This window comes from Nyctereutes procyonoides, unplaced genomic scaffold (assembly GCF_905146905.1).
Source record: "Nyctereutes procyonoides isolate TBG_1078 unplaced genomic scaffold, NYPRO_anot_genome, whole genome shotgun sequence".
Lineage (NCBI taxonomy): Eukaryota > Metazoa > Chordata > Mammalia > Carnivora > Canidae > Nyctereutes > Nyctereutes procyonoides.
The window spans coordinates 34,723,833-34,793,937 of NW_026575047.1; the positions used below are offsets into that span (position 1 = coordinate 34,723,833).

At 52.2% G+C, this 70,105-nt stretch overlaps 2 protein-coding genes across 2 annotated transcripts; one reads left to right on the forward strand and one right to left on the reverse strand.

The window, feature by feature from the left end:
• The first annotated feature begins 1,383 nt into the window (after positions 1 to 1,383).
• On the forward strand, positions 1,384 to 27,987 carry FAH (fumarylacetoacetate hydrolase). The gene is made up of 14 exons (XM_055326751.1): positions 1,384 to 1,551; positions 4,703 to 4,813; positions 5,836 to 5,957; positions 6,423 to 6,472; positions 7,753 to 7,843; positions 10,537 to 10,634; positions 10,741 to 10,793; positions 13,328 to 13,427; positions 14,108 to 14,238; positions 15,053 to 15,128; positions 16,860 to 16,906; positions 18,935 to 19,036; positions 19,768 to 19,885; positions 27,747 to 27,987. The coding sequence occupies exons 1-14, from the start codon at positions 1,471 to 1,473 to the stop codon at positions 27,824 to 27,826; spliced, it is 1,260 nt and encodes a 419-aa protein (XP_055182726.1). The 5' UTR covers positions 1,384 to 1,470; the 3' UTR covers positions 27,827 to 27,987.
• A 12,467-nt stretch (positions 27,988 to 40,454) lies between these two features.
• Positions 40,455 to 55,622, reverse strand: CTXND1 (cortexin domain containing 1). Its single transcript, XM_055325996.1, has 5 exons — positions 55,561 to 55,622; positions 54,444 to 54,710; positions 50,429 to 50,511; positions 44,252 to 44,399; positions 40,455 to 43,202 (listed from the first exon to the last, which is right to left on the reverse strand). The coding sequence occupies exon 5, from the start codon at positions 43,138 to 43,140 to the stop codon at positions 42,961 to 42,963; it is 180 nt and encodes a 59-aa protein (XP_055181971.1). The 5' UTR covers positions 43,141 to 43,202; positions 44,252 to 44,399; positions 50,429 to 50,511; positions 54,444 to 54,710; positions 55,561 to 55,622; the 3' UTR covers positions 40,455 to 42,960.
• Between the last annotated feature and the right edge of the window lie 14,483 nt (positions 55,623 to 70,105).

Here is a 70,105-nt window from a genome sequence, read left to right on the forward strand (position 1 = left end):
CCGCACTTCCTTACTGTCCCAGGCGGACCTGAGATCTCCGTGCGTTCGGCTGTGACCCCCTGCCCGGACCTGCGCTGTCCCGTCCCCGCCCTCACGAGCTCCTACGTCCCTGCGCAGGCACCTGCGTCCAGTTAGTTCACTGCTGAGACGCCCTGGAGGGAGCAGGAGCGGGGTCCCACGGAGGACAAAGCGCTCGCAGCGGCCGGAGGCAAGTGACTTGTCGAAGTCCAGCAGCTCGTCCGCGTCTTTCTGACATCAGAATGTGAAACCGCAGGGGAGCTTTACTTTGCAGACCTCATTCTCCTTCACTGCAGCCTTCCCAAGGCTCGCCCGTCCCTGTTGACCCCCGCTGACCTCCTGCGGGACTCTCGGGCCGGGGCTGCGTGTGCCGGGAGGGGTGCACCGGGCTGGGGTCACCGGGCCGAAGCCACCGGGGTCGGGGGGGGCTGCCCTCCGTGGGGCCCTGAACCCGCGCCCGCAGCTGGACTCGTGTCTCCGCGGGGGCGGCGGGCGCTCTGCCGTGGGGGAGCCTGTCCCGGCGGCGGGAAGGACTAGGGGCGCGGCGCCTCCAGGACCGCCCCAGGCGGGGGAGGGGCCAGGGCGGGCGGGGGGCGTGGTCCCCGGGGGGGGCCCGCGGGGTGGCGGGGCGGGGCCGGGGGCGGAGCCGGGGGCGGGGCGGGGGTGGGGCGTGGACCCCGGGGGGCCCGTGGGGTGGCGGGGCGGGGCCGGGGGAGGAGCCGGGGGCGGGGCGGGGGTGGGGCGTGGACCCCGGGGGGCCCGTGGGGTGGCGGGGCGGGGCCGGGGGAGGAGCCGGGGGCGGGGCGGGGGTGGGGCGTGGACCCCGGGGGGGCCCGTGGGGTCGCGGGGCGGAGCCGCGGGGGCAGGATGCGGAGCCCCGGGGGGAGGAGCCGAGGGGGTCCGGGGTGGGGCGTGGAGCCCCGGGGGGGGGGGGCCCGTGGGGTCGCGGGGGCGGAGCCGGGGGGGCGGACCCCAGGGGCGGGGCCGGCCTGGAGCCGCGGGGTCGCGGGGGCGGAGCCGGGGGGCGGGGCCGGCCTGGAGCCGCGGGGTCGCGGGGCGGGGCCGGGGGGGCGGACCCCAGGGGCGGGGCCGGCCTGGAGCCGCGGGGTCGCGGGGCGGGGTCGGGGGGGGCGGACCCCAGGGGCGGGGCCGGCCTGGAGCCGCGGGGTCGCGGGGCGGGGTCGGGGGGGGCGGACCCCAGGGACGGGGCCGACCTGGAGCCAGCCACGGGGTCGCGGGGCGGAGCCGGAGGGCGGGGCCGACCTGGAGCCAGCCACGGGGTCGCGGGGCGGAGTCGGGGGGAGGGAGCCGGCCTGGAGCCGCGGGGTCGCGGGGCGGGGTCGCGGGGCGGGGCCGGGGGGGACGGCCTCGAGGTCTGCGGTCGCACCTCGCGGGGCGCGGTCCTGCCGGGCCCAGTGGCGCGCAGCCGGGCCCTGCTCCTCGCTGGCCAGCATGTCCTTCGTCGCGGTGGCCGAGGATTCGGACTTCCCCATCCACAACCTGCCCTACGGCGTCTTCTCCACCCCAGGCAACGTGAGCGGCTTCGCTTGGCCTCTGGGCGGGGCGGGGGGTGCCCGAGCCCTGCAGCCTGTGGCCCGGGCCTGACCACGCAGGACGCCGGCCCGTGGTTCCCCTGCTGGACGCGGCCCGCGGGGCCCCCGGGGGTCCCTGGGGGGCTGCGGTTTCCCTACTGGACCTGCCCCCCCCCAGCCCTCCGCCTTGCGCCCTGTGGTCGCGGGGCGGGGGGGGGGGCAGGGGGAGTGAGATGGGGGTGGAGGGAGGCTTTGGCACTATCTCTTGAGGAGCCTCTGGTGCTGGGTGTCTGTGGGTCTGAATCCGGCCTGGTAACTTTGTAGATGTGCACATCATGTGCGTGTTTGTGTGGGATTAGATGGGAAATTAGAATCCACAAGTGTCCCTCCCAGGCAAGCAGAGCGAGAACGATTACTGCTACCGAGGAGTTGGGGCACCTGTTCTCACTGCCTACTCCGAGTTACTGGGGTTTGTTTTCAGCCCCCAAACCACCATGTGGTGGCTGCTTGTTCCTCCTGCAGGCTATTATACCCTAACCCTAGGACCCAGGAAATGTTGGGGACCTCAACATTTTTAGTAGCTTAGTAAAGGGATGAGCACCTTTGCTGGCCACCTGGCTGGAAGAAATCAAGCGAATTTGCCTCCAGCTAGAATTCTTTCAGCTTACAGGGTGGGCCCCCTGGCCTCCCCTTGCTGACCAGAAGAAGCCCTTTGGACAGAGAAAGGAGTTCTCCCTTAGTAAGTATGGCCTGATTGGTAGAAAGAAATCTTTGAAAACTGGAGGTTTATCGACAAATATGTAAGAAGATCCCTGGGTGGGGACAGCAGATTCCCTTGGATTTATTCATGGTATTTTTTGCTTCCAACCCTAAAGGTAACCTCTGGATTCAGCTTTGTAAGCCCTAGATCCCCAGAATCTGCTTACGGTGTTCAGGAAATATTTACTAAATGAAGCTGCTGGCAGTCAGCCCCTTTCCCCATGGTGGACCTTTGACACCATGTGGCCAGCCTTCTGTGGGCCTCCCTGCAGCAAATGCCCTGGTCTGCTAGAGCCAATGTCTGCTTTCACAATGGCCAGGACTGAGCAAACATTGCAAGGATGTGGAAAGTTAACACTGTTCCCTGGTAGGACGGGAATACAATGAGGCAGGTTAACCCTTGACCTGTGTTAGCCAACCACACTCTGCCCACCGCCCTCCCACTTTGCCCTCAGAGGGATGTCCTCACCTTTCCCGGGGGCACAGAAAGCTGGTGACTTGCTCTGACTTGCCTTCTCAAGGACTCGAGAGTGAATGCCCTTTGGAGGGTGGCTGGTGGCCTTTGGACCTCGGGCCCCTGCGGTTGCCATGTTAGAATGTGCACGAACAGCCACCAAGGAGGCCTGGGGGACGGGCCCCTTCCCATGGCCCTCTGAAAAGCGCACTGCCCCACTGGCATTCCAGAAAGCTCAGCATGTTCACAGGGAGTAGGGGTCTCATCTGAAGCGGTCCCTGCCCTCAGTGGATGTTCCAGGGTTGTGGCTGCCTCTCGGGGCTGGTCTGGCTGCCAGGGCACAGCCTCCCCTCCTCTGTCCCAGTGGCCAGCTCTTCATAATTTGGGTGGAACAGTAGTGAATTAATGTAGTCATTACCTCGTTCATATTCTTCCACAGGGAATGGTTAAGAACCCCAACTTGGGGGAATTCCTGGGTGGCTCAGCGGGTTAGTGCCTGCCTTTGGCCCAGGGCATGATTCTCGAGTCCCACGATCAAGTCCCATATCGGGCTCCCTGCATGGAGCCTGCTTCTCCCTCTGCCTGTGTCTCTGCCTCTCTCTCTCTCTCTGTCTCTCATGAATAAATAAATAAAATCTTTAAAAAAAAAAAAAAAAGAACCCCAACTTGGGCCAGACTCTGGGGGATGGGGGCTGGAGATCAAAGACACACGAGACCCCCCTTCCTCCATCTCAGAGTACTCATAGATTGGTAGAATGTAGGAGGCTTTCTCTGTGAGGACAGGAGCGGTGGCTTCGGAGATAGGACACTCCGGTCATCTGCAGCTGATGGCCAAGTTGTTAGAGTCCCGGGGCCCAATGTACATGGGGAGGTATCCACCTCCTATCAGCCTGCTGAAATGAGCAGCCACGGGGAGAAGGCCAGCCTGTTACCCACATCTAGGCTCTGGAGCTGAAAGGGTTATGCTGGTCCCTCGGGAGAGGTGGCATCTCAGCTCAGGACGGGGCTCCCGGAGGTCAGGTCTGCAGACATGCTCTCTGGTTCCTTGTTGACCAGAAAAGCTCAGCATCATGGAACAAAGGCCAGACCTTGACAAATACTTGAGACACCTTCATAGTCTGGGCTGAAGCTGGGATTTTATGTTGTGGGAAGGAACTTCCCTGCATGTTCTAAGCAGCTTGGCTTCATGCTCCCTGGTGACCTGAGCTCTCTGCTGTTTGAGCCATAGCAGGCCTCATTCATTCAAGCCCCTGGTCTTCACACTGGGCCTGGGGTGCTCTCTGTTCTGCCGTGCACAGAAATTCCCCCAGGAAGGCCTACAGTAGTCCTGGGAAATAATCCAGCTGCTTGGTGAGGTAGGGAGCTCCTCACCAGCAGAAGCATGTAAGCAGTAGCTGAGGAGCTTCTCTGGGGACGGTGCCTCGATACGGGGCTTGGACTAGGCCACTTGCATCTTCCCCTCTCCAGGGGATTTATCTCCCATTCAGTGAACATGGGTTTTTTTTTTTGTCCGAGAAATAGAAAGGGTTCCAGGGACACCTGGGTAGCTCAGTGATTGAGCATCTGCCTTTGGCTCAGGTCGTGATCCCGGGATCCTGGGATCAAGTCCTGCATCGTGTTCCCCAGAGAGGGCCTGCTTCTCCCTCTCCCACTGCCTATGTCTCTGTCTGTCACAAGTAAGTAAATAAAATCTTAAAAAAAAAAAAAAAAAAAAAAGAGGGTTCCAGATTCTGCCGGGGCAGAGATCACTGGGGTGATCTTGATTCACTGGGAGACAGAGGGAGCTGGGGTCCGGCGCTCAGGATGCAGTTCCTCAATCCCTCTCCTTAGAGGACCATCAAAGGGGGACCATGGGCTCTTAACTAGACAGATCTTTTGGGTGAAGAACCAAGCCTGGCCAAGGCTCTCCTCCCTGTTGACTGTTCTATCTCCCTCCCAGCCAAGACAGAGGATTGGCGTGGCCATTGGCGACCAGATCCTGGACCTCAGTGTCATTAAGCACCTCTTCACTGGGCCCATCCTCTCCAAACACCAGGATGTGTTCAGTCAGGTAGGACACTGGGATGGCAGGTCCTGGATCTCAGGGGCATTTGTTGCACATGCCACCAGGATGAAGCTCTTTCCCTTCTGTTCCGGTTAAGAGATAGTGCTTCTGGAGGTCTCAGAAATATTATCTGGGTCAGGCTGGGTTGTTTTGGGGCAGGCTGGCAGCCCACAGCCTGGGGGCAGCTCCCATGGGTTCCTAGGTGGGAAGGATGTCTGTCTCTACAGTGCCGGGCCCTTCCCAGGGGTCTCTGGATAAGGCTTTCCAATAATTGCTATACTTTCCCCCACTGAGCTGAGTGGGTGCTGGCCCTCGGGGTCTGTAGACACAGCCAGGGAGGAGTGGACGGCTCGCATGCACAGAAGCCTTCCGTGTTCCCAGCAGGTGGGAGGAGTCAGCCTGAGGTCCATGTCCCTGTGGGATGGATGAGACTCTCTGGCCCCATCAGTGGTCAGGGGCTTTGGTGCACGCCTCCCGCACCATGGCTCAGGAGGGAGGATGGTGTTTGTTCCGCACCTCCTGTGTGCCAAGAGTTTCACGCACATCTCTCATCCCATCCTCACTATGACCCTCGGGCACAGGAATCGGATCCTCGTTACTTGGTTGGGGTCTCCTCTGAAATAAGCTGCGATTCTCCATGTCACACAAGTATTAGAGCCCTCAGAATGCACACTGCTCCTTTTGTCACACCTCCATGGCTGAGAAACCTCATGAGGCCGGTGGAGGGGTCCACGTGGACTAGTTCCCTGCAGACGGAGTGTGTGCTTCCATGGCAGGAATGCAGCCCCCCTCAGCTGCACCCCAGGCCAGGTGGTCACCGGCCTTTGCCCCAGATAGTGGCTCCCGGGCTTTGCCATTCATGTTCAAACCCACAAGGTTGTGGGGGCGGGGGATGATCCCTTTCCCCAGTTCCAGGGGCAGCTGGGGAAGCTAAGGACAAAAGTCCTGAGAGTGGGGGACCCTGAAGGTGGCCGGCCTCTCTTCCTGGGCTTTTCCATGTGTGATCTGCTCTCTCTGTTCCGGGGTAGCCAGCTCTCAACAGCTTCATGGGCCTGGGCCAGGCCGCCTGGAAGGAAGCAAGAGCATTCTTGCAGAACTTGCTGTCCGCTAGCCATGCCAGGCTCCGAGACGACACGGAGCTTCGGAGACGGTGAGGGGCCTGCGGATGTCGGCGGGTGGGAGTTGGGGACGGTGGGGTGGTCAGGTTGACAGCCTCTGCCTCGTCCAGCCCCTGCCTGGGCAGGTGTTGGTGGCAGGGCTCTGGGCCGACTGGGACAACTCGTGTGCCTGGACTGGAGGGTCCTAGCCGGGTCCAGCCCCCTGGCCCACTCCCTTCTTCATCAGTATGTTCCACATCTGCGTCTGGTTTCCGGAGAAGAAATAATGTGGCTCATTTTCTAGAGGGGAAAATAGGAGGCGTCATGGCTCTTGTGGGCAGATGCCCTCCCTAGGGTGGGCTATTGCAGCTGAGCCCTGGTCCTAGGCCAGTCTGGGGGTGCTGGCCACAGGCTCTGAGCAGGATTCCAGGGCTGGTTTGGGCTGAGCCTGCAGTGAGTGTCCAGAGCAGGGACCCCACTTCGTGCTTGACCTTGAAGCCCCTGGTTCTGTGTTGCAGTGCGTTCACCGATCAGGCTTCTGCTGTGATGCACCTGCCAGCTATCATAGGTGAGTGTGGTCCCTGTCCCCAGAGCAGCTCAGTGGAGCAGTTCAGTGGACCCAGATGGCTGGCCGGATGCTGCAGGCCTTGCTGCCTGTTGGCGGGGGGGGGGGGACGACGGCACGGGGAAGACTCCTGGGCTTTACCCCGTCCCCTTCACTGACCCAGGCCCATCTGAAAGCCAGAGCCCTTGCCGGGTGGCTGCTACCTGCCAAGATTTGCAGATGGCCACTGGCTCCCTTGGCAGCAAGTCACTGTGTCCCGGAGGCCGCAGGTAGTGCTCCCAGCTCATCCAAGAGTCTGAGTCCCACAGACAAGAGTCTGAGAGCCACAGCGTGAGCCCTCCACAGGGAGTCTGATAGAAGTTTCAACCAACAAGTTGCAAATGTGCCAAGTCCCTTAGCTGAAGCAGAGGAGGCCCTCCACCTTGGTCTCCCAGCCCCCGGCCCACCCACTGGGTTTGTCTGGGCATCTGTGTTCTGGAAGCTTCCAGAACCCTGGGCTGCGGGGCCCTGGCAGACCTTGTGTTGGGTCTGCCCTGAATCCTAGCACTGTCCCAGGAGGCCTTCCTGGTGGAGAATGCTCTTCCAGAGGACAGGTACATGAATCACGACTTACCCCATCCTCAGGTCGGAGGGTTAGAGCAGCTGAAGCGCACAGAGCACAGAGCTAGGTCACGCTGCATGTGGTCAGAGCCTGACACCCCTTGGTAGCTGCTGCTCCTCCTTCCTCTCCCCCTGCTCCCCTCCTCCCTCTCCTCCTGCTCCCCTTCCCCCTCCTCCTCCTCCCCCTCTTCTCTGTTGTCCTCCTCTACCTCTTCCTCTTCCCCTCCTCTTCCTCCTGGACCAGTCCTGCCAGAGAGAATGGGGGGAAAGGGGCTTCCAAATGTTTCCAGGATTTGGACTCAGACAGTGGAGGCGAGAAGCCATGCAGGTGGCAGACGGCACTGAAGCAAAGGTGTGGGGAGCAGAGCCCTGGGTTGTGGGTGGTGACGTGAGAAGCCCAGGAAGGGGTGGAGTGGCCATTGTCTATCTCAGGCTGTCTTGGCTCCTTGTTCCTTGTTTCTCAGAGGAGAGCTCTAAGAACAGATTGTGAATGAGGTTCCCTCGTGTTGCATTTCTAGCAGAACCTTGGATGGCGCTGTTGGGGTGCGCTCACGGGGTGGGGCTGAAGGGAAGCCTGCACGCCTGCCTCCTCCTCCTGACCTGGCTGGTCCCGGGCTCTGAGACGGTCTGTCCGTGTCCTGGGCTACTGGCCACCACCGGGATCTCTTGTGTCTCCTCTGCAGGTGACTACACGGACTTCTACTCCTCCCGGCAGCATGCCACCAACGTCGGGATCATGTTCCGGGGCAAGGAGAATGCACTGATGCCAAATTGGTACGTCTATTTCCAGCAGCGTATTTCCCAGGAGCTATATAGTCCTGCTCATGGTAAAGAGACTGGAGAGGGGACCCCATGCCTGTGATGCCACTACTTCTGGACACAGAGGGACCACCCCTCAGCCCCTTGGCTCCTCAGCCCCTCAGCCCCTTTGTCTAGAGAACGCCAGCTGGAGATCCATCCCCAGAGGCGTAGGTCCTCTAGGCTCCTTCATTTGGGAGCCCTGTGTTATTACTCTATTGACATGCCTTCTCCATACCTGGAACTTTGCGATGCCCGAAAATCATCAAGCATGCCCACATTCTTTATCCCTCAAAGTGTAGCCAGCCCACCCCTCGAAGTGTAGCCAGCCCACAGCCTGAGCCGTGTTTGTTTGTGTGATCCACACACTAGCTGGTGGGGTCTCCAGAGCTGTGGTTGTTAGCCCCATTTCATGGGAGGGGAAACAGGCTGAGAAGGGTTGACCTGCCAGAGGACAGACAGGCCCAGAGGTGTCTCCCAACTCCAGATCAAGGCCACGCCCCGCAGGGAGCACAGGGCCCAGACCCTTGCCCCTTTGGTCCATGTTGCCCTCTGGATGTGGCGTGTACTGAGAGCGTGGTGGCAGGTGTGCACCCCAGGCCGGTCCTACCAACCACGCGTAGGCAGGAAGCTGTGTGTCAAAGTCCAGATGGGGAAGGAGATAGTGAAGCAACCAGACCACGGTGGCAGGGCAAGGTGGGTGGGCCTGGGAGCGCAGGTGCTTGGAGAGAGCGGACCCTGGTCCCGTGCAGGCTCCGGGCCGAGTAGGGGAGCCAGGCGTTGCTGTCTGCAGGTGCGAACAAAGGGGCTCCTCTCGGGACGTTTGCTGTGAGGGGGCCAACGGAGGTGCCTTTTTCACCCTGCAGATATCCTTTAGTATAAGGGGTGTGTGTGTCTGGTGATGAAGCCAGGCTCTCCCTCCCTGCGCCCACCTCTGAGTCCCTTCTCCCAGGGCGGAGCGCTTGTCTGTTTCCGATATTCTTTCACCCTCATCCAGGCCTTATCTCTGCCAGCTTTTCTATGCAATCCCTGCCGTCTTATTAATCTGAAAGAATGTTTTACGTGTGGTAGAAATGAACCCTTTGCTGTCACGCATGGTAAATATTTTCTCCCAGTGCAGTGTCTCTTTGCTCACTTTCTTAATACAGAAACTCAACATTTTTATAAAGTCAAACACGTCATTTTTTTTTTTAAATGACATTTGCTTTCATGTCATCCTGAGGCTTTTTCTGCCCAAGAGTTTGGGGATAGTCTCTGTGCTTTGCTCCTAGCGCTTACTGTCACGTGACTCTGCAGATTTAGATATGTGCCCCGCCTTGGGACTCCCCACTATGTAGGATGGGACATACAGGTTTCTGTTTGCTCCTGGACTGCCATAACCCTGCTCTAATCCAGTGGCAGAAATTTATGGAGGCTGCAGGTGACCCGGGCCTGACCTGTCACTGGATTTAGGCCCCCCCTGGGTGATCCAGGATGACCTCATCTCAAGACCTTTTTCCATAAGGTCTTTTCTGGGGGACCTACCACCAGGTCTGACTTGTGCAGACATTTATCGTCTCTGTTTGTCACCTTATGATGCTGTCACCTATGCTCGGGGCCCAGATTGTTGGGTCATCCATTCCTACCGCACTGTGCTATTTTATTTTTATTTTTTAAAGATTTTATTTATTTATTCATGAGACACACAGAGAGAGAGAGAGGGGCAGAGAGAGACACAGGCAGAGGGAGAAGCAGGCTCCATGCAGGGAGCCCAATGTGGGACTTGATCCCGGGCCTCCAGGATCATGCCCTGGGCTGAAAGCAGACGCTCAACTGCTGAGCCACCCCGGCGCCCCAGCACTGTGCTATTTTAAATCACATTATCATACATTTTGATATTGGGGTGCACTTTCCTATTTGACTTCCTCTGCCGCTCTTCTGTCCTGGAGACAGAGCTCTTGGCATTGTTCCTGCAGCTCCTGTGTTCTGAACCTCATGGGCTAGGCCAGGGTCCCAGGATGGTGGGGAGGGAAACCTCGGAGCAAGCAGCAGGGCTTTGCCATCCGACAGGCCCGGGTGACCCAGGCCGAGCCCTGGACGCTGCTCTCCGTGAGCCGAGCTGAGTTTGCAGGGTGCTGGCCACTGGCACCTGCAGCTCAGGGTGTGGGTGCTGCCAGCTGGCTCTGAGCGCCGTGTGTGCACGGCAGCTGTTAACGTGCCCATGTCCGGTGGTGCTGGTGCTGGAGACCAGAATGGAAGAACCATGGGCGAGTGTCGGCTTCTGTGGCCCTGAGGACACTCACTAACATCCACCTCCAGAACTTGCTCATGTCGCACAGCTGAAGCTCCCCAGGCCCTCTGCTGTGGCTCTAGGAACCACCCCTCTCTTTGATTGTGGAACTGTCTGGGTCTCTGAGACAGGCCAGCGTGGTGTCGTTAAGGCTCACCCGCCGTGTGGCGTGGGCTGGCATTTTCCCCCCGGGTTCATGCTTGCTGGGTGGTCACTGTCCACGGCATGTGCCAGCCTCACTTTGCTTATCCATGTGTCTGTGGGATACACACTTCGGAATACCTTTTGGTTTTGAACCATGCGTATACATGTGGGCCCCCTTTTTTTGTTTTTAATTTTTAAAATGGAGATTTATTTTGCATCGTGTAACTGTTGGACGTCCCTCTGCCTTCTGTCTCAGGCTGCACTTGCCAGTGGGCTACCATGGCCGTGCCTCCTCTGTTGTGGTGTCCGGCACCCCGATCCGCAGGCCCATGGGACAGATGAGCCCCGATGACTGTAAGTGGCCCCAGCGCCCAGGCCTCCCTGGTCCCTGCTCTGTGTACCCATGCGGCCAGTTCTGTGGCCTGGCGCCCACCACAGCCTCTCTCCTGGTCTCTTCCAGCTAAGCCTCCTGTCTATGGTGCCTGCAAGCTCTTGGACATGGAGCTGGAAATGGTAAGCTGGGTCTTGGTCCCTGTGCAGGTGTCTGGAGCAGCAGCGCCCCCGAGAGGGTGGCCGCGGTGGGGGGGATGGTCCATCCTTACACGGGCTCCCTGTTTGGGAACTTGCTGAACGTTCACCAGGGGCCTCGCAGACAGAGCTCGCAGGGGTCATGTGTGGACTTGCACCAAGTCCCCAGCACGTGTGCTCCCTGCCGGACTATACAAGGCCCTGCTCCACCTTCTTGTTCCAGCTCACACTGTGAACAAGTATTATTTGCACTATTTAAAGCCACGTTATTTTGCACTTTTGTGCTTTTTTGGGGGATTTTTTTTAAGGTTTTATTTATTTATTCATGAGAGACACACACACAGAGAGAGAGGCAGAGACACAGGCAGAGGGAGAAGCAGGCTCCATGCAGGGAGCCCAACGCGGGACTCTATCCTGGGTCTCCAGGATCAGGCCCTGGGCTGAAGGTGGCGCTAAACCGCTGAGCCACCCGGGCTGCCTCCATGGGGGGATGTTTTCACTGTTTCAGTTACCTCTTGAGTGCTGTACTGTCATCATCTGGTGTTTGTGGGCACGAGGTGGTGGTGATGCGCCCCTCAGAGAAGATGCAGGTGGTGGATGGCCTGCATCGGACAGGACAGAGCTGGTGCTTGTGCCTTTGTGTCTGCACGTCAACAGTAGATGTTGGACAGGGTGCCTTTAACCCAGCACACCCAGAAACAGGTCACGTATTGGTTGGTGATACAGGCCTGGTATCTTCCGTAGCACTGATGGTGTGCAGGTGGATGTTCTTTATCGATAGACTGTAAGTAGCAGGAATCGACGCTGTAGCCCTGCTGCCACCACGGCCCACGCAACCTCAGAACCGTGGCTGTTCAGGGCTGCAGGGTATTTTAGATTAAGCTTTTTATTTTGAGATAACTGTAGAGTGATGTGCAGTTGTGAGGAATAACATGGAGAGATCCCGAATGCCCTCCACACAGTCTCCCTCCAGGGTAGCATCTCCCGTGGCGGTACCTGCCATAGTCTCAGCCCTGGGATGCTGGCACTAGTCGTCAGTTCCGTCACCCTGAGGACCCCCTCATGCTGCAGGGCTGGGCATTGTATGGGGGATGCTGAACTTAGGGCAGCCCCCAAAGCAAGAGGACAGTGATGGGAGGGAGGAGCTGAGTGGATGGAGGACTCTGATTCCTGGGGCAGTGACATTGAGCTCTTCTGGGTGGCCAGAGGGTTCGCAGTGGAGCCGGGCCCAGGGGGGAAGCGCAGGCAGGCAGGTGGCGGGTGGCTTCCCACGATCAGCACCTGTGGTTTTAGGTGATGTCTCTTGGTGGCAGGTGGAGGAGAAAGGGTTGTGGGGCCACCTGAGCTCTGGTCCTGCCACGTGGTTTCCTGGGCTTCCGTCCTGAGGCAGGAATGTGTGCACACTTCCAAACAGCCAGCCCTCTGCCTCCCCACAGAGAGGGTGCCACGCAGACCTGGGGAGGTCAGCCAGTCCAGAGGCCCTGCAGCCGGGCAGATGCCCACCCTCCCCTTGGGGTGGGCAGCAAGCCGGGAAAAGCCAGAAAATCCGTGTGTGGAGAGGTGTGGGGTGGGGAGCAGACGACCCGTCCTGGATGGTGATAAGATTCCAGATAAATTGGTGCTCTTTGGTTTTTTTTTTTTTTTTTTTAGTATCTTGATTAAAAACTATTTGCAGTGTTTATTTATTTATTTTTTTTAAGATTTTTACTTATTCATGAGAGACACAGAGAAAGAGAGAGGCAGAGACACAGGCAGAGGGAGAAGCAGGCTCCATGCAGGGAGCCAGACGTAGGACTTGATCCTGGGTCTCCAGGATCAGACCCTGGGCTGAAGGCGGTGCCAAACTGCTGAGCCCCCCGGGCTGCCCTATTTGCAGTGTTTAAACACTGTCAGAGAACAAATGAAACTGTGAGTCAGGTTTTGCAAATGTCACAACTGATTGTATATGTCTGATGACTGTTTTGCCAACTTCTTCCTCCAACGATGACTTGGAATTCTGCTGGTGCCTGAGTGCTGTGTTGGTGATGTTTCTCTGCAGAGGGGGCGGGGGGATGGGGGTGTGGAGGTGTGGAGGTGCCCAGGTGCCCCCACAGAGGCAGACTTTAGATTTTTCATGACACGAGTACACAGCCAGATAGTTCTGTCTTCTATAAGCCTCGTGTAGCTGTGAGATTTTGAAATGCAGCATGTGTGTGTGCAGGGGTGTGTGTGCATGGGTGCAGGGGTACAGGGGAAAGGCAGGGTGGACTGGGGCTCTCTGAGGGAGGGAGTGGAGCCAGCACGCAGTCCAGGGCTGTCAGGAGGCCAGGTGTGCTGGCCCTGTGCTGCTCACCGCTCTCCGGAGGTGGCCATCTATCTGCTTGAGTGCAGTTCATGATTTAGAACTTGGAGTGGGTTCGTAGCCTGGTTGGGACCCTGGGACCCAGGTGGCAGTCCTGGTCCCTGTCCTGGGTCAGCAAATGCCCGACCTTTGCCGCCCCGGAAGCCACCCAATTCTAATCAACTTTTCCCCACACCAGGCTTTCTTTGTAGGCCCTGGGAACAAGTTTGGAGAGCCGATCCCCATTTCCAGGGCCCATGAGCACATTTTTGGAATGGTCCTCATGAACGACTGGAGCGGTAATTATTGGGGTGTGGGTGTGCTGAGGTCGGGCTCACTGTGCACACTGCCCTGGGTGGAGCCCGGGTGCTGGGGACACAGTCACAGAAGCCACGGATGGTCTTCGCGTCCGGTGCTGGTCAGAGGCTGGGGTTTCACGCAGACTTGTCAGCTCAGGGCTCTTGGGCCAGTTACCTCCCCTCTCTGATCTCTGGGTTTCTCATAAGGTCAGCAGGCGCAAAGCAGACATCATAGCTAACCTTCGTGAGCCCTTGTGTGCGGGGCCCCGTGCCAAACCCCTCCAAGGGGTGGCGACATCACCTTTCCCGGGCGAGGCACTGAGGTACAGGGAGATTGCACTCCGTTGCTGAGCTGAGATTACAAACTGAAGCAGTCCCATGTCCCAGCGGCTGAGTCCTGGGACATCTGTGCCCCCCAACCGGGGGAGGATGAGCCTCTAGCCCCTCCTGGGGGGAATGCCTGCCTGCCCTTTGGTCATCCTTTTTGCTGTGACCTGGCACAGTGACCTCAAAGGAACTCTGTCCTTGGCACTGAATGCTGTTGCATGCCGCCCCGGGCGGGGTGGCCAGGCCAGAGCTCCTTGCAGGACAGGACGATGGAGGTGGGGGTGGGGCGGGGGATGGAGCCCTGGGGAAAGACCGGGCGTCCTCTGTAAGCCCTGCCTGGCCGTCTCTTGCAGCTCGGGACATTCAGAAGTGGGAGTATGTCCCCCTGGGGCCGTTCCTTGGGAAGAGTTTTGGCACCACCATCTCCCCGTGGGTGGTGCCCATGGATGCCCTCATGCCCTTTGTGGTGCCCAACCCGGAGCAGGTAAGCATACTCTTGGCGCCTGCTTGCCCACCAGGCATCTGTGCTGTCTGACCTGGGGGCAGGCTCTGTGCCCCCCACATGCCCCTGTACCGGGGAGCCGGCTGGCAGGAAAAGAAGGGGTCCTGGCCAGTGCCTCCACCTTGCACAATCTCCCCATCCTGAGTTGTGTCCTGTGTGGTGGCGGCCCCTGGGCCCCAATTGGCGGAATGCAGTCTCGAGCCAGGCCACGGAGGTCCTGGCCCCCCACCCAGCCGATGGGCCAGCAGCCAGAGCGTGACCTCTCCCACCTGGGCCCGTGGCAGCCCCTGCTCTTCCCCTGTCCTCCCCCCGCCTCCCGTGTCTCCCCAGGCCTGCAGTGCTCTCAGCCCTTTGCCGAGGTCCTCACCGCCTGTTACTTATTTGATGTTTTCCTTTAAAGCAGTTTCTGTTTTTAAACTCAATATATTTAGAAAAGGAAGCTTTGTTTCTTTTACTTCATATTCCTACCGGTGTCCCTAGCCTCCAAGTTAATCATAAAAAGAAAAACATACCTGTTAAAATCACCCCAGATTACTCGAGTCTTGGCTTCCGGTAGCCCTGCCAGGGGCTGCCGTGGGGACCTGTGGCCGGGCCGTGGGGCTGCCTCCACCCGGTCCCCGTTGGCTGCTGCTTCCCCTACGCTCTGCTCGCTGGCTTTCCGGGGTGTCTCTGATCTGACCTCTGCACCCTTGAGCTGTGGGTGCTCCGGCCCCCACGTCTCTCTCTGTGCCTGGGGAGCAGGTTCCGGGCCAGAGTCCTCTGCCAGTGGCCCCACTGCTGTGCTCTGCCCTCACAGGACCCCAAGCCCCTGCCGTATCTCTGCCACAGCCAGCCCTACACGTTCGACATCAACCTCTCTGTCACCGTGAAAGGTACTGTTGTGGAGTGGAGGGCATGCCCAGGCCTGGGGGAGGGGCACATGTGGCCCAACACCGTTGCCCCAATTGCTCCTGAGTTCCTGGGGATGGGGGGCAGTAAGAGGGTGTCACTCACTGTTGCCTGGAGCCACGGGGAGATGTTGCATAGGGAAGAGAGGGGACGGGATGCCTTTTGCTCCTGAGGATGCCAGGCGGAGCTCGCAGGACATTGTGGCCTGTCACTGCACTTTCCACTCTCAGGGCCAGAATGTGTGGAGTCTGGGTGGGGCCTCCCCCGTCTGCCTGAATCCCCGTGCCAGCTCCTCGGACACAGTCTGTCCAGCCTGCACTCACACACACCGACCCCTTGCTCCTGGGCCCCATGTTCTGTCTGGGGCCTGTTGGAAAGCCTGGCTCTGCTCCGGGGCCACACACCTGGGCCCCCACACCCCACGCAGGGTCAGCCCTGAGAGCCTGGCAGACGAGGCCCCGTACCCTGGAGGCTCTTCAGCTCGGCTCCATTGATGGTCTGCTAGAGCATTCGTGTAAAGAGCCCAGCCCTGCAGGCTGTGGCTGGGGCCCAGCACACACCTGCTCGGCTCTGGGCTCTGGGCAAGTGGCTGGCCCGTCTGTGCACCAGGTTGTCATCTGTACAATGGGACAGTAATGGCCCTGACTTGACTCCGTGGTGGTGAGGGTTAATGAGATGGATTCACATGGAGGTCTAGAGCAGACCAGTACCTAGGAAGAGCATGGTGGTGTTCCCATTCCTGGGGCCCTGGCTCTTGCTGCCTGTTCCAGCGTCCCCACCCTTCACAGAGGTGGTCTTCCTGCAGAAGGGTGCAGAGCTGTCACCTTGGGGGTGGGATGCTACCAGGGGACGGGGCTTCAGAGCTTTCATGGTGCCCCCTGGACATCTGTGGTGGCCCTGTCTTTCCATGTTACACTGTGGCAAAATGAGGCTCAGAGAGGAAAACAGGTTCACCTCGAGTCTTTTAGGGGGCTCCTGGCCAGGCTGAGAGGAGCACCCAGTGTCGTTGGATCTGGGCTAGTCTCCTCCTGTGCACAGACCCTCTTTGGGGCCCATTTGTGTCTCAGGTTCCTCTGCCTGCCTGGAGACATACAGCCGTATGTCCTGTCAGGGAAGGGGAGAGATTATCAAGATGTGGTGTCCGGAGTTGTAGAAAGACCTAGAAGGGGAGCATGGAGTGCAGGGAGGGCTTCCAAGACCCCCTCTGCACCACAGTCCTGAATATGAAGTTCTGACAGCCCTTTCTGGGATCCGGGTGATGGGTGTAGGCAGGAGGAGGCTCGAGGGCCGACCTTGTCTGGGGCTGAGGAGCACACCTGCTCTGTGCAGCTGTTGGAGGGACGCCAGGGCCCCGTGCCCTGGGGGAGTAAAGGGCTGTCGCGGTGTGAGCACTGTTGAGAAGCGAACAGCAGTGGCCTATGCCCTACCTGTAGTAGCTGTTCAGTTAATGCTGCTGCAGTGAATCACAAAGCAGGACGCTGCACATCTGGGGGGTGGCTTATAGGTGTCAACGTGTGCACGTCTCCCGGTCATCACTTCTGGGCGGGAGGAGCTGTGAGCTCACCGTTCTGTGGGCTCCGTACATGAAATGCTTTTGGACGAGTGCAAGCCTCAGCCACCAAACCCATTACCTAAGTCCCCCCTGCCCTCCCCACCCCCCGTCCTGGATGAATGGAGCGAAGGTCCTTTGTCAATGCTGCTTGTGTTTCCAACAGGAGAAGGAATGAGCCAGGCAGCGACCATATGCAAGTCCAATTTTAAGGTAAGCGTGGAAGTTGGGCAGGCTGCTTCTTGGAAGCTTGGGAGACGGAGGGCCGTCTGGGAAGGAACGGGAGGTTTGCACTGATGTGGAGACATGGGGATGGGCCCATGCCTGGGCCTGGAGTTTCTGTGGCCCTGTTCCTTTCTAAAGAGGTGATGAGGCCACAGGGACTCCTCCAGATGCAGAGACGTGACCAGTGGTTTCCTTGGGGAAACGATAGATGTTCCTATAAGGGTCCGGTCTCCTGCTGCTTCTGTCCTGGCAGGGGCTGGATTGGTCCCAGTGATTTATCTGTGTTTGAACTGAGCTTGTAATTGAAGCATCCCACACACGGAGGAAAATGCATAAATTATAAGTGTCCAGCTCAATTGCTTTTCACAAAATCCACGTTCTTGTGCCAATACCCGGGTCGGGGAATGGGAGATTTGCAGGGCGTCAGCTGCCCATCGCTGTCCCCGTCCAGGGACAGTGTCACCACCCCCTCCTCCCAATCTGAGATGCCATGCATTAAATTAGTCTGTTCTTCTGTTTTATGGAAACAGAATCATACAGCATGTGTGCTGTTCCCCGCGGCTTCTTTGGCTCTCACATCGTAGCTATGTTGCCGTTTGTAGTGGCATTTCTTTATTGCCTCTAGATGTCCCACCACTGGTTCTCCCAGTCCACTCTTTTTTAAAGATTTTATTTATTTATCTGAGACAGAGAGAGAGAGAGAGAGAGCGCACACAAGCAGGGAGGAAGGTCAGAGGGGGAGGGAGAAGCAGGCTCCCTGCTGAGCAAGGACCTGCCCCCGCGCCCCCCCCCCCGCCAACCCCCTGCCAACATGGGACTCGATCCCAGGTTGAGATCATGACCTGAGCCAAGGGCAGACGCTTCACCCACTGAGCCCCCAGGTGCCCCCTAGTCCATTCTTGATGGACACACGGGTTGTTTCCATGGGGGGTGAGGATAGACTCCCTAGAAACAACCCAGAACACGTCCTTTGGGGCACACGGGCACTTTTCACTGGGTGTGTATCTGTACAGTCACCAGTCACAGAGCACATCTATCTGGTACTCCGCCCACAAGGACTTCCAGGCAGCTTCCTGAGGGGCCCTGCTGGCCTAGGGGGTACCCCAGCAGCACATCAGCATCCCTGCTGCCTGGCTGCTCCATGTCCTGGCCGGCGCCGCTGCTGTGTGCCTTCCCTTGCTGCTCGGAGGGTGGTGGTTTCCACGTGCGCCTCCCTGATGACAATGCTGCTGGGCACCTTTCCACGTGTTTACTGGGTACACGAGCATACCCTCAATCAGTGTAGCTCTGTTTCCTGTCTCCCTTCAAGCTGGACACCGTCTGGGCTCCTTAGGCTAAGAAATCAGGGGCCTCCTCGAAGGGGCCTGTTTCTGAGTTTTCCTGCACCCGGATGTGCAGCTGCAGGAGCAGCAGGTCTAAGACGTTGTGGGTTTGCACTGCATCTGAGCGTCTGGGGGGCCACGGTTCTTGTTCCTCTTCCCCTGGTGGAGCTCACTTTCTGCTCCTTCACTCCTGGGCCTGCCTGGACATCCTGTTTGCATCTTTCAGCTGGTGGCCCCTATCTGCTTGAAGGCCTGGGAGCTGGAATGGGTGGGGACTGGGGGGGGGGGGATGCAAGTGTGCTCTTGGCCCACGAGGAGCCTCTGCTGTGATGAGGTCCTAAAGCGTGCCAACTCAGCACCCAAGGGTAGTCACAGGGCAGCATGTGAGTGTGGACACCTGAGCAGGTTGTAGACTGAGCATCTGGGCAGGGAGAAGGTCTGCCTTCCTGGAGAAGGCGGGTTAGGGACGCCTGAAGGAGCAGAGGAGCTGAGGTCATAGCCAGTGCACAGCCGGGAGGGAGGGGAGGACCCTGGGTGACCCCAGGAGGACAGCTTGTGGTTGCCATGGGCAATGGGGGCAAGCTGGTGGGGAGAGCACCTGGGGACGCTGTCTGTCCCGAGCGGCTATGGGAGCTGCTAGCCCAGAGGCTGGGGTCAGTCACCTTGCCTGTCCCCTCTATGTCCCTGCCCTCAGTACATGTACTGGACGATGCTCCAGCAGCTGACCCACCACACCGTCAATGGCTGCAACCTTCGGCCAGGGGACCTGTTGGCTTCTGGAACCATCAGCGGGCCGGTGAGTGTCTGGTTGCCTTGGACACTGCCCATGTAGCCAGCTAACCCCCCCCCCCAACACACACAGACCTAAAGGCCCTCAGCTGGTCGTCCACAAGGGACCTCCCACCCAGGGTGGATGTATCCTAGGACCCTGACCCGCGGGGATGCATGCGGGGCTTCCCTTCCAGGTCCAGACCTAAAGACACTGTCAGAATGGGAGGCCACATGTGTCTGTATAGGGGACAGTCAGAGTGACGTGTGTGTGGGGGGAATCAGGGAGCGGCCACGGAGCCTGGTTGTCACTGGCTCTTGCTGGGCAGCCCCCAGAATGAGGTGGTGCCACTGTTGTGCCCGCCCATGCCACCATAAGCCCATGGTAGGGTCACAGAACCTTAGGGGCTGGTGGCTTTGGGGTGGTGTGTGTACCAGCACCTCCTGCAAGGTCCTGACCGCAGCCTCTTGGTGGATGGGAAATCTCTTCCCAGTGGAAGGGTGTCTGGCATGGCACCATCTGGATACACTGCAGCCCCCAGGGCCGGCAGGAGCCCGGGTACACGGTTCCACACTCCCCGAGTCCCGAATAAAGCAAGGAGGGCACCATGCCGAGGTCCCACCGAGGCAGGGTCTTTGAGGGGCACGGCACCCTGTCCCTGCCCAGGGCTCCTAGGCTTTGCTAAGCATCCAGTCTATGGCTGCCACTCACCAACATGTGAATACACGCAAGGCTTTCTTCCTTTTCCTGTGTTGAAGGAGCCAGAGAGCTTCGGCTCCATGCTGGAGCTGTCGTGGAGAGGAACGAAGGCCATCGAGCTGGGGAACGGACAGACCAGGAGGTTTCTGCTGGATGGAGATGAAGTCGTCATAACAGGTGAGGGCAGCCAGGCCTCGCGGGCTCCGTCCCGCTCCTTCTGTTATGACCGCGTGGCGCTATGGGCTGGCCAAGAAGCCATCTGTCCAGCTCGTCCCTGTGCTGGCATTCCCAGGCCCGTGTCTGCGCTTCGTGACCTTCCCCCCGGCCTTGGCCACCAGGGACTCTGAACCAGACCAGAGAGCCCACGGGAGTCCCGCTGTGTCTCCCTTCTGAGCAAAATTGTAAAGTGACCGCAGGCTCCCGGAGTTCTGGGCTTTGCGGTGTGGAGGCCCGAGTCCTCTGACCCGGCCGAGCCAGTGACAGGTGTCCCAGCAGCTTGTTCTCGGGGGGTGAGGGTACCCCTCCTCTCTGGGGGCCATTCCGGCTGCTATATGGTGTGACTCGGGGGAAGGCCCCGTGGTGGCCAGCAGCGCCCTCTTCACAGTCAGACCCAAGTTGCCCCAGAGCCCCTTGGCCGTGTGACCTTCACCAAGCTATCGAGCTCTCTGAGACTAAAGTTCCTCATTTTTAAAATGGAGTCAGTGATACAGAACTGACCCTCATGTGGCTGTGAGGATGAGGGGAGCCGGCTTACCCCTCCATGCCCGCACACCTGCTGGGAGTCCCACTGTGGGGTCCCAGTCGTGAACGGGACAAATGCACGGTCTGGGCTTCAGGAGTGCCTGGCAGGGTTCAACTGCTTGCCTGGGGACTTGCCGCCAGCAGGTGCTGAAACCGAGGTCCCCGCCCAGGTGGCTTATGCTGGGACCCTGACTCCTAACCCCTTTGATGGGGTGACAGACTGTTTTCTCTGTCGTCACTGTGGATTTTTCCAGACACACATTTTAGAATGCAATGCACACCTGCCCTAGCCCTCCATGCCCGCACTCTACGTCTGCTCTCGGCCTGCTGACCCACACGCCACTCCTGAGTGTCATATTGCCACCCTGTTTTCCCGGCCCCGTCTTGGTGCTGCTGTTTACTCTGTGGGCTGGCACCTCGGCCCCATTCCACTCTCACAGCCTGCTGACATCCTTCTAAAGCGTCACGCCACCTCTGCAGCTGCCTGCCCCATGCCACCACCCCTCCGTGCCTGGACTGCCAGCTTGTGCCGGGCCCCTGTGGTCCATCCTGCGCAGGGCACCTGGAGGATGCCCTTCAAGGCTGTGTTCCCATCCCTCTGCTGCTCCAGGTTGCCTCCTGGCTCCCTATGGCCTCTTGCGTCTAATGCGCACCTGCTGCTCCTCTGATTCTGCTCCGCCCGCTGAGCCCCATCTAACATCTGCATGCCTTTGACTTAAATCTCGCTCAGCCCACACCAGGTCCCCTTTGGTCACTCAGGTAGACTCAGTCGGTGACAGCAGCAGCCCATCTAAAACACCGAATTCGGGTTCATCGTACGCATGTGTGTTCCCTAGCTCAGCTAGGAGCCTGGATTCCTTCCTCGGGCTGCTGTAACAAATGGCCACAAACTTGCTGGCTTAAAACAACAGAAACTTATTCTCTCCCAGGGGGCAGATGTCTGAACCCCATGGGTTGGCTCTAGGGGAGGACCCGTTCTGGCCTCTGCCACTGGCTAGTCAGTCGCCTAGCAGCCATCACCCCAGCCTGCTCGGCCGTCCTCACGCAGATTTGTCCCAGCTGTCTGTCTCTGTCGTGCACTCACGGTGGCGTTTAGGGCCCGCCCGGGTCATCTCCACATCTAAGATCCCTAATTTAACTCACACCTGCAAAAACTGCTCTGTTGGAAAAGCGTCACGATCCCAGGGCCAAGGAAGGGCCTGAGGTCTTTGGGGTCATTGTGCAGCCGATTGCACGGTGCCTACAGGGCAGGCTCCAGGCCCTGCACGTCTCTGCAGGCTGACTGTGTGCCAGCCACACAGTAGGACTTGTGCGGTGGTTGGTTGATGAGGTGAAGTGGAGCTGGTAGAGAAGAGGCAGGCGGAGCTCAGGCTGCATCACAGGGTACCCCAAATGGTCGGGAAGTACCCACTGCCCTTGCTGGTCCCACAGCCCTGTCACAGCCTAATTCCAGTTTCCCTGAGTTTATTGAGAACCTGTCAGGGACCAACCATGTTGAAGCACATATGCCTCCCTGACTCTGTCTTACATTCACAGGAACCCTTGGGCAAGGAATTGCTACCCCGATTTACAGAGCAAAGAGCTTGGGTTACCTGCTGGGATCACACTCAGGGAGAGCTGGGGTACAGCTCAGGTCTTCCTCGTGGCCATGGTCCTCTCCGTGGTCGTTGTCCTTTCCATGGTCATGATTCTCTCTGTGGGCATGGTCCTCTTAGTGGCCTTGGTCTTCTTTGTGTCTGCAGTCCTTTCCATGGCCATGATCTTTTCAGTGGCCATGGTCCTCTCAGTGGCCATGATCCTCTCCATGGCCGTGGTCTTTTCAATGGTTCTGTCCATGGCCATGGCTCTCTGTGGTTATGGTCCTCAGTGGCCATGGTCCTCTCTGTGGCCCTGATCTTCTTCGTGGCCACAGTCCTCTCCATGGCCATGATCCTCTCAGTGGCCATGGTCCTCTCTGTGGCTTAGTCATCTTTGTGGTCACAGTCCTCTCTATGGCCATGATCCTCTTTGTGGCCATGGTCTTTTCAATGGTTCTGTCCATGGCCATGGCTCTCTGTGGTTATGGTCCTCAGTGGCCATGGTCCTCTCTGTGGCCCTGATCTTCTTCGTGGCCACAGTCCTCTCCATGGCCATGATCCTCTCAGTGGCCATGGTCCTCTCTGTGGCTTAGTCATCTTTGTGGTCACAGTCCTCTCTATGGCCATGATCCTCTTTGTGGCCATGGTCCTCTCAGTGGCCCTGGTCTTCTTCGTGGCTGCAGTTCTCTCCATGGCCATGATCCTCTCTGTGGCTGTGGTCCTCTCAATGGCCCTGGTCCTGTCTGTGGCCATGGTTCTCCCTGTGGCTATGGTCCTCAGTGGCCATGGTCCTCTCTGTGGCCCTGGTCTTCTTTGTGGCCACTGTCCTCTCCATGGCCATGGTCCTCTCAGTGGCCATGATCCTCTCCTTGGCCATGGTCCTCTCTGTGGCCTTGGTCTTCTTTGTGGTCACAGTCCTCTCCATGGTCATGATCCTCTCTATGGCCATTGTCCTCTCAATGGCCCTGGTCTTCTTCATGGCTGCAGTTCTCTCCATGGCCATGTTCCTCTCTGGCCGTGGTCCTCTCTGGAGCCCTGGTCCTCTCTGGAGCCAGTCTTATTTCCAGGGTTCCTGTGATGCTCGCCGACCCTGCTGCAGACCCTCAGCCCTCCTTCAGTGCTGGAGCATTGAGCCCCGAAGCATTTTCTGAAGCTCTGTCTGGGGAGGGAGATGGGAAGGGAGAAGAGAGAATTCTGGCTTCAGCTCTCTGTCCCTGTCCTGGGCCCCCTATCCCTCCAAGCTGTTTCAGGCGGGCAGTGGTCCAGGCTGGGGCAGAGGAGCCTGGTGCTCAGGCCGCTCCTGTGACCATGGCGTCTGAGCCACCCACCGTGGGAGAAGGATGCGAGAGGCCATGAGGGCCGCTTACTGGTAGTCATGCGTGCCTTGCTCATGAAGGAGTTATGGAGGCAGAGACACTCGGGAAAGGCAGTTCCTTGGTCAGCAGCAGCGAATGTTGGCAAGGAAGGAGGGACATGGGAACAGGTTCATGGAATCTCCAGACCAGGACGGAGAGTTAGGCCATGGGAGAGGTGTGGGTTGCATGTTAATAGATAAAGAAGAGAGACTTTCATGGAACTGCAGGGAGTGGGTGCAGGGGAGACCCCACTGTAGGCTCCGGCAGGAGGGAGTGCGTGCATGTGGTGTGGGCAGTGGGACCTGGGTTCACCTGCCACCACCTGCAGGGCACCTGGCCCTGCTGAGCTGACTCAGGCTGGGAGCCACTCTGTATCCCTGTGGCCCGGTCCCCGTTCAAGCTGATGCCGCTCAGATGCCACCTCATCATCTCCCAGCTCTGCCCTCATGGGGACTGCCCCCACATCTGTCTCTTACCCCCAGGAACGTGATGGGGCGCTCGGAGGTCCTGATGGCGCTGACACGGGCAGCACATTCCGTCGGCCAGACGCTTCCAGGTGCTTTACCTGTCACACACTTCACGTTCCCCACAGGGCAGGGGCCCTGCTCATACCCACATTTCAGATGTGGCGACCGTGGCCCAGGAAGATTCATGTCTCCCCAGTCACATAGATAGTAAAGGGTGGAGCAGGATTTGACCCCAGGTGGCTGCACTGCGGGGGTCCATGCTCTTAACCATCATGTCACCTTGTCCTTCTGTGACACAGCGTGACCCTCATTTCCAAGTCCCCCAACCACGCAGTGCTCAGCAGGAGAGGAGGCAGGTAAACCCTCAGCTCCAACAAGACTCTGAGCACTTGGATGCCTCCCATCCATCCCCAGGCCTGCCTTCTCTGCCCATCTGGCGTTCAGCCCGGGACCTGGAGGAGGCGTCTGCTCTGCAGACATTTGCGCAGCTCCCTGCGTGGACGTTTCTCACCCTCTGTCTGGTGGTTGATGGGTTGGTAGTTGTGCTCAGGGGTGGCTTTTTCCTTGGCATCCACAGTTATTTGTGTGGTTTTTTGTTTGTTTGTTTCAAGATTTTATTTATTTATTCATGAGAGAGGCAGAGACGCAGGCAGAGGGAGAAGCAGGCTCCATGCAGGGAGCCCGATGCAGGACTCGATCCTGGGTCTCCAGGATCCCGCCCTGGGCTGAAGGCGGCGCTAAACCGCTGATCCACCTGGGCTGACCCGGGATCCATAGTTATTTGGAAACGGTACTCAAACATCTCTCCGTGTGTTCCCCGAGGCTGCCCCCACCCCCAACCACTGCGCAGGTGCCTTCGGGCAGGTCTGTCCACCTGCTTTCCATCCCAACGTGGCTGCTTCCTTGGCCTGCTCTTCCTTGGCCTGGTCCCTGTGCAAGGCTGACGGGAGCGACAGGGCATGGGCGCAGCAGCCCTCTTGTCCGGGATCCTAGATGGTGGCCCGGGTGGCTGTGCGAGGGGTCTCAGCCCCATCAGGGGAGCCACATGACTCCCGTGGAGCCCTTAGAGTCAAGATGGGTCTCTTTTTTCTCTGCTCTTGCTCGCTGACTCCCTGACACTTGTGAGCCCTGCCAGTGGCATCTATTCTTGTGCTCTCACCTTGGCCAACATTTTGGGCAGAGAGGCCTCCTATGCTCAGTGCCAAGTACAGGTGCTCGTGCACGTGGGTCCTCTGCCCGGCCTGCCCTCTGGCCGTATCCCATGGCTCCTCACCCTCCGTGTCTCCTGCCACCGCCACCCCACCCCCTCCAGCCCCATCTTCTTCAGGAGTTTTGCTTCCTTCTGTTGTTGATGTAGACTCTTCCCTGGTATTTATATTTCTTGGGCCATTTCCATAGGAATAAGAGAAGGAGAAAGTTAATGTGGAATCAGAGCTCCATCCTGAGCCAGAAGCTCTTTAGCAGTAATCTTTACGTAAGATACAAAGGTCCATGATGAGCACAACAGCAGCACGATGGTTTACTGTGCACTTACCATGTGCCAGGAGCCGTGCGCATCATTTTACACACATCACCACATTGAATTCCCCCAATGCTGTTCTGATTTACAGAAAAGCCCTTGGAGGCCCTGCGGGGTTAAGTACTTGGACCAGAACCATGGTTAGCAGGTGGAATGCCCCTGACTGCTTTGGGATGCAAAGCCCACCACCTTCACCTCCCCACGAATGCAAGCCTCCCCCATCTGCTTTCCCCAATCAATTCCTTAGTTTGGTTTAGTGGTGTAACATGTTTGGGACTCCCCGAAGCTCTGGTGGCAGAGAGACCTCTGGTTTCCAGCCTGGCTCTGCCACTTGGGGCTGGTCCCGGGTCCCTGGGGTTCCTCTGCGAAGGGAGGCGCTGGCAGGAGTGGCATTCCAGGAAGCTGGGCAGCTGGGCTGCAGCTGTGGATTCGCATTTGCGTGGGTGGGATGGAGTTGGGGGGTGGGCAGAGGGTCAGGAAGGGCCAGTGAGGTCAGGATGCAGGTCTCATACTCCAAAGAAGAGGGGTATGTTTCACTGTCCACTTCTACAGTTGGTGGGAGGTGGGGGGCTGACCCTGCCCTCTTGGGTCCCTCTGTCCCTGCGGGGATACACATGCCCCCAGCTGCTCCTCTCTAGACCTGGAACCAGCATCATGGGGGCTTGGGAAGGCTCTGGGGTCACTCCCCACGGGTTGCAGCTGCTTTCATCCCCTGGACAGCTCTGCCCCTCAGGGAACATTTGGCAATGTCCGCAGAGAATCTTGGTTGGTGGCCGTGCATGGTGAGCCCTCACTAGTGAGTGACACCCGGCCCAAGATGTCACTAGTGCTGGGGATGAGAAGTGCCATCTAGGCCACCTGCTGTACCAGCCATGACATGGGGAGGATGTGGCCAGCCTCATCTGTGGGGTGGCCGGTCGGGAAATGAAATGATGGGATCGTGGATCTGTGTCCAGGAAGCAGGCTGTGCGTTAGTGGGACTGGTAGCTGTCCTGCTCCAGGGCCGGGGGCCCATGATGGACTGAGCGTTGGGGTTGGGGCTGGGGCCAGGGGAGGAGGCTGGTGGGTCAGTGTTTGCGGAGAGGAAGGCCCTTTAAAGATGCTCCTGTTCTTAGTCGCTTCGACACATTTCCTGGTGGACTCTTGTGTCCTGGTGTCCACATGGGGCAGCAGAGGGCCCAGCCCCGGATTCTCCAGCAGGTGGGGGGCGGGGGAGTCTGGTGGTGTTTTTCTGTACCTCAGGGTCATGAGCAGTCCTGCAGGAGCCCTCAGTCACCAGAGCCAGCGCTGGCCCCTCCCACCCCCAGCTCTGGCTTCTGCGGCCCGGGGCCTGGGGGGTCTGGGGAGTCTGACACTCACAACTCTGGGCATTTCCATCCGCCCAGGCTCTCTCTGAACTGTAGCTGGAATGTGTCACCGTTTGGCCTGAAAGTCCCCAGTGGACCCTGGGGGGCTCCAGGATGAGATTCAAGCTCCACACCACGGCTCATCAGAGCTCCTGTAACCAGGCTCTCGGCCCCACGGCAGCTTCAGGCAGCACCTGCCTCTGGCCTGGGCCTCCATTCCTGTGCGGTGCTGGTCACCTGGTGCCCTTCTGGTGAACTCCTACCCACCCTTCAAATCCCAGCTCAGGGCTCCTCCCTTTCCCCTCTGAGCTCCTCCACGCTGGCCTCTCCGGAGCGCGCGCAGCCCCTCTAGCCGGGTCTGGACAGGCCCCCCCGACCCTCCCCTGGTCCTTCCCCCACTTCTGTGGAGGTGGCATCGGGGTGCTGAGGCTCAAGTGTGTTGAACATCTACTCTGCGATGTGCATCACGCTGGCGGCCCCAACGGAAGGCTTGCTGTTGCCGTTTGCAGACGTGGGGCTAGGCTTAGGTCACCACTTCCCGTGGCCACTGCCACAGGCGCCGGCTCTATCCAGGCAAGGACGGGCTCCTGTCCTGTTTCCTGCACGTGAGCTCAGCCCCACGCCGTGGGTACTGTCCCCAGAGCCACTTCACAGAGGAGGAGACAGGGTTCTGGGGAGACCCACGGCCAGCAGGTGGAGCGGCCAGGTTTGGGAGTCCAGCCGTGTGGCCTCTGGCCAATTAGCAGGCCTGGCCTTTGAACCCAAGCCCACTCGGGGAGGGTGACCCCTGTCAGGAAAGCCACGGAGCCAGTGCTTCGGAGGGGCCTAGGCGGCAGAGCGTGCCTGGAGCTCCTCGTGGTCCTCCGTGGCTCTGCTTGGCCTCCGCTCGGCCTCCGCTTGGCCTCTGGGGAGAGTGATTCTTCTGTCTGAAATACATGCCAGCGGTTCCGCCTAGGGCCCAGCCACAGGCCGCCCGGGTGGTGTCCAGTGTGCCCGGCAGCCTCGTGGCTCACCCTGTCCTTCTCTGCCCCAGGACACTGCCAGGGGGACGGGTACCGTGTCGGCTTCGGCCAGTGTGCTGGGAAAGTGCTGCCCGCCCTCCCGCCAGCGTGAGGTTGTCGGCGGTCCCGGACACCAGGAGCGCCGCGCCCCCCACCTGCGGCATCAGCAGCCTCAGCGGCCTCTCTGTGGCTGTGGGCCTGGCTCTTCATTAGTGGTAAATAAATCCACGGTGCTCGGCGTCCACGCGCTGAGCCCTGTGCTGTCGTGTGTGATGTCCACTTGTGTTCTTGGTTTGACCCAGAGGGTCGAGGCGCGTCCCACTTCCTTGAGAGACATTCTTGTGTTTCCTCATTGTTATTAGTGATGCTCATCAGGCATCCTTCCCATCAGACATCCCGGCCCTCTCAGTGCTCGCTGGGGGGTGGAAAGAGAGTGGACCTACATTGGCCAGGGTCCTCAGAGAAACAGATAGTCCTTATTTTAAGGAGTTGGTTCAAGTGGCTGTGGGGCTGCCAGGTCCAAATTTGCAGGATGGGCCGGTAGGCTGGAGATGCAGGGAAGAGGTACAGGTTGAGTTTGAAGGTACTCTGCTGCAGAATTCCCTCCTCCTCAGGCAAGATCAGGCCTAGTTCTCTTAAGGCCTTCAGATGATTAGATGAGGCCCACCCCCATTATGGAAGATAATCTACTTTACTCAAAGTTCACTCACTTAAATATTAATCTCTTTTTATTTTTTTATTTTTCATTTTTTAAAGATTATTTATTTATTTATTCATAGAGAGGCAGAGACACAGGCAGACGGAGAAGCAGGCACCATGCAGAGAGCCTGATGTGGGACTCCATCCAGGGTCTCCAGGATCACGCCTGGGGCTGCAGGTGGCGCTAAACCGCTGTGCCACCGGGGCTGCCCCTAATCTCTTTTTTTAAAAGATTTTATTTATTCATGAGAGACAGAGAGAGAGAGGCAGAGACACAGGCAGAGGGAGAAGCAGGCTCCACGCAGGGAGCACGACATGGGACTCAATCCCAGATCTCCAGGATCAGGCCCCGGGCTGAAGGTGGTGCTAAACTGCTGAGCCACCTGGGCTGCCCAAATATTAATCTCATCTGAAAAATGCCTCCACAGAAACCTCTAGACTAATGTTGGACCAAACATATGGGTATCATAGTCCAGCCAAGCGGATGCATAAAATCATCCCAGCATCCCACACATCCAGTATTCCTTGCGGCTGCCTCATGGGGGTATACGAGGTGCAGACTTGGTCCACAGGCTCTGTGGCCATCTCAGCACATTGTGAACCTTGGGTGGAGCTGCCAGGATGTGGACACACACACCAGAACTGTGAGAGGGCAGAAAGGGGGCTAGGGGCTAGCATTGCTTCCCCTGTAAGCCCACGAGAATCCAGAGGGTGCACTCCATGCCCTCTCCTCCACCCTATCCATGGCAGACAGGCAGCCCCAGTCCCAGCCTAGTCCCTGGTTCCCACGGTGGCTTTTCCTGAGCCTGATGGACCTCACACCAGAGCCTGGGAGGATGATGATCATGCCATTCACTGAATCCCTAAAGCTTTATCGAGTGCCCCCTCTGTGCCAAGCACCGTTCTGGGCACAGGAGATGCAGCGGAGCACAGAACAGCCCCACTTCTGCCCTGTGGTGTTTATATCCCAGGAAGAGGGAGACATACGATAAGCAAAGGGATGAGGAAGAGATAGCGTATAAGGTAGCGATGACTTCTCTGGAGCACTGGGGGCGTGGATGTTCTTATAAGCAGGCTGCTCAGAGAAGGCTCGATGTCATCCTCAGTGCTTTCCTGCCCGGAGGCCGAAGGAAGTGAGGGAGCCAGCTGGATGGTATCTGCAGAGAGAGAATGCCCCGGGCAGAAGGACTAGTGGTACAAAGCTCCGAGGACGGAGCGAGCTTATCACGTCTAGGGACATCGAGGAGGCTGCTCATTCTCCCATGAAAGCATTCCAGGGCCGGGAAGCGTGGGGTTTGTATGCAGCACCGCAGTGTCATAGAGGAGCCACACGGCTCATCCTCGGCATGTGGTTTTCATCCTCAAGGCCACCTCATGGTACCAGAGGCTGCTGGAGCTCCAGCCACTGTGCTCAAGCTCCAGGCCTGTAGAAGGAAGTCCAGAGGCAGGGCTTGGGGAGAATAGAAGCACCCCCCTTCTGGCTGAGTTATATCAATTTAAGCAGCCGTTCTGGGAGTTCCAGATCACACTTTTCACCCAATTTCATGGGCAAGGACTTAGTCACAAGGCCATACTTCATTGCAAGGAAGTCTGGGATGTAATCTTTTTAGCTGCATACATTGTTTCTTCAGTTAAAACCAGAGCTCAGTGGCTAAGGAAGAGGAGGGGAGCGGCTGCTGGGGCAGCTGGTAGTCTCTGCAGCCCGCTTGCTCGGAGGCACACCTGCTCTCACACAGCCGACCCTTCCATGGCGCCGAGCCCTGGGCCATAGTCTCCGATCTTTGCTGATTTCCTGGAAATCCTGTATAGCCCGGGTGGCGGCAGGGACTCCCAGGCCCCTATACCATCTGGATAAGATTGATCCAAACAGGGATCCCTGAGTGGCGCAGCGGTTTGGCGCCTGCCTTTGGCCCAGGGCGCGATCCTGGAGACCCGGGATCGAATCCCATATCGGGCTCCCGGTGCATGGAGCCTGCTTCTCCCTCTGCCTGTGTCTCTGCCTCTCTCTCTCTCTCTCTCTCTCTGTGACTATCATAAAATAAATAAATTAAAAAAAATTAAGAAGATTGATCCAAATACTTACTCCCTGAATTTGGAAGGCCAGACTCTTCCTGGGGGGGGTGTGTTCCCAGGGCCACCTCCCCTTCCGTGGGCTCTGCTGGAATCTGTTCACAGCAGAGCTTTCCCAGAGGTTTCCGGCTCACAGACATGTCATTAAAATCATCATCACTCTACCTGGCCACACTGGTGCCAGGGAATGCTGGAATCGGCTACTGAAACCACACACTTATACCCCCGCTGTGTACTTGAAGTGGAAATCTGGGTGGGGCTGGGGAGCCCGGGACGTACGGGCAGGTGGACCCAGACGCATCCACGCAGCCCGAGCACACACCTGCCTGGGCTCCCTCCAGCCGGGACTCCTTGACCTGCAGCCGCCAGGAATACCTGGGGCGCCCCCGACCACAAGGGAATGAGTGCTCTTTGGTTTGGGAGCCGAGCTCATTGAAACATCTCTGTATGTGAGGACAAGAAATACACAAACACAGCATTCGTGGCCAAATTTTCTTTCTTTAGCCACGGTGTGTTGTGAACTGGAGGCTTTTTGAAGCTGTGGATGGAGCTTGCGATCTGGTGGTGTGCATCCCCAGGCACACTGGTTACCGTAATTACTGCATCTTCTTGTTAATTCATATTTAATTTGTGCTTCCTGTCTCTAGGGGCCCTGGGGAGTGTAAATGGATGAATACACGACTGAGAGTACAATCCTTTAGACAGGCCCCGACCAGGAGGAGCGAGCCCAGAGGTGTCTCTGGCAGGATGGGGTCTATGGGAGGTTATCCTGGGGGTGCTGATTGGACTTACGGACACCCTGCTGCAGGGAGGGAGGAGGGGGGAGCCCCGTTGTTCCCACCACAGGCCCTCCATACCCTGCACCCTCTCCCCGATGTTGTTCCACCTTTGAGATGCCTGTTGCACATTTAGAACTCGTCCAAGAATAAGGCTAGCTTCAGGCCAACACCATATTTTTTCTTATAATAAATTTATTTTTTATTGGTGTTCAATTTGCCAACATACAGAATAACACCCAGGGCTCATCCCGTCAAGTGTCCCCCTCAGTGCCCATCACCCATTCACCCTCACCCCCCACCCTCCTCCCCTTCCACCACCCCTAGTTCGCTTCCCAGAGTTAGGAGTCTTTATGTTCTGTCTCCCTTTCTGATATTTCCCACTCATTTCTTCTCCTTTCCCTTATATTCCCTTTCACTATTATTTATATTTCCCAAATGAATGAGAACATATAATGTTTGTCCTTCTCTGATTGACTTACTTCACTCAGCATAATACCCTCCAGTTCCATCCATGTCGAAGCAAATGGTGGGTATTTGTCGTTTCTAATGGCTGAGGAATATTCCATTGTATACATAAACCACATCTTCTTTATCCATTCATCTTTTGATGGGCACCGAGGCTCCTTCCACAGTTTGGCTATTGTGGACATTGCTGCTAGAAACATCGGGGTGCAGGTGTCCCGGCATTTCATTGCATCTGAATCTTTGGGGTAAATCCCTAACAGTGCAATTGCTGGGTCGTAGGGCAGGTCTATTTTTAACTCTTTGAGTTAAAAACTCAAACACAGTTTTCCAGAGTGGCTGCACCAGTTCACATTCCCACTAACAGTGCAAGAGGGTTCCCCTTTCTCCGCATCCTCTCCAACATTTGCGGTTTCCTGCCTTGTTAATTTTCCCCATTCTCACTGGACCACACCATATTTTTGAGGACAAGGGAGCTTTAGGATTTGAAGTGCCGTATTGATTTTATCTCAAAGATTCCTGACGCAAAATGGAACACAAAATTATGTATTTTTTTCTTTCTTTAGTTTTGAAGCATGTATTTTTTAATGACCTCAGGAAAAATTAACGTGGCAGGGTTGCCTTCCAAAGCATGAATCTGCTTCCTGTAAATGCCCCTTATCTGCCCCCTCGGCAGGACCCTCGGGCCTGGGGGAGAAGCAGCAAGGACTCAGAGGAGCCACTGATCTAGGGGAGCTGGAGACAGTGGATGCTTCCTTGCAGATTCTGCTCTTTTGTCTGTTTGGCTTTGTTTTTCATGGTTTCAGACTAAGAACGGGGCCAGGCTTATTTCGAGACCAGCGCTCCAGTAGCTGGAGCAGGGAAACCTTTCTTGCAGTGGGATCGGGATAGGACATCTCCGTGTCCATGGAGGATGTGGCCTCCGCGATAACGGACCAGTGTTGTTTGATGATGTGCACAACGTCTGCCTCCTCCAGAGGCTCAGCTCCCGAGGGCAGGGCTAGCTGCTGCTCACGGGCATTCTCCACTACCCAGCCCGGCGCCTGGCCAGCACAGTAGGCACGCAGCACCTATTTGCTGAATGAATGAGTATCTGGGAGATCCCTGGGGACAGGATTAGGCCATATTCCTAGGTCTACCCCTAAACTGCGAGACCCACTAAGACCCATTTCTGCCTCAGTACTTAAGATGCGTAAGCCATGCTATACACTGAAATAAAATACATCCTGTTCTTCTGCCTCGACGTACGTTTTCATAATGACAAAACAAAAATAGTTGCAGAACTATCTGTAGTTTTTCTATGATCGAAAATTGGCAAGACATCAAAGTAACAGATCTTTTTCTTTTTTAAATTGAAGTGTAATTAACATACAGTATTGTATTAGTTTCAGGTGTAGAGCTTCAGCACTTGCTTACATCACCCCGTGTCCTCTTGCTCCCCGGCCTCCGATGAACCTACCTCCCCAACATGTTCCCTCTATTCTTTTTTTTTTTTAAACAATGCTACCACTTTTTTTTAAATTTTTATTTATTTATGATAGTCACAGAGAGAGAGAGAGAGAGAGAGGCAGAGACACAGGCAGAGGGAGAAGCAGGCTCCATGCATCGGGAGCCCGATGTGGGACTCGATCCCGGGTCTCCAGGATCGCGCCCTGGGCCAAAGGCAGGCGCTAAACCGCTGCACCACCCAGGGATCCCCCCTCTATTCTCTTAATAAGACATGATGGCTCAAGCTCTGCACATGAGCCATGCTGGGGTGGCAGTGTGGGGGTGAGCATTAAAGACACACAAATTCACGAGTTGTTTTATAAATAATTTTAAGTAAAATGTTAACATTTAAAATCTATCATTCTTAATTTCACTGGAGTCGCTAATTACTTTGTCATAACCTAACTCGACATAATTCAGGGTTTTTTTTTTTAAAGATTTTATTTATTTATTTATTCATGAGAGAGGCAGAGACACAGGCAGAGGGAGAAGCAGGCTCCATGCAGGGAGCCTGACGCGGGACTTGATCCCGGTCTCTAGGATCATGCCCCGAGCTGAAGGCAGGTGCTCAACTACTGAGCCACTCAGGGATCCCCAGTTGCATTTTAATCCTTTAGATTCATCTCTCAATAAAATCTGAATTATGGGGGACACCTGGGTGGCTCAGCAGTTAAGCATCTGTCTTTGGCTCAGGGCGTGATCCCAGGGTTCCAGGATCGAGTCCCGCGTCGGGGTCCCTGCATGGAGCCTGCTTCTGCCTGTGTCTCTGCCTCTCTCTCTGTGTCTCTCATGAAAAAATATAATCTTAAAAAATAAATAAATGCAAATTGAGTGATACTCAAAATGTACAAAATGTGGAGTCTCACAAAACTCTAATAAAATTTATATGCATTTTTCAGTTACTTTTCTTTGATAACATTCAAAATGTCCATTAAAATTAAAGGCAAGATACAAATTATAATCGAAGAACATTAACGTTTCATATCAAAATTATTTCAATCAAGCTGAAACGTTTAAATTGATTTTTAAAAATTTTAATTAAATCATTTACATACTTCTCATAAAAATAAAACTATTTGCAATCCTAGTGTTTAGTGTCCATCACGTTGCCAAAATAATTCGTATCACTCTTCATGTGTCCTGATGAGGCCTAATGTTTACATAAATTAATACAAATCAGTTAATATTGCCAAGTGTGCCCTCATTGCCATGTACAGCTGTTGTGACTACCAGGCTGAATCTGTACGTGCCTCCAGAAGCAGAAATTGGAAAAAGAGCAAGAAAATGGGTATTTGTTACAACTGCAAAATGCCACTGGGTTGGGCCTGAGTCGGTTGCATTCGTGCTGAGAACATTTAACCCGCTAACCAATCACCTTCCCTTTTACCCATTTTCTTTTTAATGCTGCCCTGGGTCCCCACGGTCAGGGACGAACCCACCTGCCTCCATGGTCCCGACCCACCGCAGACCTGCGTGGCACCCACACACTGTTGCTCCAAGGACACGGCGCAGGGCCGGGGGAGGCCGCCTGGCAGGTGTCACTCACAGGAGGGGCACCTGTGGTGCAGGTCGTGACGCCAGGTGGACTCTCGGGGGCTCACGGGGCCCCGGGACTCTTACGTGAGTTTGCACGTCTATCTGCCTCATGCTGGGCCCTGAGAAGCATGAGTCCTAGAGGAGGACCCCTGACCCAGGGGTCAGGGCAGGACGGCTCCCGCACCTCCCTGACATTTGGTGTGTGAGTGAAGAGACGTGTTCCTCTCTGACACCCGAGGGAGCGGCGGAGCCGAGGCGGGACCCAGAGCTCCGAGCCTCCAGGGCAGATACTTCTCTCCGGCAGGCAGAGTCTGGTGCTTGGAATTTGTTTTTTTAAGATTTTTTTTTAAAGATTTTATTTACTTATTCATGAGAGACACACAGAAAGAGCGAGAGAGAGAGAGGCAGAGACAGGCAGAGGGAGAAGCAGGCTCCACGCAGGGAGCCCAACGCGGGACTCGATCCCGGGTCTCCAGGATCACACCCTGGGCTGAGGGTGGCGCTAAACCGCTGAGCCACCCGGGCTGCGCAGGTGCTTAGAACTTTGGCCTCGACCCGTGGTTTGCGTGCGAACCCCTGTCGCATGGGAGCTGCTCAGAAACGTGTGCACGGATGTTCGCCACAGCCCTGCTTGTGGAGCCCAGGCTCCAGCTCGGGGGCGTCTGGTCCCTTGGCCTTCTGGGCTCACTGTCCCGGGCCCCCACTCTGCCTACAGGGTGAGGCCCAACTCTCCCCACATTGTGGGCTAACGGGCATGCCCCGAGGGTGGCTGACGCTACCGACTGTGACTACCTGGGAGCGTATTGACAGCTGTGTCCCCTGCGGTCCGCCTTCACTGTGTCAGGCCAGAGGACGCTCTTTCTCTCAGAGGAGGGGACCCAGCGGGACTTAGCCAGGGTGCCTGTGGCTTTGCTGCAGCCGAGTGGAGAGAGAGAGAGAGGGAGGACCGGAGTGTATAAAGAGTCCTGGGGGCATTGGGGGCTGCCACTCCAGTCCTCGTGCCCCAATATTCAAAGTTAGAAAATCAGTTTGGGGCCGTGGCTGGGCCACGCCTAACATCTGTTGGCAGGAAGAAGACCACGGGCCCAGCGCTGGCGGTGCTCCCTTGTCTCTCCGCGTCTGTTCTCCATCCTTCCCTGCCCTGCTGTGTCCCCGGGGGCTGACATAGCCCAGGCTCATGCCCTCTGCCTCCTGGTGAGAGTGGGCAGCGGAGGCTTAAGGCGAGAGTGGAGGGCAGGAGGAGAAAGCAGCTGGGAGCAGGTGTTCTCACTCCTTCCCTTCTGGGCCAGGGTCCTGGGGTGGCTGTGTCCCGCTGTGTCCCTCTACCGATGGCTCACAGCTCCTCCGGGCACATGGCTGTGACCCTTGCTGGCTCCTGGTACTGCTGCCCCGTCCCCCAAGCAAGGGATGGCAACGGCTTCTCATTGTCATCGATTCTGAGTTACTCAATGTCCCTTAATCGTTCTTTTAGACCTGCCTACGCTGCTGAGAATAGTCCCTAAATTAAGCCCTCCTTGATGAATCCTTTGAGTGTCTGGAGTGATGATGTCTTGGGTTTCCTGGGAATACTGGGGAATGAGTCTGAGGGCTCAGGGAGATGGGAATGTTGGGGTGAGTCTATCACGTGCAAATGGTTCAGTCACCCCAAACCCAACCTGTCTAGGGGGCCCTGAGGATGATTCTATCACAAAGCATTGAGAATGTGCTAGTAAGGTGGGGGGGTCCTCCAGCATTCTTGTAGAGCTCTCCCTCAGGGTGGAGACAATGATGTGCTTGCACAAAGTTCCCAGATGTCAGTGGTAATGCCACTGGGTTGGGTAATAACGGGGTCCCATGGACTGGAAGGGGCCAGGTGGTCCGGGAGACCCAATGGTGTAGGGAGGGTCTGCAGCACACAGGGATACCGTGTGGAGCTTCTAACCATCCCCAGTGGGAGAATCAGAACAGTGGTAGAGGATTCAGGAGGAGACGATGCAGGGCTGTCCCCGGGAGATGTGTGTGGAAGTACATCTTTTGAAAGGTCTTGCATTTGAAGATGTTCATGTGCCAACTACATGCCCATCAGAAGACATCCAGGGCAGAGAAGGCTGTCAGTAATCCAGTGGGGATGTTGACCCCTTCCCTTATCCACTCCAGTGCTTGCTCGGTGGTGCCACCAGCTAAGCGGCCAAATGGAAGGGATATGGTGGGATATGGGGTCAGCAACACGGGCCCCCCCCCACTGAGGCTCATTTGCTCCATCATTTCTAGATATACACCCTGTCAATGAATGAGGTCAACGTCCCATCCCTGGGACTGGGCTGTGGGGACAGGCCAGCCCCTTGGGGGCAGGTTGATTGCCCTGGACCCTGTCTGTCATGGAGGGTGGTAGGAAGAGCTTCATATTCTGTATATGGGCTTGCCATCCCTGCCTCCCCAGCATTTGTAGGATGTTATTTATCTCACTGACATGACCTCCCACCAAAGGAAGTGCAGCCTTGGGCTCCTGCCCCAGAAGGCCCCTTGTGTACCACATACCTCATCACCCAGAAGCGTTTGGCATGATGGAAATTTGAAATGTCCTGTGGGAGGCTCAGTTCTGGTGGCTGACCTATAGGACACAGTGTTTACCTTGAACCAGAGGCCATATGGTGCCACCTTCCCCCTAGGTGGATGATCCTGGTCTGGGAACCATGGGATGGAGGCACAAGTGAATCCTCTCGCTGTTACACTAATAACCCACTTACGGTATTTCTGGTTTTCATCCTTGTATCCTTGGCCTTGGTGGTTTTGAGAATTCTTAGGAAGAAGAAATGCTTCCACCAGAGTACACAGTTATGGGTGTGTTAGGTTAGAAACTGAGATCCTCCTGTGGCCATTGGGTCTCCTCTGACTGACCCAGGAGGGCAGAGAAGGGGATGACTGCACTGTTGGGGTGATCTATCCCAACAGCCAGTGGGAAGTGGGGGTGCTTCTCCGCAGTGTGGGGGGCAAGGAGGATGGGTTCTGGAACCCAGAAGTTTACCGAGGAGCCATCCTACACCCCTACACCCCCATTCTGTAGGTCTGAGGTGGGGGTGTGAACTTGGATTCCTAACAAACCCCCAATGTGGCTGATACCATTATCCTAAAACCATAGTCTGAGTAGTGCCGTCCTAGGGCACCTATTCCTGCTGAGAAGGTGAGGCCTTCACACCCTCTTCCTGTGCTTTGTGGGTTGGTAGAGGCTGGCAACACAGTGAAGACAGGGCACCAGGAATCCAGATCCTTCCATGGATGAAGATATGGGACATTCTGTGAGGTAGGATACTCCACCAGCCAAGGGAACCCCAGAATAGGTAGACGGGACGTGAGTGATGCTCAACCTGGGCCTGGTGACCAGCCACAGAAGGGAGGACTCTAGCAGCTGTGCTTTATAGCAATTGTTTATTTACTCACCCAGCGGTGGATGGGTCCAGGTGGGAGTGAGGCTACACAGCTATCACGCCCTCCCCTGGACAACATGGTGGTGGATGGAACTTTATGTTTCCCCTATGGGGGGCACATGTACACCTCTTCCCCATCCAAGCGAAGTTCATGAATGACACCATGTGCTCACAGGGGTGGGTTGTACTGGTTATGTTTCCAGGACGTTAACATATATGAGTCACTTTGCCCGGGATCCCCTGACCATGAGGTTCGGTCGTTTTGGCCGATGGCAGAGCCAGAGGAGACAGTGGAGAGCTGAAGGTGAGAGATCCGGGTGTATGTTTCCCCACGTTCTCCCTGCTGCCTGTGGCGTGGGAAGGAGTCTTGACCGTCTCCCTGTGGCCACGGCTCCCGTTGGGTGACCCTCTCCCATGGTCACAGTCCTGTGGGTTCTGAGAACACTCTCCTCCTTGCCACTTCTGGCCAATCCCACGTTTCCTTCAGCCCTGCCTGACCTCTAGACATCCTTTTGCTAAGCCCTCAAACTGTGGACCACTTTGGGTGTGCCATGGCTTTCCTGCTAGGATGCGTGCTGCCTGCCTTGGTCCCGAAGAGAAGCTCCGCAGGAGGGAGGCAGAGCCTTGCTGATGACTGTCAAGGATGTGAGGATCTCGGGGGGAGGGCCAATATCACTGAGGCTGTCTACCCCTCTGGACACAGCCAACCTGGGTGTGGACAGAATGGCTGGAAATGGGGGTGTGGACCCTGGGAGCTCAGCAGGGGCCCCTCTCCAGAGATGGCGCCCCCGGCCGGGGGGGGCCATGCAGCTTGTCCACCATAGGCGGCAGGGCCGGTCTTCGACGGTGAGTCCCGGGTGAGGGGGGCATGGAACCACAGCAGTGGACACACAGGTCAGGCGGTTCTCCACCTGCTATTTGGCCGCATGGCCAGCTCCTTTTAGACTGGGCTGGCCTCCGAGTTCTGGGACAAGGTTATGGGTGACAGGCCTGGGTCTTCCAATTCCATAAAAACATATGGACATTTGAGTGGTTGGAAAAAATGCAATAGAGATGCTGGGAAGTGATGCTCGGGGCTGGTGAGGCTCGTGTCCTGTCACTCCTGTCAGCCTATCTGAACACACTCAGCAGCCTTGCATCTCTGCACGCCTGTCACTCTGTCCGCTCCCGCCTATTTTTTGCTGCCACACCTGTCCTTTTCCAGACTGCATTCCCTCACATGGCCCATCATCCAGATGCCTTTAATTGCCCCCATATACCACTACCACGGAATGCATTTTACATCAGACCTCACTGAGGGTTCGGGGGGACATGATGGGGCTGCACAGGGCATGGGGCCCTCAGCAGCCTGCAGTGGCCCCTGGATACCTTGTCTGGAAAATCCTCCACCTATTCTCTGCAGGGGAACCTGTTCTCTGGCCGAGTTTTCCCTTAACCCTTGGGCTGCAGCCAACTTCACAGACCTCTCCCCCTGCGTGCTTTCATTTCCTCTCTACCTGCTTCTGGTCTTTAAAAGTTCAGTTCGTTTCTCTTGCTGGACAGTTTGTCTCTCTGTCCACAACCCAATCTCATCTCAGCTGGCCAGGAACTGGTGAGAGGCTCTGACCACAAAGACCACCCCCTCATCCTTAGCAGCACAGAGCAATAACAGAAGCTCCAAATTCCCTTTAATAGGATCAAATGCGCAGCAGGCCTCCCTCCCCAGTGAGTGTCTTAGGTGGAGGGGCTACGGTTGAAGTGTGTATTCCCCACTGTCCTGAGCAAGCTCCCAGGACTCGTGTGACACCTGTCTTTATCTTTCTTTGGTCTCATGGAACACATATAACAGGGCAAATGAAAGTGATCCAAGTACTGGATGATAGGAGTCTGAATAATGGTGTACACCCACTAGATGGCATGTTCTATTGCCACTCAAAAGATAAATAGGGGGCAGCCCGGGTGACTCAGCGGTTTAGCACCACCTTCAGCCCAGGATGTGATCCTGGAGAGCCAGGATCGAGTCCCACATTGGGCTCCCCACATGGAGCCTGCTTCTCCCTCTGCCTGTGTGTCTGCCTCTCTCTCTCTGTCTCTCATGAATAAATAAATAAAATCTTAAAAAAAAAAAAAGATAAATAGGAAGACCATGGCAGAAACATGCTCAGGGGGTAATGTTGGGGGGGGAGTATAATTTTAAATTATATAACTGATAACATTTATAAAAAATGTATCTTGCATTTGGACAAAGATTAGAAGGGAGCATATGGATACTCAATGAAAATCACTGTTTTGTTGGAGGCTTGGATGGGGCATGATTTTTTTATTTTTCATCTTTTCTGAAATGTTATTTCCCCTTGCCACCAAAAAAACCCCAAAAAACAAAACAAACCAAAACCCTCACAAACCCAGTCCAGAAATAGGGTGGGAGATATCAGCAAATCGCAGTGTGGAAAAGAATGAAGTGGGATCACAAGATCCTCAGGGCAATGCTCCTCAAACTTGAGGGTGTCCCCAGCTGCATGGTCGCCCTCGCTAGCAGATTCCTGGGCACCGCCTCCACGGACATGGATTCTGGAGGTCTGAACTGGGCACAGGATTCTGGATTCCCAGCGAGCTCCTCACCACCACACATGTGCTTCGTTCCTCATCACAGTTTGGGTCACATGGCCCTAGGGCACCTGCTTTTCACTCCTGAGAATTCCAGAGTATCTCCAAGTGAGGTCTTGACACCGCCCCCTTGTTCTTTGGGATCTGTTCCTAGCTGATGGGGAGTTGGTTCTGATTTACATCATAAATCCATGCTGATGAATTTTCACAGAAGTGTTGGGTGTCTCTGAGGTAGGCTGCATAGCCAGGGCTGCTGCTGGGCCTGAGGCAATGCATGAGGTCCTTGCTCTAGATCCTTCCTGCATACAGAGTCTCCACTGCATTGGGGCTTACTGCCCCGTCCAGCTGTCCCTTTGTGCATCCCACATAGCGTGTGTGTGTGTGTGTGTGTGTGTGTGTGTTTGTGTGTGTGTGTGTGTGTGTGTGTGTGTGTGGGCAGGGGGAGACAGCTGAACAGGCCCTGGAATGTGCCTAAACAACTGTTGCCTTGTTCACTCTCAGGGGTCACCTAGTAGTGACAGGGCTCTGGAGACCTATTTCCCAGTGCCTAGGTTGGAGCTGGACCCAGGGCTGGGATGCAGGCAATGGGAAGGGAGTGCTACGCTTTTTCACAGATGCAGGTCTCTCCTGATGGGGATGGCAGGCCGTGCCTTGGAGGGGAGGGGGTTTGGGTGGTCTAACCTCATACCGTGTGCTTTCACAGATGACAATGACAATGATGTAAATGACTAGACACCGTATCCCTTGAGGTCAGGTGCTGGGAGAGGTTGCTGTGAGTATCCCTCTGGCCAGTGGTTCTGGCTGGGAGGTTTGGCCTGGGAAGTGGCCCTGGGAGGTTGGGGAAAGTTCAGGGCTCCAGGCTGTGCAGGGAGGGGCCCCCAGAACCCATGCCCCTCCTGGCTCAGACCTCTGGCTTCTGGGGTGGTGGAGTCAAGGAAGGACATTGAGGTTGGTCCATGTTCCTCCATTCCATCCTCACAACAACCTTGTGAGGTAGACATGGTTCCCTCATTTTTCAGATGAGAGAATTGGGGCTCAGAGAGGCTGAGTGAATTATTTGGGGTCACATAACAGGAAGCAAATGAGCCAGGACTTGGGAGCAGTGCAATGGGTTCTGGGATCTTGCCACAAGGTCATGGATGAAGGTGATGGGGGAGGAGGGAGGCCTCGAGGGCACTCAGTATCAGCAACCTGTTCCCAGCGCCCCATATGTCCCCTCCCATCCTTTCAGCACAGGAGCCTTGCACCAAACAAGGGAGGTGGTGAAGCTTTTCCTCCCCATTGTGACAGGAGGGGACCAAGGCACGGAGAGGTGGCGGGACTTGCTCATGGCCACACGGCTTTTGAATGATTGAGGATGAGGCCCAGGACTCTCGGTCCAGTGCTCACCCTGCAGATGGAGCATGCCCACAAGACTGCTCCATAGAATAAATTTATGTGTAAAGAGGTCAGCCAACAATTAACTGTGTGGCCAGAGGAGACGCTGCTGGAGCCGTGACCTCCCCGCCTGCTGGAATCCCCTGCAGCCGCTGGGATGATGGGTAGGCGATGCGACAGGAAGGCGTCCATGCTCTAAGAGGAGGTGGCGCAACATCGTGCATATGGTACGAATAGGACTATTTAAAAAGATACGTGTAAAAAAGCTTGGGAGAAATATATCAAAATGGTGGCTTTTAGGAGGTGGGATTATAAGTGTTATTTCCACTTTTCCTTCTATTTTTCTGTATTTTTCCCAATTCCCAAAATGCACATTTCATTCATGACAGGAAAAATAGATCCCTCTCTGTTTTAGTTTTAAAAATACTGCTGGGAAGCAGCCCCATGCCTTATGTGAAGTTGGGTGAGGCCTTGGCCTTCGCCACCGTTCCCTGGAGGCCCAGTGGGGACATCTGTGCCCCAAGCTGCTGGGGCTCATGCACGTGTGGCTTTACCCTGTCAGGGCAGAGCGTGTCATCACATGGAGGGCACTATGGTGTGACGATGGGTGTCTGCCCCGGGTCCTGTCCCGGCAGGTGCCCAGGAGCCAGGGCACAGGGCCACCCCCCAGTCCCACAGAGACTCCCCAGCCTGGACCAGCCTCTGGACTCCGGGGCCAGCACTCTCATCTCCAGGCTGGGCCCCGCTGAGCCCCCGCGGTGAACCTCCTCCGTCTGGGGCCAGGTCCACCCCCAGCTCCGTGGGCCGGCAGCCAGGGGACACAGAGGTCCCCCCACACCCGCACCTCAGTCATCCAGGTGCTGTTCCTCCCAGGTGGAGGTGGGAATGGCGCTATAGGGGTCCATGATGACCTTGGCACAGCGAATGATCATCACCACGAGGAAGAGGCAGAGGAAGACGAAGCAGGCCAGGGTCAACCCTTTGTCCACGTCGACATAGACGGGCTCGGGTGTGGGCTCCTCCATGTCGGGGCTGCGGCCGTGGGCTCCTCGTGCAGCCTGGGGCTGACCGGTACCATCTTCCACCCCTGCGGAGAGCCGGGGCGCTGGGGAGGCAGGGCCGGCCCGGGCTGGGGACACGGGCCCCTCCTGAGCGTAAGGACGGGCCACGGACGCAGGCGTCCTTTCAGGGACCCGGCCCTGAACCTCGGGGCCAAGCCCCACGGAGGCCTCCTGGGCAGGGGGAGAGGTGACAGGGTGCTGGCAGGGGTGGGGCGTGGGGTGTGGGGGGCGTGTGGGGAGCGGGCTCTGCACTGCGTCCGCTGCCCGACACCCTCAGGAAGGACAGCATCCTGATGCTCTCGACTGTGCCAGGCCACTGACCAAGGGTGAGCAGGGAGCCCTAACGGGTGGGGTCATTGGCACATTCGTGAAACGAGCAGAAGCCCTACTTGGGACAGCACGTGTGGACGGCTGCCGGGGCCCCGCTGTCACTGCTGGGGGCGGGGGGGAGGCGTGGAGGGTCTGCCTCCCGTCCCCACGCCGCCTCCCCAGGGACTTGTGAGCACCCGCCATAGGGTTTAAAGGCACAGGTGTGGCAGGAGGATGGGTGAGGGCAGCCACAGGGGCCCCGTCCCAGCCCGGCAGGGACCTGTAAGACCATGCAGTGACTGTGGGTCCCGCCTGCGCCTCCCTGCTGAGGGCAGCGACAACACGCAGGCACCAGGCCACATGGGGGGTGAGGTGGCCTTGCGGTCCTTGTGGCCCCTGGCCCCAGGGCTGGTGAGGCCATCCTCTGCTAGGATCCAGGAGCCACCTGCAGCAGGACTCGCCCTACACGTGACACCAGCACCTCACCCCGATTCCTCTGAGCACTAACTGTATTTGTACCTCATCTCCTCATCAGTGGAGGGACTGAGCCCCAGATGGAGGGAGTGACTCCCGCTCAGCCTCCGCCTGCCTCTCCCTCCGCTGCCGGGGGGCCAGGTGGGCTCCGTCCCCTCCCCCCGCCCCCTGGCCTTCAGGAGGACATGGAGGCCAGCTTCAGGTGGGCAGGTCTGGACACATCCATAACCACCAGCGACCATGCTCCTACCTGGCCTGGATCTTGCCTGCCTCCCTGCCCGGGGGCACTGACCTGCAGTCGGAGTGGTCACCAGGTCACAAGGGCCACTGGGAGGACACGTACTCTGGGTCAGGCCACCCCGGGAGGTCAGGCCAGAGGCTGGACATCACCGCAGCTGAGAGCTGTTCATGCTGACAGCAGGCCCCTGCATGGGCAGCCACTGAAACAGAACAGGACAGATGGCCCTAGATGCCGTCAGGCTGGCAGGAAGGACCAGCTTGGGGGCTCCTCCCTGGGCTTGGCAGAGGGGCCCAAACACTTTGTTCCAATGATGGTTTTTCTTTCCTTCTCTCTTTTACAAATGATAGTGCCTTAAAAATTTTTTTTGTAAAATATACATAACATTTGCCATAGTGACCACTGTGACGTGTCCAGGTCAGTGGCATTGAGGACGTTCACGCGGCTATGCAATCATCCCCACCATCCATCTCCAGAACTCTTCATCCTGCAAAACGGAAGCTCAGTCCCTGTTAAACCACCAGGCCCTGGCCCCACCGTCTCCTTTCTGCTCTATGAACTTGACTCTTCCCAGGACCTCGCATGCACAGAATCCTACAGAATTTGTCCTTTTGTGACTGGCTAACTTCACTGAGCACAGTGTCCTCTGGATGCATCCACACTGAAGCAGGGGTCAGGATTTCCCTCCTTGGTAAGGCTGAGTCGTGTTCCAATGCATGCATGTGCCACGGGTGTTTACCCATTCCCCTGTGCATGGAGGATTGGGTTGTCTCCATGCCCTGCTGCTGTGGACAATGCTTCTCTGAATATGAGTGTACAAATATCTCAAGACTGCTTCAATTCCTTTGGGAATATATATCTGGAAGCCACATTGCTGGATCAGTGTTATTCTATTTTTAATTTTTTGAGGACTAATTTTTTAAAAGATTTTATTTATTTGAGAGAGTGAGACAGAGATAGCATGAGCCCCGGGGGAGAGGGAGAGGGAGGGGAAGAGGGAGAGGGAGAGGGAGAGGGAGAGGGAGAGGGAGACTCCCTGCTGAGCGAGCAGCTTGACGTGGGGCTCCATCCCAGGACCCCAAGATCATGACCTGAGCCAAAGGCAGACACTTAACCAACCGAGCCACCCAGCTGCCTTGAGGACTAAACATAACATTTTTGTACAAGTACTTGTACACAGTTCAAAATTCAAAAAGCACAAGGAGAAAGGAGTGAAAACTTCCTCCACCCCCCGTAATCCAGCTCATCTGTGGAGAGACAGCTGTTCCAAGCAGGGCCTCGTACATCCTTCTGATCTGAAGGTATATTCTCTGCGCATATGAGAAAATACGGATGCTTATGTATTTGTTATTTACACAAATGCAAGTCTGTTATACAAACTGTTCTACGTCTTACTTTTTTTTTTACCGTTCTTTTGCCGATTAGACATTTAGATGGTTTCTCATCTTTTGTTTATCATGCAACAATGGGAATATGTCCAAAAGCTATGTCGTTTTGCACATCTGAGTACATCTGTAAATTAAACTTTGTCAGATGCAATTGCCATCCTTAAGGATATATCCAAATTAGAATTCAAATGGATATAGAAGTCTATATCTAGAAGTCTGTGCCTGTGTAAACTTCTACTGTTGTCCTACAACCTTGAAAACTGTTATCAAGTTCTTCAATTTTTCCCAATTTGGGGGAAAATGTTATCCAGAGATATTTTTTTCCCTAGGTTGAAAAAAAAATTATACAGTGAACATAGATATATTTACCACTCACGCTCTACAGTTGTTAACATTTTGCTATATTTATTTTATTTCATTTTATTCCATTTTATTCATCTATACATCCTTATTTTTTGGATGCAGTTCAAAGAAAGAGGGAGGTATTAGCATACTTAAAGCACCTCAGCATGCATATCATTAATTAGAATTCAATACTTGTTTATAGCTTTTTGAAAAGTGAAACTCACCCACAGTGAAATGCATGAATCTTAAGTGTGTCATTCTGGAGATGTGACAGGTGCATGTGCCTTTGTAACTCTTGGGAGTATTTTTATTGTTCATTTCTGCTAGTGACTGAAGTTAAACATCTTAAGATCCATTTGTATTTCCTTTTTGTGAAGGAAAAAGGTCAGTTTATTTCTTTTATCTATTTTTCTATTGGAATTTTGTTCTCTTTTTTGACTTTGGAAGCAGAGTGTTGAGATAAATATATGGATTTTTATTTGTTCATCTGATTTTTATTTGCTTCTGTTTGTGATTTTTTTTTCTTTATCCCTGATTCCTGCTCCTAGTTCTTCCTCTTTTACCACCTGATTTTAGTCATTGGTGTTAGCTCTCTGATTGTTGCTTTGTTCTTTTACATGTGCTTACATTTCTATAATTTGAATTGTCAATGTTAAGTATCTTTTTATTCCCAGCTATTATACATGAAGAAATTAGAGAACTTGTTCTAATTTCCACCTTCCCCCCCCCCATTCTTTACATTTTAGTTGGTTCTGTTATTTTCCGGTGGTGAAATTACATCACATTTACATATTGTTTTTCAGGGATCCCTGGGTGGCTCAGTGGTTTAGTGCCTGCCTTTGGCCCAGAGCATGACCCTGGAGTCCTGGGATCGAGTCCTGCATCGGGCTCCCTGCATGGAGCCTGCTTCTCCCTCTGCCTGTGTCTCTGCCTCTCTCTCTCTCTCTCTGTCTCTCATGAATAAATAAATAAAATCTTTAAAAAAAAAGTTGTTTAAAAAGAAATCTCAATTTTCCAGTGAGACACATTCAGTGCCCACATAGTCCTTCCGCTGGGGTTTTCCTGGCAGCTGGGATGTTCTCCAGCATGACTTTTGAGAAGGAAGGCCTCAAGGGAAGTATATTCCCTGAAGTCTCACCTGTTGGCTTCTTCAAAAGTAATATGCCTTTTTCTCTGACTGCCTTAAAGATTTCTCTTTGTCTTTGCTTTACTGCAGATGAGCCTGGGTGTGGTCTTCCCTGTATTTTCCTATGTAGTATTTGTACTCCTCCTTCCATCTCACTTCATGTCTCATCAATTTTTGAAAACTTTTGGCCCTTCCCCTCGTCAAATGTTCGTTTGTCCTTTTCTCTCACTTTCCCCTTTCTGGCTCTCCAAATACACATAGACTTTTTCGTTATGTTGATCTGTCTATTATGCTTTATTCCTGTATTTTTTCTTCTTATGCTGTGGTTTGAATACTTTCTTCTGAAGCAACTTCCAGTCCATTCACCTTTTCTTCTGCTCTGTCCAGTTAGCTGTTAATTTAGCTATTCAAATTTCCATTTAAACCATACTTTTCAGTTGTGTAATTTCCCTTGGATCCTTTAAAAAAAATTTCTAGCTCTCCAGTGAAACTTTCAACCTTGTTACCTATTTCGTTAAACATTAATCACAATTTTTTATTTTTAAAAATTTTTAAAGATTTAATTTATTTTTTTTTAATTTTTAAAAATTTTATTTATTTATTCATAGAGACACAGAGAGAGACAGAGAGAGAGGCAGAGACACAGGCAGAGGGAGAAGTAAGCTCCACGCAGGGAGCCCGATGTGGGACTTGATCCCGGGTCTCCAGGATCATACCCCGGGCTGCAGGCAGTGCCAAACCGCTGTGCCACCAGGGCTGCCCTAATCACAATTTTTTAAAGACCATATTTGACAACTCTAATGTTTGGGTCATCTGTGGATCTGCTTCTATTGTTTATTTTTTTCTTTTGGTTCAATTTTTTCTTTTTTCTTTTTTTTTTTTAAGATTTTATCTATTCATTCATGAGAGACACAGGAAGAGAGAGAGGCAGAGACACAGGCAGAGGGAGAAGTAGGCTCCATGCAGGGAGCCCGATGTGGGACTTGATCCCGGGTCCCCAGGATCACGTCCTGGACTGAAGGCAGGCACTAAACCACTGAGTCACCCAGGGATCCCCTCAATTTCATGATATATCTGATAAAAGTTTCACTGGGATATCAAGCATTGATATGAACAATGCTTGACTCTGGATGACATTATTCTTCTTATTCTTTGGCAGAGTGGGTTCAGTGCCTGCTCTGGTAAGCAGCTAGAATTTAGGCAGGTGAGCTAATCCAATAGAGGACTGAGCTCACTTGAAGCGGGGTTTACTTCTTGTTAACCAGGCTAGTGACCTCTTCTGCTTTGACAAAACTCTATGATCTTGTGCTTCAAGATTCTGAATCGAGAACCTGGAGTGTTTCCTTCGGCTGTTTCTTCTTGGCATGTCTTGAATTCAAGTTTTTCTCTTCAATGCGTTGAGACAGATGAAAACTGTGTGAGGCAAACTATCCAGAATTATTCAGCAACTGATATTTGAATATCCACAAGAGCATGAACCCTAATAACACTGGTATTAGCTAATGGCCACTAATGATTACATGGAAGCCCAGACCTAGGCCTGAGGACATATGTGTTTGATCAAAGTTCTCCTGTTTCTTTGCTCAGGGATTTTGAAAGCTGTTCATTGCAGCATTGTTGTAACAGTAAAAAAAACTGAGAACAAACTGAGTGTCAGTTTTGTAGTGGTTAAAGCTGCCATGATATAAATCTGTGTCATGGAATACTGTGAGGCCATTAAAAAGAAACACACGTGTGCACACAAACGAGGTCAAAGAAATGTTCTTAAGTGGAAAAGTTGAGGAACAATAAATATGATATGATTTTTACAAAATAAAAAGAGCTTTTGGGCGTGCCTGGGTGATGCAGTCAAACATCTGAGTCTTGGTATCAGCTCAGGTTCGTGATCTCAGGGTCCTGAGATTGAGGCCCGAGTCTAGCTCCACACTCAGCGGAGAGGCTACTTGAGAGCCTGTCTCCCTCTCTCCTCCCACTCATGCTATCACTCTTTCTCTCTCTCATATAAATAAATAAATCTTAAAAAGAGCTTTTAAATATCAGTATGTACACACACTTGTTTAGGGGTGGAAGGTTAGGGCCCTACTCACTGCTAGATTGAGACCTGCTTCTGCTTTAATTGGGAGATTTAAGAAAAGAGTAAACAATATTATTATAAGTGTCTACATTTCCATCATGCAGAATTTGTAACTAACACCTAATCATATTTGCTTTTCCTTTTTGTTTCCATCAATATATTCCTCTCTTGTAACCACTAACCTACAGAGTCATCTCCTCTCACCCTATCTAGCAGTAACACCATCCTGAGTGTGGTATGCAGTTTCCATTCTGGGCATCCATGGAAATCCTAGGGTTCCTTGAACCATACTTTGAAAACACGTTCAGGGATGCCTGGGTGGCTCAGTGGTTGAGCATCTGCCTTCGGCTCAGGACTCCCAGAGTCCCAGATTCAAGTTTCATAGTGGGCTCCCTGCAGGGAACCTGCTTCTCCCTCTGCCTATGTCTCTGCTTCCCTCCCTCCCTCCCTCTCTCTCTCTCTTTTTCTCTGTGTGTGTCTCTAATGAAGAAATAAATAAAATCTTAAAAAAAAAAGAAAAAGAAAACATGTCCACTTCACAGACAAAGAGACTGGAATGTAGGGAGAAGATGGAGTTTTCTCAGGATCTCAGAGCAATGGAATAGCTGAGTTGGGAGCAAACCCATCTTTCTGACCCTGGCCACAGGCCTTGTGGTACTGATGCCTCATGGTTGCTGGTGGCTCTTGAGGAAGGCTGAATGTGCTGGAGTGTCACAGCAGGACTCTGGCCTCTGAGACAGACTCTGAAATCCCAGGCCCAGGGTCTGACTTAAGTTATTAATGATACCCTGCACAGATTGTAGAGGTCAGGCCTCAGAGAGAGAGTCTGTCTTGTCTGGGGCCAGGATTGGGCTCTATAACCTTGGAATAGGCTCCAGAAGAAGATTATCAGCGTTTTCTGGATCCTTCTGGCTGGGAGGAATGCCAAGGATGCAGACTCAAAAAAAACAGATTCAACTTTCCGCCCTCCAGATGGAGTGTGCTCATTAACCTTAATTACCGGGCAGACACAAGTGCCATCCAGCTCTGTTTCAGAGTGAGGACACAACACCCAGGAGAGATAGTAACCCAGAGCTCAGCTGCCCTTCCCAGGGAGCTGAGGGAATGGCCTTCCTGAAGGCCCGCTCAGGGCTCGCCAACATAGCTGAACTGTCCTTCAGCATGGGGCCTGCACGAGCTGGGGGCTCCATCTGCCACCTTCCTGGGGAGACTGGAGGTGAGCCTGCTTCAGAGGCAGGGACTCTGGCCAGTGAATGACCCCAAGGGGACTGGCTGCTGGACTACCTCAGCATACTCACCAGAGCCTGCAGTGTTAGGGTTCAGGTATAGCAGATCCAAATGGAGAAGAGTCCTGCCAAATGCCACAATTCAAATATAGAGCCTGGGAAGAAGTATATAAGTCAGGGTTTTTGGGAAAAACTAGCAATAAGTGTACACAAATATAGGATCTGAGTATAAATCTGTGTCCTTCTTCAGGGCTGGGGGTGGGAGGCCCAGATCCTTGATTTTATGCTGATATATTTGTTTCTGTCCATACATGTGTCTCCGTCTGCTAGGGGTGGCTTATGCAATAAAAGTATCTGTCAACTTCTCAGTTCTGGAGGCTGGAAGTCTGGGTTAGGATCTGGCAGGGTTTATTTTCAGTGAGGGCTCTCTTCCTGGAGTGCCCACGGTCACCTTCTCACCATGACCTTGCCTCAATGTGCGTGCATGCAAAGAGGGAGAGGTTGCTCTCTCTTCTTCTTTTTATAAAGTCACCAATCTATTCAGAATAAGACCCTGACCTTTGTCACTGCATCTGAGCTCCTAAAATCCCTCTCCCCAAATACAATCACACTGGGTGTCAGGATATCAATAAATGAATTGGGGGGGGGGCATAATTCAGTCTGCGGCAATGTGTGAGTTCCTCAAGGGAAGGGTCCATGTCTGCTGGAGGGGCAGAGCGATCTGGAGCCAGGCCAGGCTCACACTGTGTGGGCACACAGGCAATGTTGAGAGGATGAGGACCGGTGCTTGGCCATGGCCATCCAGACACCACTAGTCAGAAGACGAGATGATTGAAAAAACATTTCCACTTGTTATTGTGGGGATAAACTTCGGGCTGTACCGACGCAGTGAACCCACCCAGAAAACAAAGACCAGAGCTGGTCACGAGCCATCGTCATCCGGTTCTATAAATAGTAGCGGAGCCATTATGAAAGGTGACCTGTCAGAATCACTTCCCCGGATAGCAGATGGGTTAAGTGGATGGTGTTTGCTCAGGACAGAGAAGTTATCCAGTGTTTTAACCTCACACCAGTCACATTGTCCTGTGGGACTGTACTTGGTGGCCTTGCTCATCCGTCAGGGTAATTAGCAGGCTGGTCAGTGTATGTTCAGAGATGATTAAGATCGTGACATCTACCAGGACTGGAGAGAGGTGTGGAGGGGATGGTATTCATGGAATACTGTGGTTAGGACTTGTCTTCCAATATTTAAACCTCTCTAATAGCTAAAGAACCTTCCAGAGCAAAGAGGCAGAAAGAAGCAGCACCACTTTGGATAAAAGGGAAGAGGATGTGTCTGCCAAGAGAGCGCATCATCACTGCACCATGCTTGTGCAACCCATCGGACAATCTGCCTTCTCATTCTAGAATAGATGCTGATGCTGCCGGTATCACTGGGATCTCCTTGGACTCCCTTAACCAGTCAGTGTGCACACTTCCCAGCCTCTGCATGTTTTGCTCCTAGCAGCTCACATCTAACAGTTCCTTAGACAGCCCTTGGGTCACTGCAGCTGCCCCATTCATGCACGCAGGGAGCTGGAAATGCCTGGGAGTTCATGCCACTTGTGCCCTCGAGGACTCTGGCCCATCCAGATTGAAGAAGATGCTGCCATTGGGAGACTCACCATCAGAAAATCAGGTGCTAACAGAAGGCCAAGGATGAGACTAGAGAGATGAGATGTGTTGCTCATGGATCCTGCCAGCAACCACCTCAGCAGAAGCCAGGAATAGAAATGACATTATCCAGAAAAGACCTTTGGAAGACTCTCTCATCAAATGGAGTGCATCCTTGTGACACACATGGGCAACACACAATAGTTCTGAGATTGTTATACTGGTAGAAACACTGCCCATGGCATCTGAAAGGGACAGAGAAGATAGGATGAAAGAAGGCTGCTGGGCTCTCAGAATTCTGTAGCAGAACACAGGCTGATGGGAATGATTGCCATAAACATGTCCCGCCCTTCAGGAACATGAAAGAATGACTCTCAAGGCAACAGCTTTGGCCCAGGGGACAGAGATATGGGTATAGAGGGTGAAGCCTTGAACCCCAGATTATTCCCAGGCCTTGAAAATGAATGGAGTCTTTCTGGTGGAATTTTGGAATTGCATGGGACTGATGACTCCTTTTTTTCCTTATTTTTTTCTCTTTTGAAATGGGAATGTGTGTAACTATTTTTTTTTAAGATTTTATTTATTTATCATGAGAGGAACAGAGAGAGGCAGAGACCTAGGCAGAGGGAGAAGCAGCCTCCCTGCAGGGAGCCCAATGTGGGACTTGATCCCAGGACCCCAGGATTATGACCTGAGCCAAAGGCAGACGCTCAACCACTGAGCCACCCAGGTGTCCCATGTGTGTACTATTGTCCTATGCCTGTCCCATCACTGTATTTTTGGAGCAGATAACTCCTTTTCCACGTCCCCACAGGTGGAAAGGGATTTTATCCCAGATGGATCACATGCAGAGTGTAACCAATACCTAATTCAGACAACTGAGATGAGATTTTGGACTTTAGGTTGACAGTATAATGGGTTGAAAGGGGTGAATTCATACAGGATAGACACGAATATTTGGAGGCCAGAAAGCAGGCTGCAGGAGGTTGAATAATTACCACCCCCCCCCAAGAAATCCACAAGGAATCTTCAGAACCCATGAATGTTATCTTAAATAGCACAAGGAACTTTGCAGATGTGATAGCTAAGGATCTTGTGATGGGGTGAATCTCCTAGGTTTTCTGGCTGAGTGTTCCACGTAACTGCCACTGTCCTTGTAAGCGTAAGGCAGAGGGAGGTTTGGCTGTAGCAGGGGAGGAAATGTGACCATGGAGCAGAGATGGTGTCAGGAGGCCAGGAGGCCAGAAAGAACCAGCCTGTCAACACCTTGATTTTGCCCCCTTAGGACTCATTTTGGACCTGTGACCTCCAGAGCTGTAGGAACACACATTTACGTGATTCTAAAGCACTGAGGTTTGTGGCAGGTTGTCACAGAGGCAAGAGGAAGTCACAATCCTTTTGACTCTTACAGCACATCTTTAAGAGGCAGAAGGCTATTTTTGCTTTCTTTCTCCAGGATTGGAGAAATGGAAACAAATCGACCAAGGGCACACAAGAACATGATGTCTGGCTACCAGACGAGGAGTGACTCACTGGCAGACTGTCAGAAAAATAAGTTTCCTTAAAAGGGAACCGAAAACCCAAATGAGGGAGGAACGTGTGCAGCAGCTTTGGGTGCTGATGCAGTCATAGGAAGCAGCCACAGCTGGGGAAAGGGGAGGGAGACAGTGACAGACATACAGAGAGTCACCCTGATGGTCACACTGAGGCCCGGGCCCTAGTGCTCTGGGTGCCCCAGCTCTTCCCAGCCTGCTGACCCACCACATGCAATAGTGGTAACAGGCCGGAGCAAGGACTCTGGCAGAGACCCCAGGGGGCAAAGGAGGGCGAGAGGGCAAGGCTGCTTCTCGTCCTTACCCTGAGGAGTCCATTCTTTGAGGGTGAACCTGGTGAACCTCCATTCCTCCCACAATCAGCCCCCAGTATAGGACACCCCTGGAAAAAGCACCTTCACTTCTGGGAGGCAGTGCACCGAACAGGACCAAGAAGGGACTTGCTTTCCAGTGGTTGTGAGGAACAGATGTAGGAAGGAAAGGGTAACCCCGCTCTGTCCCCCTAATGCTGTGGAGGGCACTGTGGTGCCTGGGGACTGCTCTGACTCCAGAGACTCGGGGACCTGGGTTCGCATCCTGGCTGTGTGGTTTGCTTGAAGAAGGTGCTCTATTGGGCCTCGGTCCCTCTGCCTGTCAGATGCAGCTGTTACTGTGCTTATGGGCCATAACTGGGGCCCGATGACAGGGCCACACCTTTCCTATGGCCCGTGAGCACAGGACAGGACACACTTTGGAGGTTTCAAATTATTCCCCATCTGCTCAGAGCCTGCCTTCTCTCCGCTTCACTTGTCTGACATCTCCAATGGGGCCCTGGGCCTGCCTGGCTTCAGCTGGCTTTTGGACCCTTCTCTTCTTCTCAGCCAGCATATGTCCCCAGTTACCTGCTCAGCCTGCAGCTTCAGTGTGCAAATTTGGACGTGGAGTCCAGGCGGATGCCGTGTGCTTGCTGGGTGAGGACCTTCATGCCCCGTCCCAACTTGGCCTGAGGTCTCGCCGCTTGTCTCCAAGGGTGACAACTGTCTCTGGTTTCCTCCCCGCGGTGGCCCTGTTTGTGCCCTCCACTGCGACACCCCCGACCTCTGGGATGACCAGGTCGAGTCCTGTCTGCAACCCCCGCAGGTCAGGTGCCTCCACTATTTCCAAGCTTTCTGGAAACATTAAAGAAAAATGTTCTTATCCCACAAGTAAAGAAAATCTGAGATGAATGCAAGTCAACCACAAGCCCTCTGAGCAAAATAAAATTGCTTGAAGAGGCACTTTATCCAAGGCGCAATGAATCGGAGTGAAGAATTCAGGGGGAGGAAGACAGGGAGAGAAGAAAAAAACCAGTAAGGTGCTAATTACAGTGCAAACAATCGTCATAAATAAAGATACAGAACAATGCAAATGTTAAAAATAATCTTTGAAATAAGTTACATGATTAAAAGGTTTTATAAATATACTTTGTACCTCAAATTCCAAATTATTTTGATGAAAATGAGTGGGGTGGAGGTGGAAAGAAATTAGAGCACAATGCATTTTTTATATTGTTTGGGCAATGTCAGGAAGTATTGCCTTAAAATTGTTAGAAAAAACAGGATCAGATATGTGTTTGAGCATTTAAAGCTAACACTGGTAGAATGGCCTGGAATATTTGAATAGTATGGATTAAGAAGCTGAATAGACATTTTTTCTGCCTGTAGGGAATACGAGTTATTTTCAGATGTTCACGGAACATTTACGAAAATTGATTTCATATAAATTTACAAAGAAAACATCCATACATTTTTAAATGTGGAAGCTTTATAAGCTGTATTCTCTGACCACAAAGAAAAAAAAATTAAGCAAACCAACAAACCCACAAGTCATTTTGATTAATTTTTTTTAATTGAGTTCATTAAAAAACTGAGGTGCAATTATAGAATATTTAGAAAATCATTCTAATGAGAATACCACCTATTAAAAGTTATGAGATGAGGTGAGCGACAACTGTTACTGCCCTCAGGGGCAAACTCGTACCTTTCATTACTGAACCAGAAGAATCATATGCAGTGACACAAGGAATCCACTGGGATAGTTCTATAAACAACATCGAGAAGATCCAGAAGATGGGATCAGTAAAATTAAGAGCAAAAATTCATAATTCACAAGAACAGAAAATCAGTAGCATTAAAAATAAACCATAAAGAAAGTTCTCTAAAATAGTTTAAGCTTGGATAAACCCCTGGAAAAAAAGAGAGCGAAATGGGCACACACACATCTCCAAGAATGAGAAGGAGATGCAGCCACAGAGAGGAAGGAAATCGATTATAAACACCAGGCAGTGCTATGTGGAGCTCCGCCAACACATTTAAAAAATTCAATGTTGGAATGTTTTCCAGAATGTGAAGGGTCAAAACTGACCCAAAGTGTTATTAGGAGCCCCAACACACAACCTCCAGGAGGGCTTGTTGAGAGTTTCTACTTGGCCCGAGGTGTGCTGGTGTCCGGCAGCCAGAGCAAGGTCAGGTGCACGAACTACATCGGGTCACCTGTTCCTGTCCTGAGAGCTGGGGGTAGCCCGGCGGCCACCAACAACGTTCTTCTTCCCTTGTACATTTATGTTCCTCCTCGCCATGTAGGGACCACAAAACAACACATTTCCTGTGAACTCTTCTCTGGAATGGCTCAAGCTCCAATACCGTCTACTTTGAGTATGTTTCTTGTGATTAAGAAGTCCCCAAGGTGCTTATTTATGACCAAAGGGCTAGTTTGCTCATGCCTTCCAGATGGCGTGTCCCCTTGAGGCCAAAGGAGGCCACTTCACCCAGGAAGCCGGTGGACATCAGGAAGTCTACTCCAGTGTCTGTGGCAACAGTTCAACTTGGGTGGTCTCTCAGGGAAGCTTCCCAGCATTCCTCAGTGCTCTGCCCAGAGTCCCTAGAGTCACCCCCACATGTGGGCCATGTTCCTAGGACACAAGACAGCCTCCAGGATAAGTGAACTGGGACTAACCTAAGGGTCCAGAGCTTCAGGGATTGGAGCCATTCCTCTCTCAAGAGAACCCAGCTCTACGCAGGGTCCCAAGCCTAATGCTCTTGTCCCCAGGATGATTTTATCTCAGGGCTTTTGTTGCTCCTTCCTCCCTTTGGGTATCACTTAACTACTGGGGCAGGTTTAACTTGCATCTTGGTGGGAAAGGGGTAGAGTCTCAATTGTTTCCATTCCTGAGGCTCCCAGGCTTCTCGCAAATATGCCAGCCTCCCCCGGGCACCTCCCACGGTCTGTGTGTCAGCACTTTATGTCCCAGAGAGAAGTGCTCATTTTCCACCTTTTGACTATCCTGCTATAGAGAACCAACATGACATTGGGAAACAGCTATCTATACCTCATCCCTCATTAGAAAACTCTGAAGGCCGTGTCCTGGGTCCCGGGGGCTGGGGCTCTACCCAACAGCACAGAGCTGTGTCTGCTCTCTCTCTGGCGGTGTGTGTGTTAGGTGTGTGGCAAAAAGGGACACTTTCTTTTGATCGTATTTCCCCCAAATTCATGCAAGTCCCCCTTGCAAGCTACACACAAATTGATTTCCTGTGTCTGAAGGGTGAACAGACAAAAGCCGCCGTCTTGAGAACCAGGGAAGAGAGGTCTCTTTTCCAAAGGACATATTTCATTTGTTCCCAGCCCGGAGTTGAGATGTCCCCATTTCCCCTGCTCACCACTTTACATGTGTCGTACAGCAGCGGAGGGGCTGATGGCTCACACCTACTCTACCGCATTTGCAAAAGTAACTTGAGCCTTGGTTTTGGATCTTCTGCCTTAAGGCAGAATCAGAAGCGGAGGCTTCAGAGGTCACGCCATCCAGAGCCCGTATTCAGAAGGAGGGAGACTGGTGCTCAGGGAGACAAGTGGTGGGATCCAGGGTCCCCCCAGGGAACCCAGACCCTGGACTCCTGCAGGCGGTGAGTGCCTTGGCGTTATCCATGGTACCTCCAACTAGACTCTCTGGTGTCCTTGAGCTGCTTCCAACGGCAGAAGGTAGGTTCTGATGCCAGGACACGAGGGAGAAAATTCGTCTTGTGTTTCAGTGCGTGCCAATTATAAGCCGGGCCTCTCTTCCATTATGGGCTGCATGGTAGCACAGCTCCTCAGGGAATTAGGGAAAAATGTAGGAAATGAGATAAGACTGCGAGGGATGAGGTCTGGTGGAGATCCAAGCAGGCAAGGGGTTGGCATCCCATTTCAATGATTATGATATTGGTTACAGGTTTCTGGTTAATAAGTTCCACCAAATTATGGAAGTTCTCTACCTAGCTGGGACAAAGTACTTATTTTTCTTTTAATTTTAAACAATTTTTAAAAAAGATTTTATTTATTTATTCATGAGAGACACAGTGAGAGGCAGAGACACAAGCAGAGGGAGAAGCAGGCTCCCTTTGGGGACCCCGATGCGGGACTCGATTCTGGGACCCCGGGATCATGACTGGAGCCAAAGGCAGATGCTCAACCACTGAGCCACCCAGGCGCCCCCAAAGTACTTATATTCTCTAAGTTTCAATACCTTATATAGAACACAAGGGATGATAATAACGCCTCATAGGACTGTTGTCAGGATCGGATAAAACACATGAAGCTCCTAGCACAGTGCCTAACATGCAGTAAACACATGTAAAATGTGCTATTTTTATTGGTTCTAGGATTCTAATGAGTTTCAGGATTTCCCAAGATAAACATGTGTTCTTTTTCCTTTGTCTCTGAGTAGATAGAAATCTTCATGTTGCAACAACTGTATATCCCGGTATGTTATTTTTTAATGCATGGTTGGATTTGAATATTAATATTTTATGTGAGGTTGTTACAGTCATTACTAAGTAAAATGGAATCTATTGATTTTGTGTGTGCTATTTTTTTAAGATTTTGTTTATTTATTTGAGATATATATATATATAGAGAGAGAGCACGAGTTGGGGGGAGCAGCAGGCAGAGGGAGGAGAGGGAGAGGGAGAAGCAGATGCCCCGCTGAGCAGGGAGCCCAATGTGGGACTCGATTCCAGGACCCTGAAATCATGACCTGAGCCAAAGGCAGATGCTTCACCAACTGAGCCACCCAGGGGCCCCTGTGTGTGCTATTTTGTTAAATTTTTTGTATCAAGGTTGTGCTAATTTATAAGCACAAATTGGGGGAGATTTCTTTGTGATTCTGTGCTGTTTAGTGGATTTAAAGAAGAGGAGTTATGGGCTCCTCAGAACAGTTCTGAACTCAACCTATAATCATTTTTTTTGTGTGTGGGAAATTGGTGATGGATAGCACTGTTTAATTTTTGAACAGATGAGGGATCCCTGGGTGGCGCAGCGGTTTAGTGCCTGCCTTTGGCCCAGGGCGCGATCCTGGAGACCTGGAGACCCGGAATCGAATCCCACGTCGGGCTCCCGTTGCATGGAGCCTGCTTCTCCCTCTGCCTGTGTCTCTGCCTCTCTCTCTCTCTCTCTCTCTGATGTGACTATCATAAATAAATAAAAATTTTTTAAAAAATTTTTTGAACAGATGATGTGTATTTGGATTTTCTACCTCTAACAGCAATTTGAGAAATTTATTATATTTTTACAAAATTGTCCATATTATATACATATTCAGTTTCAGTGACATAGAAGCATGCACAGTATTCTCTTGTTATTTTTTATGTGTCACTCTTGCTTGTGATTATCTGCTTATTTCTTATTGCACACATTACTTAGTTGTGTTTTCTCTTGGTCAGAACTTCCATAAATGTCTCCATTTTGTTAGTATTTTAAAATTATTGATACTACATGTCCACTGTTGATTTCTCTTGCTTTCCAAAGAATTACTCTTGTCATCCATTATTTTACCTTTTTAAATCAATATTACCTACGGCATTTTTTTCCTGCCAATACTTTATTTGAAGCAGGTAAACATGCAGAAAATTAGAGAATATAGTGAGTATCTGTACTATTCAGCTTTAACCAATATTTACCTTTTGTCATATTCATTCCCTTTTTCAAAAACAAACAAGACAGAACTTAATTATACATTTTACCTAGACCCCATGCCCCATTTTTATGTTTTTACTATACAAACAGGTATTCACACACAACATTGAGTGCTATTTGCTGCAGTTATTAGGTCTTTTTCTTGTTTGGCATTTGGACTTTATTCTAGGTATCATTTCTTCATTGGTCCTGTGCTTTGAAAATTCTCCCCCACACCCCCAGTCTGTGGCTTGTCTTTTAATTTGTTCATAGAATCTTATTTATTCTTGCTCAGATGTTTTAAATTTTAATGGCCTCATTAATCTCTTCCTTTATAAATTTGCTTTCTGTGACTCCTTAAATCCTTTCCTATCTTAAAGTCAAATATCGTCATATACATATATAATTTTCTCTTTCCTAAAATTAGGACATTTTGGTTTTCTTCCTTAGGTCAGTGATCCATCTGAAATGGATTTTCCTGTGGTCTGACATGGGGTTCAGATTTATGTCTTCCTGTATGGAGAAAGAGTTGTCGTATCCCTGATGACTGACTAGCCTGCTTTTCTGCCGTGACTTGTAACCTCAAGTTACCGTGTAAACATGAGATCACCCCAGGCTATTGTCTGCTGGCTATCCCTGCATCAATACCACACAGTCTGAATTCACCTGATATTGGCTTTATAATTTTTTTAAGATTTTTAATTTATTTATTCATGAGAGACACAGAGAGGCAGAGACACAGACAGAGGGAGAAGCAGGTTCCATGCAGGGAGCCCGACGTGGGACTCGATCCCAGGACTTCGGGATCACGCCCTGGGCGGAAGGCGGCGCTAAACCATTGAGCCACCCGGAGCTGCCCTGACACTGGCTTTATAATACATGTTGATACATGCCAGTCCATGCCCCACCCCACAGGACTTTTATTCAAAAGCAGCGTGGCTCCTTGTACGTGTTACGATCATCTGATCATCTCATTGGGATGTTGATTGGAACTGCATTGAATTTTAGATCAGTAGCAATGAATTACTGTCTGTATGATACAGTATTACCTTTTCCCACTCGTGAATTAGCCATTTAGGCTTTCATTCATGTCCATTCATCATGTTTTGACCATCTGGCCACAGGAAGATGCATTTTCTGTTCGTCAACTCCTGGGTACTCTGCAGTTTATGATAGGCATTAGCTTGTTCCCTTTTGCATTTTCTATTGGGTTGTCATGTGTATATACAAACAACAGAGATTTTTTTATATATGAGCTTTAAATCCCACAGCTTCCCAAGTTCTATTATTAATTTGTTTATCTTCTATTTAGAAAATCAGTGTCAGGACGCCTGGGTGGCTCAGTCAATTGAGCTTCTGATTCTAGGTTTCAGTGCAGGTTGTGATGTCAGGGTCCTGGGATCAAGCTCCACATTGGGCTCTGAGCTCAGCTTAGAGTCTGCTTCTCCCTGTCCCTCTGCTTTTCCCCCTGCTCTCTCTCTAAAATAATAAATAAATAAAATCTTAAAAAAAAAGAAAACCAATGTCTGCAAGGAATACTTTTTCTTTTCCTGTTGAATCTGATCACAAGCAAAATAGTCAACTGTGGGGGTGACAGGTGTCTTGTTCCTTATTTCAAAGGGAATATTCCTAATCTTTCATCATAAAAATGATGAGTTTTGTAGGTCTGAGTTTGCCTCTTTCTGCTTTTATTAGTTTTTGTTGTTCTTTATTTTAGCTTCACAGGATGACAGTTTAATAAATTTATTTTCAATCTTTCTTGTTATATATAACAATAATTTTTAAGGCTATGGATTTTTTAAGTATGATTTTTTTGCTACCTGCATGGAATATATGTTATTGTCTGTGGATTTTATAGATTATTTTCCTCATTGCTTTAATTTTTACATAGTTTTGAATTTCTATTTTGATTTAAAATTTCTTTGGAAATATGATTTTTCAAAAATTATTAAATAGTTAGAAAATTTTATTTATTAAAAAAAATTTTGTTTTTAGTTTCATTACACTGTGGCCAGAAAACATAGCCTCTTCAGATTTTACTCTTTGTGGTTTGTGTATGTGTGTGTGTGTGTGTGTGTACATGATTAATTTTTGGAAAATATTTCATGGACATTTACAAAATTTGCTATTCTCTGTTTTAGGCATGTGAGATTTTATATGTATTCATTAGACCAAGATTATTCATTATGTTATTAGAATCCTCTTCCCTCATGGCTATTGGATCCATCCAACTTTAAATTTATATTCATTTTTATGGAAATTAAAGATTCTGAATTTAAAATTTTATGGAAATTTAAAACCATCCACAAAGTAGAGATAGTAAAGAATCTTTGCCAAACCCAACGTCATTAAGATCTTCTATGTTTGGGATCCCTGGGTGGCGCAGCGGTTTGGCGCCTGCCTTTGGCCCAGGGCACGATCCTGGAGACCCGGGATCGAGTCCCACATCGGGCTCCCGGTGCATGAAGCCTGCTTCTCCCTCTGCCTGTGTCTCTGCCTCTCTCTCTCTGTGACTATCATAAAAAAATAAAAAAAGTTAAAAAAAAAAACTATTAAAAAAAAAAAGATCTTCTATGTTTGCTCCCAGCAATCACTCAACTAAATGTCTGTGTGTGGTGTTAAGTAAAGTTCATTCTTTCCCCAAAGGGGATCCAGTTCTCTTGATTCATTTATTGGAAAGACCATCTTAAAAAAAAAGAAAGAAAGAAAAAAAAAGAAAAAGAAAAGACCATCTTTCCTCCTAATGAACCACCATGGCACTTTGTTGCAAGTCAAGTGATCTGCGTAGGTGGGTTGATGTGCTGACTTTGAAATACATCCACAAATCCTTTGAAAAGGTGGAGTCCATGGTGCCTCCTCTTGAGTCTGAGGGGGGTCTCTTTGGCCCCATCATGAATAAAAGGAGGCAGAAGTGACTTCGGGGCTGGGTTAGAGAGGGCCACGTGGCTTCCGCTGGTCTCACCTGTGCCACAGGCTCTGGGAGTTTTGGGCTGCTGTGCCAGGAGTTGGTGCCCTGTGGAGAGCTTGTGAGACCCTAGGGGTCCTGCTCATCGGGGAGTCTTCCCAGCCCAGTGCCTGACATGTGGGTGAAGACAGCTTCCCGGGGACCCCAGCCCCAGCTGCCACCTGCCCATGGCCACTGAGAGCCCCTGAACAGTAGCCGCTAGCTGAGCCCACTAAACCCCCAGATTTGTGCACAAAATAAATGACTATTTTAAGCCAAGATTGGGGTGGCTGTTATGCAGCAGTAGATAACCAGAACAGCCTGGGTCTGGACTCCTCTGTCCTGTTCCACTGCTTTTCTTTTCACCAACACCATATTTTCTTCATTCTAGCTGTAGTGTAAGTCTTGACATCTGCCAGTGTAAGTTCTTCTCATTTGTTTGTTTTCAAGATTATCTTGGATATTCCTGGTTCTTTTCATTCACATAAAAATTTTAAAATTGGCTTGTCAGTTTCCACAGAAATACACCTGCCAGGATTTTGATTGGGATTGCATCAAATCTGGATCAACCTGGAGACAATCGGCATCTTCACAACACTGAGCAGTCCAAACAATGAACATTGTAGGGCTCACCATTTCTGAGTCTTTATTGACTTTGAGCACTGTTTCCAAGTTTTCTGAATGCCTCAAAATAACTTTGTTTTGCCTTTACTCATAGACTTGTTTTGTTGAACATAGATTTCTAGGTTCAAGATGATCCTTTCTCAGAACTTTAAAGATATTGCTTCATTATTACCTGACATCTTAGCACTTAGTGTCAGAAACAAGACATCTAGGGGTGCCTGGGTGGCTCAGTTGGTTATGTGTCCAACCCTTGATCTCAGCTCAGATCTTGATCTCAGGGTGGTGAGTTCAAGCCCTGTGTTGGGGAGCCTACTTAAAGAAAAAAAAATGAAATGAGACATCTAATTTTTCTTTCCATTTTTGGCCACAAATATAGGTTATTTTCTGATATGAAAGCTTGTAGGATTTAATCTTTGTTCCTAATATTTAAAAAGTTCTATGAGAAGATTACTAACGAGGTGTCTTTTTTCCATTTTTTTTTTACCTTCATTGGTTTGGGCACTTCTTTTTAAAATAAGAAAAAACTTTTATTGAGGTATGATTGACATACAACATTATATTAGTTTCAAGTGTGTAACACAGTGAATCGATATCTGTCTATGGCACAATGGTCACCCCAACACTTCTAGCAAACATCTGTCACTGTACAGAACTGCAGTTTTTTTCTTGTGATGAGGCCTTTTAAGATTGACTCTCTCGTGGTGAACATCTTGATCCAAAACTTCAAGCCTTTCTTCAGCTCTGAGAAATTGTTTCCTATTTTTTTCTTTCCAACATCCTCTTGAGTCTGCCTTTCTGGTTATATTATACAGATACAGAGTGCTGGAGCTCTGGCCTCCATGCCTCTTGCTTTTTTTCCCCTGCAGGTTGTCCTTTGTTTCACACCTTTGACCTTGAAGTTTTTAGTTGGTGATCTGGTTCCCCGCCAAGTTTACCCTGTTACTCACTGCCTCTGTTAATCCTTCTGTTTTGTCCATTGTGCTCTGAATTTCAAAGACTATTCCCCCCTCTTCTCATATAGTTCTTAGGTCACAGTAGTTTGCTTTTGCTTTTATGACATGTATTTTGTTACTTCATAAAATCAATATTCCTGAGGATACCCATTAAAATTTAATTTTTCCTCTTGGTCCCTCATAGCCTTTTTTTAAAAAAAAAATTAAAGGTCATTTATTCTAATTGCTCAGCTTGTTGGGATGTGGAATGTCCTCATATCTTTTCTGCCCACTTTTATGAATAGAGGTGCAGGTGCCTCTCTGTGGGTGGCTGGTGGGGGTCCTGGCACGGCTGCCTCCGTTTGGTCCCTGAGCTGTCTCCTCCAGGAGCAGAGTCCAGCTGGCACAGGGATGGGAGGGGAGGCTCGGTGCACATAGACCGAAGCAGATTAACCCTCCCCTCCCCTCCTCCTACATCAGGGTATGATGGAGAAGCCAGACCCCAACTGCAGCCAATACAGAAAGATCAGGGGAGAGTCCTGGTCCACAGAAGCTGCATGTGGGACCCAAGGAGAGACCTCTAACCTCCTTCATCAGCTCTCTGATGCCCATTGCTCTTGTAGTCTCCTGAGAGTGTTTGGGTTAGGATGGAGGAATGTTTTAGAAAGCAAAACAAAACAAAAAACCTAGAATATTGTTCTTTTGAGGGGTTTTCATCCCCATGCACAGTTGCTATGGTGGCCCCAAGGGTCCCCCCTCCTCACCCTCCTTGGCCTCGTGCTGTGCAAGCAGTCCCCCAGAGCAAACGTTGGTCCATTTCAGTAGCAGGTGTGCGTGAGGCCTTGCGGTAAACAGCAAGCTGCTCTGGGTGAGGCCTGCCCGGTGCTTAGACTACACGTTTCCCCACCTCCCGACGGCCGAGTGCTCCAGCCTTGTTGCCAGGGCTCAGTGCTCCGACCTGGGTGCTCTGTTGCTCTGCTGGGGGCAGTGACACCTGCTCCTGGTAGGCAGGGGACAGCCTCTGACACCAGGGCTGAGCACTTGGGCATTGACTGCCAACCTGCTCTCATCTGCTTCATGTCTTCCAGAAATCCCAACAGCCCTCAGCCCACCGAGGACACCCTGACTCAGTTTCTAGCACTGCTACATTTAGAGTCTGTGTTTTGTTTGGTAATTTCAGCGGGAAATATAGAGCAAAGGGAAGGAAAGGAACAATCAATTCACTATTTTTAAAGGAGCAAGACTTTCCCCCATCTTGCTTATTTGTCCATTAACTGATTTAATAGTTAATAATAGTCTTCATATTTTACTAAACTAGGGTTCGTGGTTTATTGAGTTTTATAGAGTGCACATTGCAGGTGCTATTTCAAATTTACTTGTTTTGTGAAATACATCATTTCCTACCTGTTTCCCCTGACTTTTAAATTTCAGCTTCTTCCTGGGGCACCTGCGATTCATAGTGTAAACCCTGCAAGTATGCAAACTGTGCTGATTTCTCCAAGCAGGGCCAGTGATGCTCAACCTTCAGACTCTAAAATCCAGTGTGCTTAGGGACGTCTGTGGGGCTCAGCGGCTGAGCGTCTGCCTTTGGCTCAGGTCATGATCCCAGGGTCCTGGGATCGAGTCCTGCATCAGGTCCCCGCAGGGAGTCTGCTTCTCCCTCTGCCTATGTCTCTGCCTCTCTCTGTGTCTCTCAGGAATAAATAAAATCTTAAAAAAAATAAATTTCAGCTTCTTCCTTAATGTTACAAAAACAAGACAAACACAGTAACCTTGAAATGTAAAGAAAATTCACTTCTGTTTCCTATAGCAGATGAAACATCCTTTGGAGGCACTTACTGTGATGAGGAGTGGAAGACCCTTATTATCAATACCATATCTGATATACCATATCAATACCCACATTATGTTTTTTCATGTTTATCTTTTAAATTGATCAGCATTAAAATTTTTATTCTGCCTGAGTGTACTTACACTCAAATAAGTTGATATTTTCCTTGTTATAAAAAAATTTTTTTAAATAATAATACTTTGGGAGAAGGGTTGACTTTGATATCTCTGGACGTATTTCTGGGGAATCTAGGCAGAATAATTAAAAACAAGTAAATTGAATAGATGTAAATTTTAAAAACATTTTTGGGTATAGAATTGCTGAACAATTATATTTTACACCTCAAACTAATATAACTCTATGTTAATTATGGCTGAATAGAGAAAGGAATAAAAGAAAAAAATTTTTAGGCAAAAAAATGTTTTTGGACAGTGTGTGATCTGATTGTAGTACTATTGACAGAGTCCTTCCACTTTAAAAAGTCTCCTTTTTGTTTTGATATGTGTGTCCCACTTCCCAGTCCCCAGGGATGATCCCAGTGAATTGCTTCCTTAGGTGAATGTGGGGTGTTCATGCTCCCTCCTCCCCAAGCAGACATCTGGGGACCTGAGGGTGTCCCTGGCGGTGGGCGATGACCAGTCCTCAGATCCATGCAGTGTTCTCAGGATCTGTACTGGCTTCTGTTTCCCAGATGACAATGGCTGGGATGTGCTGGTCCCTCCTGGACCCTGCCTATATCCAGGTCTCCGTGCACAGAACTCCTTCTCTCCCCACTCTGGGCCTTGGTCCCTCTCATGCTCACGTCCCGGGATGCATGGTGACATCTGGATGCCCTGCACATGGTGCACAGGCAGCAGGGAAATGGGAACACAGTCTCAAGACTTGCTGTCCCTGCGCCATTTGTCCTGCACATAGGGGCCACAGCTGGGCTCACCCTAGGGTCCTGCAGCTTCCCTTGTGGCAGGTCCAGAAGTAGCTCCTGGCCCCTTCCATGTAGCTGGGTGTCTCAAGAGCTCCTCAGGTGAGACCCTAAGACTGGGGTGAGGACAGGTTGGGACTTCCAACAGTCTCCTGGGCTGGAGGGACTGTCAGGCTTGCTGTCTTCTCTACACGAGTGCTCCATGCCTGCCTTTGAAATTACTGGTTCACATTGGGGGATGCACAGACCCTCAGAGGCAGTGCTAGGAAATGTTCATAGCGATGTGACATTGTGGTGACATCCAAGTGTATGTTAACAGACTCTCTCCTTGAACAGGACACAGGCGAGCCAGGTGTGAGGCATGCGGTACATGCTGAGTATTGCTCATGCACAGTAAAGCCATGTGTGAGTCCATGACACATTGGAGATTTAGGGAAGAAGCCAGCTGGATAGTCTGAGAAGGCCTGCTCTCCATCATAGTCTGCTTCCATCCTGCGGCCTCAAGCCCAGTGGCCTGGGGGTGTGGGGACATCCTCTCTCTAGGACAGAAACTCTGGGACTTTAACAGTTTAATGGAAATTGAAGCATGCTAGAACATCCTCTGTTCCCTCGGCATTCTGGCTCCCAAGAGCAATACTGACTTGGCTAATAAGTTCCACTATAGTGTACGGCAGTCAAAAGCTGAATGGGAGGACACCTGGGTGGCTCAGTGGTTGAGCATCTGCCTTTGGCTCAGGGCATGATCCTGGGGTCCTGGGATCAAGTCCCGCATTGGGGTCTCCACAGGGAGCCTGCTTCTCCCTCTGCCTATGTCTCTGCCTCCCCATTGTCTCTCATGATTAAATAAATAAAATCTTTAAAAAAATTTAAAAAGCTGAATGGGGCCTTTCTGTTTGCATTCATGTGCATGTGCTTTGGGCCAATGAGGGGACAAGATTAGGTGCATAAAAATACAAAATACCTTCATATAGCTTGTAATTTATCTTTTATATTTATCTCAAGCCAGAAAGTTCTACTGAGGCTTGAATAAGCTTCCCAAGATACGACAATTCTCCTTTCACATTGTGAGCTGAGAGGCCTTGGTAGAAAACTGGTAACAATGCAGATTATTCCTGCCTGGCAGCAGTGCAAAGAATTTTGTCTGGTAGAAAAGACTGCCCCAAAGGATATGGTTTAATTGCTCTGTAGGACATTAAGAAGTTCTCTGTAAATTAGCAATCTTATTCAAGCAGGCTTTCTTTCAGGGACTTGAAAGACTCACTTTCTCCAATTCTCTTTGAGCCGGACTTGCATCGTAATGGTCCCATCATTAATGAATTAAATAAATCACTGCTCACTTCACATATTTGCATGAGAGTTGCGATTCTAACTTTTTGAAAATCATACTAGGACACTTCTATTGTCCCCTTGGGAACCAGACAATGGATCAAAATTGAAGATCATTCACACCGCAATGCCAACATGCAGAGAAAATGCAGTGTCTTTATTTTATCTATCATTTAAGTCATCTTTTTCCAAACGTTAAGTATAGTTCAAATTTTATCAGATCCAGTGATTTTTTTTGCAGCCTTGTAAGGCAACCCCAGGGAAAACACGTTGTGTGTGGATGGCATGCCCCAGGTCCTGGGAAAAGGCACCTTCAGGTATGGTGGTGGCCCTTGTGTCCTGGTCTCTGGGGCAAGATCACTGGTCTGCTGCTTTGGGTGCCCGGCAGTGCTCCTTGGCGCGGGCCATGGGCTGTGTGCCTTGGGCTTTGATTTTGGTTCCTTGACTGACACAGCTCGTCACCTGCTCTCTCCACTGCAGAACCCACGCCCCCGTATCTTCCCTGTGGGCCTGGCTCACGGGCTGCAGTGAAAGCAAGGAGCCTGAGAAGGCAAAGCCTCCCCTCTCTGGATCTCAGAGGACACTGCATCTGGTGAGCAATGCTTTTTAAAAAAATGTGTCCTTTCCGTCTGAATGGTCAAACTTACCACATCGAACTGCTCTCTTAGCATTTTTAATGTCTGAGACTCTGTTGTAATGCTGCCCTTTAATTCTTGATATTGGCAATCTGCATTTCTGTTTTCTTCTTTCTTCACGTTCATAAATGTCATTGATACTTTCAAAAAGCTAACCTTAAGCTTTGTTGTACAATTGCCTTCTATTGAGTTTATTTCTATCCTCACTTTTACTATTCCTTCCCTTTGGTTTTCTTTGGGTTTGACTTGCCATTCTTTTTCTGGTTGATTCCATTGGATGCACACATCACTGAAGCCGGAATTGCCTTCTTTCCTAACCGATGCACTTAGAGCTGCCCACCTTCCCTTCAGTGCTACCTTACCTGCAACCCACAAGCTCAACATGTTTTCTCGTATGCATTGTGATTTCTTCTGTGGCCTGTGAGTATTTAACAGTGTTTTTTTAGGGCACCTGGGTGGCTCAGTGGTTGAGCATCTGCCTTTGGCTCAGGTAGTGATCCCGGGGTCCTGGGATCGAGTCCTGCATCAGACTTCCTGCAGGGAGCCTGCTTCTCCCTCTGCCTATGTCTCTGCCTTTCTTCTGTGTTTCTCATGAATAAACAAATAAAAATATTTTTTAAAAAGTGTTTGCTTAATTACCAAACATTTAGAGATTGTCCCAGGAAGATTCCTGTGATTGATACTGGAGTCCGCTCCCTACTTCTCCATGTCTGTCACACAATCTCCAACAAAGCTGTCACTCATCCCTAAGGGGCAAGGACCGCAGTCCTCAATGTTTCTTCAATGTGTCTAATGCACTTTGCCTCTCCAAATCTCAGCTTGGAGAAGAAAAATGGGGAGACACAAATCTCACTACCTTCTCTCTCTCTTTCTTACCATCCTCTGCTGTTTTAGTCCTGCCTTGTTTTTACTTCCCTTGGGCCAGCGTTTCCTTCTTGAATGCAGCGAATATCTCATTAAGGACACGGGCAAAGCTCTAAGCCGCGGGAGAGATTTATGAGCCAACACCTCTAAATGGGTTTGTGATATGCTAAACAGAAAAGGAAATAAGGGAATTTGGAAAATTTCTTCTCGAGAAAATAGCTTGAGTTGTAAGGCTATTATTCAGCTGCATAATCATATTTTTGATTGTCAGGAACTGAGTATTAGCGTAGCCTTTCTTTCTGCATGCTTCTTGTAGCATTCTAATCTGCTTGCAGGCAGATTGTCGCTTAGGATGTGAAGGTCATACACCCAGGGATGGGCAAGAGAATGGCCCATTCACCTTCATAAAGACATTCCCCACTTACAACAAGAGAAAAGTCTGTGCATGGTGAGACCAGTGACCGCTGATACCTGTGCACAATTTATATTTTGGAAAAGGGTCTCCATTCATGGCCTCATGGAAGC

Excerpts from the sequence above, each read along its gene's own strand:
- FAH (XM_055326751.1), top strand. The coding sequence starts at position 1,471 with ATGTCCTTCGTCGCGGTGGCCGAGGATTCGGACTTCCCCATCCACAAC. Across the intron at positions 1,552-4,702 it reads TCTTCTCCACCCCAGGCAAC|CCAAGACAGAGGATTGGCGT; the intron begins GTGAGCGGCTTC and ends TCTCCCTCCCAG. Across the intron at positions 7,844-10,536 it reads AATGCACTGATGCCAAATTG|GCTGCACTTGCCAGTGGGCT; the intron begins GTACGTCTATTT and ends CTTCTGTCTCAG.
- CTXND1 (XM_055325996.1), bottom strand. The coding sequence starts at position 43,140 with ATGGAGGAGCCCACACCCGAGCCCGTCTATGTCGACGTGGACAAAGGG.